The sequence below is a fragment of the Corvus kubaryi genome, unplaced genomic scaffold (genome assembly GCF_017639235.1).
Source record: "Corvus kubaryi isolate FWS band 111438036 unplaced genomic scaffold, C.kubaryi_AGA036_p1.0 137, whole genome shotgun sequence".
NCBI lineage: Eukaryota > Metazoa > Chordata > Aves > Passeriformes > Corvidae > Corvus > Corvus kubaryi.
Genome location: NW_024580671.1, coordinates 33,122,449 through 33,194,537, shown reverse-complemented (window position 1 = coordinate 33,194,537; position 72,089 = coordinate 33,122,449).

The following is a 72,089-nucleotide window of genomic DNA, read 5'->3' as shown; positions in this document are numbered from 1 at the left end:
AACATTACAAGTTGGGATTTGTGAACACTTCATATTTAGACAGTCCTATTCAGACATGCCAAAATGCATACTTACTTGCTGGCAATGTGTTTTACTTTCTGTCAAAATATGAGCTCTTATAGAGGTAAGAAAGCACTTTCCTATGTGTCAGAAGTCTTTTGAAGATTTTTTAGAACTCCTGGGCCTTATTTCCCTTTTGCAAACAATGGAGTAAAACAGGCAGAACTCCATGGCAACGGGTGGAGAAGAGGCAGCTCCATTTGGAGATGTGGAAATGGATGTGATTGCAATAGCAATGCAAAACTGCTGGACTTAACTAATGTCAAAAAGAAAAAGCTGCCAGTAACTTCTCAAACTTGATGACTCTCCATTAACATTTCTTCTCTCTCTACTTATTCACTGCTATCTCTCTCCCTGGAAAGGTTTGAGAGAGCACAGAATGGTCAGATAATTTGAAGGCAAACAGTTCTTGTTCTATGTACTCATAGAATGAAGTACAGACAGACAAATAACAAAATCCATCTCTGCAATCATCTGAGACCTACACCATTATGGTTTCGTTGTATCTAATGATTTATTAATGATATAGGTGATGTGATAAAAAACCCATATCTATAATTTGGGAGTCACTGTGAAGTTACAGAAAGGCCTAGGGGCCAATGTCAGTAACGACTGAGTGTCTCCAAGATCCAGATCTGAAAACCTCCAAAACTTTTGAGCTTCTAGTCAAATGCAGATGATAAAAGCCAAGCTTAATATCTGGAAATCCATGTGCTGCAAGGGATCTGAACAGGTATCAAAATTGCAAAGAGACATGTTTATGAGACTGTGGTGCTTTCACAGGCTCCGTTAACTCACCAACCCACAATGGCACATGCAGCATTTTCTGTCTAAACGCAGTCATTACATTGCTACACTTCTTTGGCTGTGTCTTAGGTTACAGTGTAAGGTGTAACCAAAAGTATGTATTCTATCACCATCTTCATGAGCTGTTAAAACCAGGTGGGGCAGTGTTCTTTGTCTCTTCCATGACACATCCCTGATAACTCCCTCCAGAAGGATATCTTCTATTAATGGGCTATCAAACCTCACTGCTTGACTCATAAAATGACATCATCCCATTGGGAGATGCTCTGCCCAGGGGGAGGAACCAAGCATTCCTACCTGGCTATAATCTGAGGTTTGGAACACTACACTCAGCCCTTACCTATTGCATTCCCAGAGGACAAGAGCTACATAACCACCACTGGACCTTCAGAGGAAGACCACACCCTTCTACAGGATCACTGCTTCAACACAACCTCATCTATCACTTCAGTGGGTCTGCAGGCACCATTTAATGGGACTGCTACCACCACCCTGCCTGACAGGGTAACAGGTTGTACCCTGATTCTGTCAGTATTTCTGTACTACTGCACTTAATTTTTCTATTAAATTTTAATTCTGACTTGTAGTCTCTCACTGGTTTGTTTTCAGACTAGCACAGGCTGTTATTAGAGGTACCTTTTACAGCTTCCACAAAATTTTTTGTAGATGGTTTCTAGTTGAGTATGTTTTAGGAATTGTGAAAGTGCAGCCTATGGTCTTTTTTGCTGATTGTGTATCTTCAACTAATTATAAGAAAGTTGATTTATGATTGAGAATCAAAATATAACTAGAAAAGTATCATCTCATTTCACACTTTGGATTGTGACAGATATTCAAATTCATCAAGCTAAAAATACCTCAGATTCCACTGGGTGTCTCCTTCTTTCAAAGGATTTGCATCCATAAATTGGAATCTTGAATTAATAAAAGAAATAAATTAAAATTGTGATCGAATGGTCGTTGTTTTCTCCTGTTTCCATCTTTTTCTTACTCTATAAAGTGATGTAGTATTTCTTGTTTAATTATTTTAGTCTTCAGAATTGAACTCCTCTTATTCTGGGCTTTAAATGGTCAAATACAAAAAGTTTTGTCCTTAAGGAGCAGTGTACCCAAAGAAATAATTGATGATTTACCTCTTTTTGTACTGCACAATTTTTGAAGAGTAAGAGGCTTTTAAATGGAAAGCTGACTATATATGTGAAGTCTTTAGATTTTATAAGGTAAACCATTTGGCACTGCGATAGGTTCAATGGGTTTATTAAGTCAGTGGGAAAAGTCCAATGTATGAGACGTGAGAAAACACAGGTTTTAAATGCTGTCTTGAAAAATTCATCATCATTAATGCTTGAGAAAAATGGGCATCTGGAAAGATGTCTCCACAAAAATTACGTGGATATTGTTTTGAAGTAGGTTTGAGTGATTTCTTCATCTTGTCTAATTTATGCTATCCACATTGGGAGATGGAGAAAAACAGTGTTCAATCCACCTAGCAGCATATTCTCCTGTAACAGGATTGCTGCAGTTTCTTTCCAAATTAATACTCTTGAGCATTCTCCACTTCCTGACTATCACATTAAAGGAGCTAAAAATATAATTTCATCCAGGTATGGATTAAATTGTTAATCCAGTTATTAACTGACAATTTGGGCTCAACTGTGATGTAAAGCTAATTTGAATATATTTACATGATAGCTAATTAATCAGCTGAATTAGTGCATATAATTTTCAAAAAAATGCATAAACTAGTTCAGAGCACTGAATTTCAGGTAGCACCATGTCTCAGCTATGTGTGCTGAGATCATAATAGGTCAAAGCAAAATAAGTATTAATATGCATATGAAGAATATTCCACCTATTTTTGACTAATTTTTTAATGATATATGTCAGCATGTTAATTGTTAGGTGGCAGGGATTTCATTAGTATTACATCCACATGTAGGTGAGAAGGACAAAAAACTGTACATGAGCCAGCAATGAATGATTGCAGCCCAGACAAACAAAAAATCCTGGGCTGCATCCAAAGCAGCGTCATTAGCAAGGGTGAGGGAGGTGACTCTGCCCCTCTGCTTGGCTCTGGTGAGACCCCACCTGCAGTGCTGTATCCGGATCTGCAGGACCAGAAAAACATGGATCTCTTAGACCAGGTCCAGAGAAGGGTCAGAAAAATGACCAGAGCCCTGGAGACAGGCTGGGAGAGTTGGGAGTGTTCAGCCTGGAGAAGAGAAGGCTCTGGGGAGATCTTGTTGCTTTTCAGTACTTACAGGGTACTTACAAGAAAGGTGAGGACAAACTCTTTAGCAGAGTCTGTTGTTTTAAGACAAGGGGTGATAAACTAAAAGAGCATTGCTTAAGAATAAATGTAAGGAAGAAATTTTTTACAATGAGATGGTGAAACTCTGGAACAGGTTGCCAGAGAGGTGATAGGTGAACAGTCCCTGGAAACATTCCAAGTCAGGTTGGATGGGGCTCTGAGTAACCTGGTCTAGTGAAAAATGGCCTTGTCCAAGGGGTTTGAAACCCTAAAATATGATCTTTTAGGTGCCTTCCAACCTGAGCCACTCCAGGATTCTATAACAAGACTGAAAGGCATTGCTACATACATATACATACAAAATCAATGTGCTGCACTGCTTACTCTGCATACTTGTATACTGCAATGACTATTTACAAAGCTTATTTCAAACTGTAATTGCTCAGTGTCCACCTGTGATGGACCATGACTAAATGCCAGGTGTCATCTCACGTGGTGTTTATACTTGCATGCTGTTCATCTTTAGAAGTTATTTTTCATTCCCAGCACCTGCATTCACAGATGTCTACCCAGTAAATAATTTTTGCTCATCCTTCACAGGATAACTTGAAAAATATGTTATTGTAAGCAAGTTCCAGAATCAGCATAATACTTTTCTGAAAGTGGATTTTGCAGTCAACCCAGGGAATTGAGGAACAGAAAATATACCAGTCTGGATTTCACGAGAGGACAAAGAATGTTTCTGAGGCACATACTATAATTCTGTTTTCTGTTTCTCTGCAGACACCTTTACAGATAAATAAAACCACATGCTACGGCTACATGATACACTCTTGGTTCACTAAATAAATCTAGTTTAGGTTCACTCAACCTGTAAAGTATAGGTTTAGTATAGGAAATACAGGATTTTTTACATAGTGTATGGACACCTAAACCACAAAGAATGCTTTACTCTGAATGCATTTCTGAATTAACTTCTTGGGACAGAAGATTGGTCTGCACACCAGTGGCACTCTGATGATTTTAATTCATCTTATCTTGTTCATTCCATGTCCTCTTTAAAATGGTTTCCAACCACTGAGCTGAAAAATGGATCAAAAGAAATCAGGATAATAAAACAAAAACCTAAATGTTTATCTTGTTTAAATGATTCTTTCCTCCAGGAAAACAACAACAACAACAACAACAACAAAAAAGATAAAAAATAGCAAGTATCCTTTCAAAGAAATACAGTAAAAATGAAAGTAGAGAATTTCCTGTTATTCACAAAATTAGTAGGACTGTGATTGACTTTTTTTCTGTTTCCCAAGCAGCCCACTTGCAGGCAGGATGGAAAACTAAAGTTGAAAGAAGACATTTCACAGACATTTTGCAGACACTCTGAAAATGCCATGAATCCTTCTTGACAATGTTGCATTGCATACTTGAACAACTATTGACAGTTTGATTCAGATCTTTGCTCTGAATCCAGCTGAGTACATTCCATTTACATGCCAAAAAGGTATTGGGTATCAATATCAATAAGGTATAGCTTGTCCTTCTTTAATGTATACATGTAAATTAACTGTTTTGATATTTTAAACCAGGATCAGAAAGTAGGTTGATTTCTTTGCTCAGTGTTTAAGATATTCATGTGTAAAGTAGCATCCTGCCTTTTTCTGAGATAGCATATCATAGAGAAGCTGAAGTTTTTCCTACATAGTGGAAGATAAATGAATAAAACTTCTCTTAAACTAAGGAAAGAGTATTCATCTCCAATATTGTAGCTAAGTGACATACTGCTTTAATACAACAGTACTAGAACACTTATTGAGGAATAGGTGATAACTTACCCTTTGCTCCTCTTGAACAAAAAAAGGCAAAAAATAGTCCAAATGTGGATTGTATTTTTCTTTTTTTTAATTCATGTATGGTTTAACTCTATGGCTGGCAAGTAAATTACTGACAAATAAAGTGATCTCTGTCCTGCTATAAAGGCAAAACCCCAGCATGTTGCTACTCAGAAAGCCGCTCTGTAAAATCTGCATTATGAGGCTCTGTATTTATTGCCTCAGGAACTACAGAGAAAGTTTTCTTAGGTATTTTCCTAAGTGTCAGTCCTGGAAGCCATGAGAGCTGCTCTGATTTTTTCTGATTTATACAATAAAAAAAGTATTAAAGAGCCTGTCAAGCCAAGTCTACTGGGAGCACCTTCCTGTCTTCGATTTCTGCCTCTATTTTAAAGCAGGAAAGTATAAAACTGAGGACAGAATATGTTACTGCAGCTGAAAATTTACACAGATCCTCAGATTGTAAAATAAAACATGACTCATTTTTCCATAGATATTCACTCTTCAATGTTTCACTGAAGACAAAAAGCTCATTTTCATCACTAATATGTTCAGCTCTAAATTATTATGAACAGGTATATTAGGTTTAAAAAGAAACATGAGGACTCATACATCCCTGAAAAAAAATCTATCTGTAAGCCTAGTGACTAGAAGAAGTAGAATATCATCACAAATATTTTTATTACTGTTTTATAGGTCATAAATACATCACATATTTCTGATACATAAATACATCAGATATTTGTGTCATTGGTGTATACTATGATTTCATATTGAACTTTTTCCCTAAAACTCAAGGGTCTTTTAAGGCTCATCAGGAGGTCAAAAGTATAATCTTAATCACCAGTAGTGCTTAACAGAACTTAGAGGCTGAACAAGAACCCAGACACACACAACCTATGATGAGCATCTTATGTAGAGAATAATGTGAAGGCATCAAGGTGCCTGACATGGTCTGGAACAATGAAATAGATTTGAGGAATGTGGTGTCCTTCCTTTCACATCTCACAAAGAACTCAAGCTCAGAACCCGAATATGAGAAGCAGCTAAGAAAACCAGAGAGGAAATTGGTCAAGGGGAGTATTGAAGTGACTCAAGGGATGGGATGAGAATCAAAATTATCAGTAAGGGAGAGATACTATATCTAACTAGATCCAGAAGGATTAGGAGATTGAACAAGATAGCGGGACTGGAGAGGAAGAGCAAGCTGTTGAAACTGAGGTGGAAAAGTACTCCCAACAGGTGTATTTGGGCAAAATTTGCTTTTACAACTATATCTTACATATATTATATATCATATATGAATGATTAGTCAGAAACAGTCAGGCTTGAGGTTTAGTCTGACTGAAAAGATCTGGCTAATCTGAAATTGATTATCACCATTTCTCCTTCGAGGTGATGTCTTGATACTTTCAGATCAACTGAACAGTGATTTCCTCCTGCCTGTGTCAGTAGACCTTGCTCTGGGAAGAATGTTGATTCACAAAAATGGTGCAGCCTAAGAAGTCTCATGTCGTCCTACTCATTTTTTCATATATTTTAGGTCAATTGAATAGAATGTATCATTAACCCACAATACATCTAAACATGCATTGAAGTTGGAAAGCAGATTGAGTTCTTTGAAGGGAATGTAAATGTTTGAATAAAAGCACCTGCTAAAGCACTCTAAGAAAGCTGTGGCTTGCTTTTCTTTCTTTTTCCTCTCCATTGTCCAGTTTCCCAAAGTTATTACATTTGTTATCTACATTATCAACAGTTGTTAAAATAAACACATAGGAATGGAATTTATCATGCTCTCAATTCCCTACAAGAATTAAACAATGCATAATACTTTGCTTTTTTCCAGGGACTTTGTCATTCTGAGATCAACATTAAACCATCTGAATTCATAGATATGCAAGCTAAAATGAATTTGTATGATAAACACATCATCTATCAAAGTTTAAAATTTGTGTTAGGAACCCTTACATGTACATGACCAACAATTCTTTTGTGTGTGTTGGAAGTCAAAAGTGTAAACTTCACCTGTTTTTTTTAAGGGATCTTGTGCTTTGTCAAGGTCAACAGTGGAGAATACTAGACACAGAAGATATTGGTATTTATGATGTCTTCAATCTATTTTAATACAAATATGAACTCGGTAATCATAAACAATCTTATAACTCTTTTCTCATTTATTCTAGTTTTGTTAAAACCTGTTTCCGTGGAATTTAGTAAAACAAATTAGTTATATTGACATAAAGTCATAGAAACATGGCAAACCATCTCACTCTTTCCTGAGATCCGATACACCTAGACATCCACACTGGTCTAATTTCTTAGCAACAAAAAACTTAGTTAATTTCTTTGGAATTTTTTATCATTCTTGACATAGTTTCTCCGTAAAAACAAGAAATGTATCCGATATGAACTTTTAAAGCAGAAAAGTACACTGGAATTGCACAATTTCTTGAAAGTTAAGATTCTCAGTCACCCTATCATTACTTTTTAGCGCTAAAGTGTAGTTTCCCCTTATCATATTTTCTGTTCACTTCTTTCATCTTATCAGGATCAAGCCAACCTTCAGCCATACAGAAATTTTAGTTAGTTAAAGTGGTTTACTTCAGCATATGCCTCTTTCAATATTTAACCTTTTCGAAGCAAATGTATTACCTTGAATCTTAATGAACTATCCTATTATTTTTGGAATATCCTATTATTATTTGAATGTCCTATTTTTTTTCTTCTCCAGAAAGGAGTCGCTTGGAACTGCAAGATGCAATTTTACTGAAACTTGCATAAATTAACCACGGTTGCATTTTGGATTATTATCCACTGCAGAAAAGCTTATATGAACTTTATAAAGGAAACCTTCCTTGTCTTTTTGTGCAGTTCTGGGGTTTATATAAGACCTTAAATTTCTGGACTTAGTGAAACTTTGTAGTACAATCTTAGGTATTGATTGTTTATGCTTATGGACTTTCCAAATTGCTAAGTGAAACACATTAACCTGGGCTAGAGCTAGTAATGAGAATAATTTAGATTAAATGCACCTTATTTCAGACCTCAGGTGAGGGAAGAACATACAGTCAGCTCCTATTGCACAGATGATGAGTGGTAATTCATGAAGATGCAATTACTTTAGACTGTGTGGCTAGACCTGAGGGAATTCTTTCAAGCAGTACCTGGCAGTAGCCTTCTGCCTACCTCTTTAATGTCATAATTAGTTTCAAAGAAACTGAAATGTTGGTGAACAATGTTGAGCATATAGAAAATGTATACAGTAAAAACAATTCCAGAGTGGAAATGGAATAGGACTATTTTTTTCCAAAGAGAATATATTTAGAGATTCACAGAGTAGAACTCATTTTTTCCCTGCTTCCAGACAGTTCTCTGTGAACTCAGATAGACACTTGTAAGATTGACAGATTTTTCCAGTGATTTTAAAGGTTCTCATTTGTGGTAAAACATGAGGGGTTTAGGGCGGCTGATTGTTTAAGAACTCTATTGTACCCTTACAAACTTACTTATCTAATATGCTTTTTCTTAGCAGGATAGCTCCCAATTGTTAAAAGGGCAAAAGAATATCATATTAAGTTATTTTCTCTATGGTTTTTTTTTCCATAAACATATGCAGTTGTCCAATGAAAAAGGGGCAAAAATGAGGAAAACTCTGTTTGGATTTGATGTGAGTAAACAATCAGAACCCTTTATTCTTGAACAAGGAATTAATTTGTTCCTTTGGGCTTTTTTTCACCCTTGAACTCATTCCTCTCTTGGTCCTGAACCTTGGTTCTCCTGTAACATTCCCCCAAGTTCTAAGGCTCAATTCATCTTCCATTTAGACACTTGTGTACAACATATTTGGGGTTTTTTTCTTTCCTTTTTTAAGAAGGGCACTGCAACAAGTGGCTTCTAAACTTCATTCAGTCAGATCCCATTCTGCTCTTACATTCTTTGTGCTTTGGCCAGCATACTTCACACCAGACAGAAACTGTAGAGCCAGATAAAATCAGCAGGTCCTTCTGGGAATGTGGGATGAGTAAGAAGATACTGGTATGTCTGTCAGATTTATGGCTGGGGTTCACGTCAGGGAAATTATTGTATCTCAGCCAGGGTAGTGCATCTAGACTTCTAACACATTGAGGTTGCATAAATATTCCACATGAAGCCAATTCCCAGTGTTTTCCAGGGAGCAAATCCTGCCACCTCATTGCATGGAATGTCAGTAATAATGATTGTTACAGTAAAGTTTCATCTCAAGACTGAAACACATCAGTGCTCAGAATACAACACGTAGTGAAAAATTTAATAAAATCAAAGTTGCATTATTGGATTGAGAAAGTTTTGACGTATCATAAATATATTCCTTGTAATCAAAAATGAGGTCTAACCTATATTCCCTTAATAATAAGGAGTGGTTTGCTCTGGAGAAAGCACTGGCCGAAACTTTTCTGGATGTTTTTCTTGAGTAAACATCCATTGATAAAGCCTTTTCTCACCAAGATATTTTCATATGATAAAAATACTTTTGACAAAATAAATAAGATTAATAATGATGTGGTTTATTTTCCCAGTTATTTCAAAACTAGTGATGTTTATTTTGCATGTTAGTGCATAGCTATATGCTGTAAATTCACAATCAGAACAAAATCTTTTTGATTATAATAAATATTCTGACTGAATGTAAAATACACTGGTTTTCAGTGTAGGTGTTTCAGAGATAGATTGATATATATTTTTCTGTAGAGATTTTTTTCCTACAGAACTCAAAAATTTAATTTTTTTGTGACTACTCTGTAAAATTATATTAGGAATGCAGACAGAGACACATCAAATATATGATTTCCTGACTGTAGGAGTTTAGAGTCTAAGTTATAGGCTTGTGATGCACCCATTTGCTTCTGAACTTATTACTATAGGCTACTTTTCTAGTCCGTGGAGCACAGTGGACAGTTTGTGGAAATAATCTTCCGAATACTAAGATGGCTTCACTGAAACACCCTAAAATTATTTATTTTAGAGAGAGATTGTAGGGAAACTATGGTCAAAAAAAGACATTTACAATTTTTTTGAAGTGCGAACGTCTAAACATAAACTTCTGTAGTCTACAGGGAAATGATTTTACACTGTGTTTCTAATGTACCAGTCTTGGTGTGAAATCTATTAGAGATGTTATGTTTTAAAAGTGAATTAAATCTGAATTTTAAAGGTAAAATAATGTTGCAATTTTATCTCAAATGCATTTGCTTTTGAAAATTTGCTTGAAATACCGCATGGTCTAAATGTATGCACGTATGAGAAAGGAAATATATATATATATAAAGATGAAAATGTGAAAGCATGAAGGAAATATTCAACCTATATTTATGTGTACGTGAAGGAATTATATCTCTATAAATATGAACTAATCTATATATATAGTACATATCTCCTTCATAACCATTGACCTTTGGCAAATCTGTTTATATTGGCCATTTGGTTTAGCCTGTGTGAACTATGCAACAACTGTTTTAAATATAACTAAATTTAATAGGATACTTATTGTAGAATAATTATGTTCCAAATGTTCATTAAAAACATGTATGATTTATAGAGCTCTGATGATTCTTTTGGAAAACTGTATCTGTTAAGTTTCAATGAATACTTGCTTAAAATCAGACATTGGATTTTCATATACATTACTGCCAAGCTCCATATTAAATATTCAGGCAGTGACTGATTCACCTCTTTTATTTTTTACAGACGGAGGGTACTGCTTATTTTCCTGTGACCAGGATGTGTTAAAATGAAATAGCAATTCAAGCAGGACAATAATTCCTACATTAAATGTTGATAATTGACAGCAATGAAATGATTTTTTTTTTCCCACAACTATAATAGAAATTCTAGATAATACATTCAGTATCTCTCATCAGTTCTACCACAGGTTCTATAAATACACAGAAAATAAACTATGACACACCTTTCCTGGTTTCTGTTCAATGCTGCACTACACTAAGCTACTCTCTGGGCAGATATAAAAAATCAAGACAGTTTAAGTCTACAAACATCCAAAACTGGATATAAAGGTACATCTGATATTCATAAGAATTTAAATTCAACTGACTATGTGAAGAGAAAAAATGCAGACTTGTTGTTCTTTACCACTCTTATAGCTTCCTGACTAAAACAGATGTGTCCTTAAAGTGAAACTTCTATTGTCACTTACCAGAAGAAAATACCAGATCAATTCCGTTTTCTTTGGTTTCCTGTAAAATTTCTGACAACTGCTGTTCTCACATAATGGAAAACACTTTCCTAGCATTGATGGTCTTTTCCAATCTTTCTATACGTTTTATTTCTCTAAATGAATGAAGAGATAGAAAAATGATATATGAAAAAAACCCAACCACACATTAACATTGCACATTGTTGAATAAGATATTTGGCTTATTGTATTTGAAATACTGTATTAAGTAGATTCTTTAGAGAGAGAGAATGTTGTTCTGACTGCTTGTGACCTGATTAGTGAAACATGCTTCAGTACAATTTATAAATAGTAATACATGGTATTGACTTTAATTCAATAATCAGGTTGGCAAAGAAATTGTTACTGATACAGTATTCTTTATTGTTCTTTAATTTTGCCATTGAAATTTCTTCATCAGGTAATTCTTTGATTATATTTTTCCCCCTAGCCTGATATTCTTTCAAAATAAATACAAGCCTAATGTAAAAGATAAGCTGATTTCAACTTATAATTGCTTATAAGCAATCATTTATTAATAAAGTATTTCAGATGTAATTCAAAACAAAGTTTAAGGGAAAGAAATAATAAAATCATCTGGTAAGATTATCAAATAAGGTTTAAAGCCCTAATAAACTAGGAAGGCAGTAATGTAAGTAAACTGGGCAAAGTCATTCAAAGTTTTGCAGTTTCTCTAAAGCAAACATGCACAAAACATCTGGAGTTATCACCACAAAGAGGATGGGCAGAATGGAGAGGAGCACTCCAGGCATAACTCCATGAATCATCTCAAGGAGGATATTAGTAGTGAGGAAGGAATGCTGCACATGAGAGATCAGGAAGCACAGCGAAACAATTCATTACAGAGGAATAAAAGCCAATGACAAGTGTTTCTGTAATGGTAAATGGAAGCCAGATAACAAACAGAATAATTCAAAGTCAAGATTGGTAAATTTCAAAATACTTTTGATAAGATCTAGTAATAACCTTTTGGTGTCTGTGTCCAATAAGAATGCTGCTCTATGATATGGGAGTTAAAGTGAGCTGATTGATAGAAGATGGAAAAGTGATATTAAATCATTAAAAAACTCACAAAGCTTAAAAGACGGCTGTGAGTGGCCCCAACAAAGAAGATGAGCACCCACACAGCCACTTAATCTCTTCACCTCCTGTAGTGGATTGACCCTGGCTGGATGCCAGGCACCCACCGAAATCTCTCTAACACTCCCTTCCACAAGTGGACAGGGGAGAGAAAATATAACTAAGAGTCCATGAGTTGAGATAAGGACTGCGAGAGATCACTCTCCAAATACAGTCATGGGCAAAACAAGCTCACGTTGGAGATATTAGTTGAATTTATTACTAACAAAACCAGAGCAGGATAATGAGAAGCAAAACAAATCTTAAAAACACCCTCCTCCCACCCCTCCCTCCTTTCCAAGCTCTACCCCGTCCCCACCAGCAGCACTGGGAGACAGGGAATGGGGGTTCCAGTCAGTTCATCATGAGTGGTTGTTGCTGTTGCTCAGGGAGAGGAGTCCTTTGCCTGTTCCAGCGTGGGGTCCTTCCTACTGGAGACAGTATGTCCCAATACCAAAATTGTGCCTTTTATACACTGTATATATGGAGAGCGTATATAGATACACACCAATGTGCCAACAACAACAAAAAAAAGCTCCATTGTTTTCTATTGCTTCATTTTTTGTTTCCAATAAACTGTTGACACACACTGGAAAGAAAAATTCCAACAGCTCTTCCCCAATATCTTCAGCAATGTCTTGTTTGAAAAAGAAATTTAACTGTTACTTTGCTTCAGATACCTTTATAGTTTTGGCCTACAGAAGTTTTCTTACACCTAAAATGTCCAGGGGTGAATAGGTCAATCCTTCACACTCAATGGGCACATTCAACATCTAAAGAGAAGAAATCTATTAAAAATTCTTGAAGAAATTGGAGTATTCGTGGAGGGGAGTTGTTAGACAAGAGGGAATTCTGTTACATGTTCTCAAGTTCTGCAAACATTAGGGGACAATCTAATGGCTCCTCTTTTACGAGGAGGTTGCTGAGGTAACCTGCTCAAGATAGATTTGATGTTTACTTTTGGTAGATGTCAAGCCATGAGGCCTGTAAAAAGAATTAATGATGTTTCAGCCATTTCAGTATCAACACAGTTGGTGTATCTATTACCTTAGCTTCTTTGATGGAAGCTTGAGGGCTTCTGTTACGAACTTCTTCATATTTCAAACACCGGGTGAGCACACATCAACTGTGGATTTTCCCCATCTGTGTATTTTCATTTGCGAAAGAAAGAGAACTCTGTTTTCTGGTTCACCTACTGAAGAAACAAGATTTAACAAATGGAAAATGCTGCTAAATGGAAACTTGGAGGAATTAGGGGTTTTTTTTGAGAAATGTATAGATTTAATTATAATCTTTCTCAGACGCTCTGATTAGAACTATGAAATTATCAGGTCTCCCTTTTTTGTGTCATATGATAACATTTCTAACATGATCTAACAAGTGCTTTGAAGTGTGTAGGTCTCTGCACAGCACCTGGTTTTAAGAAAAGGCTTTCCTAAAGAATTCAAAACTAGTCAAAATTATTGCATTTTTACTTCAAGATAACCTATGCTAGAAGAAATGCTTGTCTCCTAATATGAATTTAGAAAGATAGTTGTACAAATCAATTATTATATTTAACTATTTATTTCATGAGGGAACTCAAGAAAAAAGCACTTGCTTGCTTGAGAGAAAATCCCTTGAGTCATTCAGATGCCTCCTGCTGAAATTTATTCACCTACATTTAAAGAGAGAATTTGGTATGATAACATGAAAACTGTGAACTGTATGGAAAATTAAAATCGTTTAGAAAGCCCTAGATGTCATCAGATATCAAGTCAAGTAAGCAGGGAGAATCTGAGGTCTTCAATAGGACCTACCAGTAGGACTTGTGTAATGCATACAAAGTAGCTGTGAAGTGTAGTTTGGAAGCCCACATAATAATCCATGCTTTAAAAAAGCTGATTTTTGCTCTGTTAAAATATATTATTTTTTCTTGTTACTGAGAAGAAAAAATGAGTTTAAAATTTATATTGTTATTAAAATCCTCAAGTTTATTAAGCATGCTTGAAATTATCTTTCTAAATCCAATCTCCCTTTAAATGGTATTTTAGGAAGCTTAGTAAATGGAAGAGATATTTAATTTATTTTTGTTTCATTTTGTTTGAATTTCAAGGAAACACTGCATGAAATTAATTTACTCAATGGAAACAAAACTGTAAATTCACAGGATGCAATATAGCAGGTCAATAACATGGGGAAGTTGTTCTGCTCTTGCCATCAATCATCTGGTCAACCTCCATCTGACCAAAACACAACTCTTTATTTACCTGCTTTCTCATTTCCTACTATATAGTGTCTTTAACTACAGCTTTTCTGTTCATTGTGATAAAAAAAGGTATGTAACCTCTTTTAACAGATTAGGTATATGATATTGTCATGTCCTGTTCAGTGTCCTTGAAAACCAAAATCTTCCCTGGCTAATATCTTTATGCTGCTACCGTTTAAATCTTTCTGCTTTTTCATTTTCCCCTCATGTGTCCAACATATACAGCAAGGAGCAATCAATCTTAGGATCTTAGGTACTTAACTGGATGACCTAAGGTTTTTTCGTTCTCTAATCATTGTCTCTGGTCCAGTAAATCTGTTAAAATCATCCTTTACTGTATTAAATAATTAGGCTAAAGTTTTTGAAATAGAAAACTAACTTGTGACATCATGTTCTATAGTCCTCTTGTTCACTTCATGAATGAAGATAAAAATTGAGTTTTAAATGAAGAGTAATAACAGTCATCGATCTTCCTTTTAGAGTTACTTCATGTTGAGTCTATGAAATTTTGTATTTTGAAATGTCTTTAAGGGATTAAACACAAACCAGAGGAAATTAATATTTCAATACAGCAACAGTACAATTCTTTGTACGCTTTTCAGCAACTAGTTCTTTTGACTTCATAAAATAATACCAAAAAAAAAATAGTGAAGGCAAAGAAATGAAGCCACAGACTGCTACTATTGTGGAGTGTATTCTGTCACTTTTGGTTATACAAAGTGACATTTTTCTTAGCTAACTAAATTAAAATTGAACATTTTTTCTATACAGCTATTCCTCCACATGAGTAAAGACTGATGACTTTTCACTGCTCGCATCAGTCACTGGTTCCAATCCTTGAGACTTGGGTGGGATCACACAATGGAGGGAGAGCTTCCCTCTGTGAAAAACATTCATAATCTGGCCCAGTTCCACTTTGACTAAGAAAATGCAGCCACTGTGTATTAATGAGGCCTAAGATGCCATAGGATCAGTGTTCAGGAAGTGTATGCAGGAAGCATGTAAACAGCTTATCCCAAATCATTCTCAGTGAATTGCTTGAAAGGACCTCAATGACTCAAGTCCTTCACTCATTCTGTTCAGCTGCCTATGGCTGACCTTGGGTAACTTCCCTCCTCCTCTGATTATGCTATTACTGCTGTTCACTTGCTGATGTTGCTACAGGTCTCTCTTCTACCATTTTTATTTGGCATAAAGCTGTGCTTTGAGTGTGGAACAAAAAGACATTGTCACTTTCATTTTCGGGCTTTGTTGGTTTGAGCGGAATCTCCCAGCTCTAGCACAGAAATGGACCTTCTTTTTGGCCACTGCCAGATGCATCTGTGAGCACCAGGTGAGTGAATTACAAATGGGGAGAGTCAGAAAGCCAATCTGATACCATAGCAATGGTAGGAGTATGTTAATGAAAATAAAATAAAACTTATTGATCCTAATTTAGTCATCACATACACATGCAAAAAGTATATTTTATTCTCATTTAAATCTTCAAAGTAAAGCTTAAATAATATTTGAATAATCCTTCCTTCCAGTAGTTCTCTGAATACAAAAAACTTTCTGCTGCATGAGACAAAGTACTGTAAACTGAATAATGCCTCTCAGTATCCTGCATCTAAGCCTAGCCAAACAAACTACATTCCTGTTATATATGTTATTGATGGAAAATAGAAGTTGCTTTTCTCTCAGTCTCTTGCAAGAGATGCAGTTTTTTAAAGTGTTCTTAGTTGTTCTTTTATTTGTAGAAGTTTCTCAGCAATTACAAATAATAAATAAAAAAGCAAATAGGCTGATAAGTGATCTACACTTATAGGTTGTACATTTTGAAGACTATTATTTAGGCAAAAACAGCTGTCAGAGCTGAAAATGCTACATTCTGCAATTATATTTCTATATATGCTATAAGAAAGCTGTTTTGTCAAGAACTGATAAAAAAATTCAGTTGTGCAATCTTTCAAAGAAAGTCTTTTCAAAAAAAACCTGCTGAAACAAAATTTCATGTGTTTCAATTTGGCCTCTATGTCTTGTCTTGAATTCAGGAGCAGTAGGCTAAGTTAATTCAGGTATGGACAAGTAAACTGAGTCCCAAGTGGCATGCCTGATTTACAGTGATAAAGGGATTTTGTGGAACTACAAAATAATTTCCAGAACTAGTGCTGGTGGTGCTTATATTGTTTCCTTACCTGGTCAGACTTGGAGTGCCAATTTCATGGTCAGTACTTTTGTGGTCATTTGTGGTCATTGCTAAAAATTTAATTCAAATTTTTCCTTTTTTATTTTCTCTAATTGTTTCATTCCTCATAGAATATTATGATATTTGGATTGGTTCAGATTATTTCTTCACCTAACCCACTCATTTTTTTGCAGAAATATTCAGGATAATTAGAATAAAAATGGACCTATGGAGGGTTGGTTGTACAACTTGTTCAGTGCCATAAAAACAGATAGTAGTATATCCTTCATCTTCATAATTTGTTTGCATTTGCAAGGGAAAAGGTTAAATATTTTTCCCCTGTGAATAGATGAGTAGTCTGCAACCATTTAATAACCCTTCTGGCTAACTGGCTCAGATAACTGAAGTCCATTAAAGCTGTTGCCAAGAGTTCCGTGCACAGTCAAGTTTTGTTGATCAGTGCGGAAGGTATCTTTTCAGCTTTTTACCGGCTAGCGCTTGTATTTCAATGCCTTAGAAAGCCTCGAGCAGCCTTGAGAGGTAGCAAGGGCGATCTAGCACTTTAGTAGCTCTAAAATCGGTACCTGAATCAGCTGCAGAGCAAATACCATCAGCAGAAGCAAAGGGGGAGAAATATAGCTCCCCGCTCGCTCAATTCCCTGCAGTTAGAAGCCTTCAAATGAGACAGACGACCAAAGATGTTTACAGGAAAGTAGCTGAGCTGAGAGAGAGCGTTTGCCTCCCCTCGACCATCTTTTATTCGGAGAAGGGGGAAGGGGATGACTGGGGGTGGACCCGGGGTGAGCGGCCAATCAGACACTGCTGAAGAGTCTGAGTTACATTTGGCTTTGCCCGCGCTTGGAACAAAGGAGCTCAGAGCACATGTCTTTGGGAGGGGGGAGGGGAAGCTCAAAACAGGCAGCAACAGATCAGAGCAAATGAATCATTAATAAACTAAGGAATCCAGCAAAAAACCAAAAGTACAACCAGCTGGTAACTGATTCCTGGCTGATCTACAGTGTCTGCTGGGTCTGTGGGCTTGTTTTGCTGGTATAGTTCACTTGCAGTGTAAGACATTGCAAGAAAGAAGAGTATCCCAGTACCTTGGTATCTCTGACCTGCATAGTATGATTAAGGGCTGCATTATTTACAGCAAGCTATACTGGATACTCACACTACTTTATATAAATCAAACAATGTGGTTAACCTTTCAAAAGCCCAGCTTTATATAACAGCACAGGTAGTATATGCTGCTTACTACTTTAATATATAAAAGTACAATGTCTGCAATCTGGAACATATATCCTCAAAGATCTGAAGTTTCCTGACTTTTAGGGTGTATCACATTATATTTCCTCCATGCGAAGTCCAGCTGCTGCTAAATCAACCCTTTATAGCTTGTCCTGGAGACTTGGCCAGAGAATCTATTTCTGCTTGGAGCTGAAATAAACAAGGTTTCCTTTCTCTGAACAGAATGATCTTTTCTAAGCATTTTTCTGCCAGATTCTGAGTCTTGGTCCCAGTTCAGTGTGATGGAGATCAAGGAAGGAAGCTTTCTTCTCAGTCAATAGAGATTCCTGCTGTTTTGTCAACTCACCAAAGAAAGGTAGAGTTGGTACAAAATCAAAGTCTATAACAATCATGTCTGTGACAAATACTGAATTTCCTGCTACTTGCTGTGTACTCTGGTCTACGGCAGCAGGATAGAGGTTTGTCCTTAAGAGATGCCACTGAACTACTATAATAGAGGCTTGTCCCTTCTATTTTAACTTTTCTGGTTATTTATATCTTGTTCCAAAGGTTATTCAGGATGAGGATATTACATATAACTTTCTCCAAAACTACCAAAATATTAATGCTGTCTTCACTTTTCATCATCAGCATTTTGTAAGTGTTACCTATTTTTTAGATTAAACTTGCCATTGTCCTTCTCTCTCTTATTTGCCTGCTATCAAATCCACCAAGAAATGAGTAAGAAACAGTCTTTAGTTAAGGTCCCTGCCTGAGCTATGGAAGGAACTGAAGAACAAAAGGGATGTCTAGCCTATTTACAGCGTGATTTTGTCACTAATGACCAGCCAAAGTTCTATTATTGTTACTACAAATTTATTATACAGTAAAATAGAGTGGAAAGTGAAAAATGCCCTGGCTTTACTGTGATAGATCTGTGATTCCCCAGATAATACCATTTCATCTTCATGCTCATTATCGCCTAAGCTACTCCATTCTGTTCCAGTCTCTGGAACTAGATTTTATTTTCACTCAAGGTGAAGTCTTAAAAGAAAGTAAGATAATGTGCACAACCATGATCCAGGAACAATAGCCACTGTTTTAAAAAAAAAATTTAGGCTCAGTAAAACACATTTTCTTGAATCTGAATATTTCATTTGAAAAATAATCCTGGATCTGGAATTAAAAAGAATCCTGGATAATAAAAAAGGCTATGGCTATTTAAGGAATATATTTTTCCCATTTACTCGACTCTTGAGTCCAAATAATGTCAGTGATATAGAAACCACTAACAATCAGCATTTTATGATCCCAGTCTGCCCCATTTTCCTTTTACAGTGTGGTACATGTTCTGATAGTTTAAAGTCAAAGTAAACTCTTGTTACTTATGAAAATGAGCAAAGGAAAACCTCAGTTAAATGTCAAGAGGCATTTTAGCAGTTAGGAGGCCATGCTCTTCCCTGCCTTATGGGGTACTTTTTAGCACAGCAGGCCTATAAAGAATCCAGTATGTAAAGGAAAAGAGAATAACGATTCCTGGGGATATTCCTTGGCTAGGGATGTGTAATTGGGCAAATGCTGTCCACTTAACACACTATCATTTGTGGTTGAAAGATATCAAGCAACTGGATGAGCTTTGGAGATTATGGTTTCTATTCCCTGTTCCATATGCACATTTCTGCCTCAGTGCCACACAGCAGATGCTGCTGGATGATACCAAGTCTGAAACGTACCCCATTCTTCTTTAAAGGTTAAGGAAAATACGTGTATTAGACGTTGCACTTAACAAAAAATCCCAGCACTCAGAACTTGTTAGTGCCACGTCCAGTTTCAGTTCAGAGCTCTTGGTGAAGATGGTAGGACCGACCCTAAAGGGGAACAGTAAGTGCCATAAAATGAGATCTGAAATAGTTTCTTTTCTGAGCTGAGAATGCCCAAGCGTAAGGAGCTGGAAAATCCACATTGTTTGAGCTTGACATACCTGATTGAGGGCTTCAGGAGTCTGTCCTTATCCACTCAGGATTATCATCTGTCAGTCCTCTCCAAATGAAGCGAGACTCTCCCTTTAGTAGCATGGCTTACAAGAAATGTGCCATTTTCCCAATGCTATGTGCTAATTATGGCACTGACACCATCTAGAAGATAATACCATGCACAAGCAAAAGGAGTTCAGACACAAAGCACTGGTTCACCTTCAAATTAAACCACACTGAGTTGAGCACCTGCAATAATTCTAGTTCCACAACAGCAAAAAAAAATGTGTGGAATGACAAAAAAGTAATCTAAGATGTCATTTTTATATTCTGCTGGAGTCATCAACATAGAATTCTTTTTCTAAAAGACATTGTGTAGTTTATCAGAAAATCCACCAACTGTCTATGCTTATTTCAAGGATTTTGTTCAACCGGAGCGTGTGAACAGTCAGAGGTATATTTCCATATGAGACCTTTTCAGTAACTTTTTATAAAGTTCAGGTCTTTCTCCAAAGTGCCCATAATGTATTGGTTAAATCATAAAAATCTTATATTATATTTACAGTGTATTTTAGCCAAACTTTGTATTTTGTTGTGGTTCTTTTTCTAAAGCAATTTCATTACAAAAGAAGCTTCTCAATTGAGAAGGGATCAGAAATTGTTTTGTAAGAGTTTCCATTACTTTCTTTTATTTTGGCAATGAGGGCATTTCAAAGTATATCTCAACAGCCAAAAACTGCAGCTGAGTGTTTGTTAGAACAAATTCTTCTCATGCAAGAGGACAGCAAGTGCATATGATATCGATCAAATTCCTGTTTGTTTCAAGGCCCAGAGAAACAAACAAACAAAGAGAACAGTCTTTGATTGTTCACATAGTTATGAAATATTCCATAATAGAATATTTTAAAATTATCTAGATTTAAAATCAATGGCTTTAATGGTCTGATAATGAGTATAGATGTTGTAAATAATGCATGACAGTATATGGCAGGTGTAAGAAATGGACTGCAATGGAGAGACAATTAAATTCTGTACAAGCAAGGAACAGAGTTATTGGTAGAAACCCTTCCATGGGTCAATATTATGTTCTTGATCTATCTGGCATCAGACATGGATTAAAAAGCATGAGTATTGTGCATGACCAGCCCCATCAGGAAAAAATCTCCTGTTGGAAGAGATGTTTCTGTCCCCACCCTAGGGTCATCAGAGCACATCACAGCATTGAGTTGTGTTGAATCATTTTGATACAACATCACCACATAACTGTAAAGGGCCCTAGCAGGTTCAAAGCTCTGTTAACATCATTAGAGTGGCATGCCATTAAATATGTCTTACCAATACAGTCTTAGAACAGAGTTCAGTGTTTAGAGAGCTTGACATATAACAAGAGAAAGTGAGAAAGAAATGCCATGTTGCCTAGGATGCCAAGAGAAGGAAGAAGAATGTAAAGTGAGAGCAGAAAGTAAGGTACAAAGTTAAGTTTATAGTATGGCTGCCTGCCTGCTGCATGCTGTTATATTTATTCTTAAGTACTTTGACAGTATATAAACATTTATATGTACTTTGACTTACTTCAGCAAGGAAAACTGTGAACTAAAGTGTCACAACTGCAGACCCAGCATTGTGCTTCCTGCCATGACACACAATACTGTGGGGAGGGAATTTTTAAGGTCATTGAAATACCAGAAACAACCCTAAGCCATGAAAAAGGGGAACCTCATGTTCTTGCACTGATAATAACAATCCAAAATATTTGTTAACTTCCTTTTCTTATTTATAAGGAACACCTGTGATTTAATAATGCAATAATAGGTCCTAGAGAAGCCAAATATCTTATATAACTATTCAGTATGCTGTCACTGCTTGGATGTGACTCTAAGAAAGGGTTTGATTGAGAAGCAATCAAACAATAACTCCTGCAAATTTTCCCTCAGAGCCAATATGGATTCCAATGTAAATTATCCTGACCACAGATAGTCCTGATTTACCAGTGTAATCACAGTGCTTATTTTTTCACCCTATCCTAGAGATGGAAAGAACTATTTCTTTCCAAGGGAGCTCAGTGGAATTTAACTTCAGGGCAGGAAATCAGCTGAAAGAACTATAATGAAGCAGAGTTATCTGTCCCTAATTTTAAACATTCCCTTTATTTTTACAAAGTGCTAAATGCATGGAAATGGTTAACTTGGAGGCCCATGCATGACTGTTCTATACCTTTTTACTAGGACTCCTCTATGTCACTGATTTCATACACTCACCAATAGACTACTGCAGCTTTACACAGGAGTCAAAAGGAGTAGAAGAGAAAATTCTGAGACTCAAAGACTTGTCTCAAAATTTGAATATTGGGAAGACATCATACTGAGATATTTTTCCCTTTCATAGAGATTCAAGGGAATAAAATAAGAGGGGTTTGGACTGCACATTTAAGGAACAAAAATAGACACAGTAATTTATTTCCCTGGTAGGATGTGATCTCAGCTAGGGTGGCTATCTTTGCAAATTTTCGTTTCTTTTGGGCGTAGCATCTGTTTTTTCCAGCAGAGGTTCTTTGCCTACCCCATTTCCTTTCCCACTGATCTGTCCATCACACAATTTGACCAATCGAGTTCCACTCCAAATACTCAGTTTGGTGATATTTTGGCAAAAAATGGCTCTGGATTTGGTTTCTAAAAAGCCCCATTTTTTAACTTGATTTTTCAGGGAGATTAGGTTAGAAAAATACCCATTGAAAGGGTATTTATATTCCCTGAACTGGAATGAATGCAGCTCAGATTTGTCCTGATAGCTCTAATCAGAATGTAGTCCAAATTCCATTGCTTTCTCTAGCAATTTGGCAGAAAAAAGACTAAATCAGAGACAAAACCTGGGATGCCATCAAACACATAAAAGATTTTCTTTTTCTGAATGTGTTAATTTAGCCACAGATACCTAATCAGTGCAGCATAACTGGCTAAATGCAATATTTGCATAACAGAAATGACACCAGTCACATTTTTTGTGGTGCATTTATGCAAGAAAATGGATAGCCCCTGTATGAGCAATTCCAAGATATTATTCCTGAAAGTGTCATCCATTGAACATCTTTTCTTTGGGCAAAACTACTATTTTTTTTTCTGCTACCCAAGCAAAATGCATTGTGTAAAATTAATCTGAATAAAAAAATCTAGATGTTGCAAATCTGCAGTTGTATAATGTCTTGAGACGAGTGTGTTAGTCTATCAGACCTAATAATTTGTTAAGGCACATTTTGTCTCACGCTTACCTGCAGGAGACAGCCATACCCTTCTTTTGAGAAGCATTTCACAATTGAATTATAAATCCTTATCACAGTGTTTGTTTCTTCCAAACATGAATAAAAATCTCCACAAATTTTCTTGCTCTTTAAAGCCGAAACTTCCTTGAAAGACTTTGCAACACTAACAGACAAAATGTAAATTGTAGTTCAGCACCTTCAATAACTTCTCCTTTCTCCTTTCTTGACCTTTCAAGTGGCATATCAAGCCTTGGTGGTAACTGCCTGGATATTGTTGGCAGCTTTGCAAAGTAGAAGGGAAAGTTTTGTGCTACAATGGTGACTGAAGCAGTGCACTGATTTCCAGTAAGTCTCCTAAAGAGCATGAGGTATTATTAACTTTTTGGTCACTATTACTGGCTTGGAACTGATTCTAACAAATAACCCATATTCAATTAATAAATATCTGAAATATCCAGTCCTCAGTTTCAATAACTTCTCCACATATAATCTAAAATATTGAGAACATATTTATAATTTAATACAGTTATTGTGATTCTGTGCCAACTATTATCTCATGCATACAACTTGAATGTAAAGTTATAGAATAACCCAAGCCAAGAGAAAGGTAGATTTCTTTACCCACAAAATCTCTGCAAATTATAACTTTGTGTCATGCTGTAAATAGCCTATTTTTGGTTTTACACTTAATATAAAATAAGAGTAATAATATTTCTTTTAAAACAGTACAAAAAATGCAGGAAACACTGCCATCATGTGAGTACACACATACAAACAAAACATTTACCATAAGATTGATCAATAACCTTTTACTGCCTCCAATGTTAAAAAAAACCTCTATAAAGCAGCTCAGGGTGCTTTGTTAACATGCACAGTGCACTTGCATTTTGGGTGTGTATTCAAGTAAAATGGGATTTATTTTTTGCTTATGAGAGAAACCTAGACCCATCTCAGGTCCATGGCAATTTTTATTTTGACTTGACTTTACTGGAGCCAAGATTTTATCCAGTACCTTTAAAAGGAAACTGAAGAATGTAGCCTGGCTTTCAGCACTATGGGTTGTCATACAAGGATGATGGCAGCAGCAGTACAGTACCATTTTCTTGAGGACTATTCTAAACAATCCCAGCAATCTAGACATGCACAAAATGTCACAGCTGTTGCATCTGTCCTTACCCAAATATTTTTTTCCCAATGCAGAATGCACGCTGCATTGTGCAAATTGCCCTCCAGTTAGCAGTTGGAAAAGGCCCTGCAACTAATTTATAACACATTTTATTAAGTAAAGATCTCACTAACACTTATTTTAGTTTCTGTGTCAAAATAGGACTTGGTCTAGCTTCAGCAAAACTGCAGATTAGAAAGCTGGAGAAAAGAGCATTCACTTGCTGGAATGTTTTCTTTGTACAGGCAATGTTGTAGAGATTGTAAAAGCCAAATTGATTTGCTCCAGTGTTTAATGCATTTCATTACTTGAAACTTTTTTGTACTTGCCTTTAATTTTAAATAAGGTCCTGCAATGCAGAAATCAACAGCTTCCCTGAAAACACATCCTTAAAGGTTAGAACAGAAGGGTCAAAAGTCATACTCATGTTTCAGAAGACAGTTTAACCTTGAATTGGTGAGGTTTTTTCCTAATTATACAACCAGTGACTGAAATGCTGCTTTTACTATGTATCATGATTTTTCATTTGTCAGCTGGAAGTCACTTTCATGTTCCATACAATTCTGTCACTGGTCCCAAATTTCCAGATTGTCCAAGTATTAGTTCTGAAAAGAAATTACTTTCCTTATTTGAATATGAATAGCAGCTATGCAGTGTTTTCAGTTATTTAGATCACTAACTTTTTCTTAGTGAAGAGCTTTTTCTTCACCTCTTACAAAGTCACTTTTCACAACATTTACAATTCAACACAGGAGGCTGGGTGGCCTGATAAAAGGGATTTGTTGCCACTGAATACTGGAGAAAGGATAATAACCAGTAGTGTGGGAAATTGGAATGTATGATTCAATTCTCTATCTTTTTATTTTTTCCATTTTTTTCAAGGATTATTGTCATGATAAACCTCCTGATTATTGTGTTTTCTTATGAAAAATAAGTGACAGTAGGCATCTCAAACCTTCCTGTCACAGTTTGAATTTGGAGATCCATTTTAATTTCTAGAGTATTGACTTGCCAAGAATAATCTCTACTTGTCCAAATCTGTTTGGTACAAGAAAGTTTTCTTTTCCCTTGTATATAGCTTGTCTATAACATCTTACTTATTTTGTTTCAGTGTTGAGGCTACAAAAAACAATTTCTTGAATTTTTTTTGGAAAAACTATGCTGTTGTACTCTAGGAGAACATGTGATTCAGCTCAAATTCATGCTGAAGGCTGTAATCATTGTAGCATTTTTATTTCTCTTTCTTTTACTTTCTTTAAAGAAAATATCTTAATTTTCAATGAAAAATGTCATTTGAAGATCTCAGCATGCTCTGGAAGCATATCATCTCATTAAGCTTTACAGCAGAAACTGCCATTTCAAATATTTCTTTAGGACTGAAGTCAAAGAGGAGAGAGACAATATGTTCCTGGGTGCCTGTGTTGTGAAGAAGGTTTGAAAGACATTGTTACAGTAGTGCAGTTGGCCATCCACTGCACGAGGTGTACCACTTCCACAAAGAAAATTCTTCTGAATCTCATTTTGAAGGAGCTCAATTAGGCTCTGAGAGAGACTTGTGAGACTGGGTCTGGGACGTGAGGAAATCTGCAGATCCTGCAAAGAGAAGAAATAGAGATTAGGAACAAAATATGGGGACCAGGGAGGAAAATACATTGCCACGGGGAGAACAGACTTATAACATGACCTGCCAAAGATTTAATGCAACACACAGTTTCTCCAAAATCTTTCTTAATTTGCAGAAAGTTGAGGTTCAGGTCATTGATCACACTGCCTTGTGGTTTCTTGTTTGAACTTCAACAGCTGTACCAGATAGTCAGAAGTTTCCCACAGACTACTTTATGTGGAAGCCCAAAGCTCTCTAAGGTGTCTCAAAGAGCAGAGGGTATCAGTGTATGGGCACCTGAGAAAGGCCTTCCAGGTCAGGTTCAGGTCCAGACTCAGACACATGAAGATGTCCTTATTACATGTCAGCTGGATGGGCTATGTCTGCCCAACACGGAGGCCAGAGCACTGCTCTGTTTGCAACTGCTCCAGCACCTCACTGGCTGGAGTCTCCACGCCTGACTGACTGTATTGAAAAAGGTTTGACTCTCTTGCTTGGGCCTGGGCAGGCAGTGACATTTTTTCATTCTCACCACACACACCAGCTGTACAGGAAGGGCCCACAGGAACCCTACAGCAGCCCTGGCCTCTGCAGCACCAACAGGAGACCAGGCACCACGAGCCAGGCTTGGAGCATCTCTGCTGGCAGTAACCATCTGTGTGCTGGCAACTGAGTCATCCCCATGGACATCCCCACTGTCTCTAATAGGAGCAGAGATGTCTAATTTGCATGCAAATATCTATACATTGGCATTTAAATTTAGGCATTTTTCTCTTCGTGGTGAATCCTGATCTTGATGTTTCCTCTTCATTATTTGTCTGCACTGCAATTAAAGCCACCATGGAGACTCTTGTTAGCCGGAGTTAGCGTAGCCTCCCACCTCTTTGTATTCTCCTAAACAACTATGTCCTGCTTGCACTGTGCTACCCAGGACCTGCAACAGCAGCATCATTTCCGTTCCTCTTTAGAAGTAAACAATAAGAGTTCCACTCTTGCTGAAAACTGGATCTGTCAACAGGCTCTAGCCATGTATATTAGTGCCTGTTGGATGTAGGAAGATAGTGCATCACATCAGAGTGGTCATAGCATCACAACAGGAAAAGCTCAGTGCTGCTCCTGTACGGTTGTTCTTTTGCATTGAGTACAGTGCTACACTCCTTTAAAAGCAATCAGTACCTTAAGATGAGCATCAGTGGGCAAATGTAGGCACAGAAATTTTGAAGACCTTTACCTCCCACTTGATTCGTACTACTCTGGACTCCCTTAAGTTAGGTTTAGATATGTAAGCTACAAAACAATCTTCAAAAATCCTCAGATCTTCAGAAGCTGTACAATGTCATTGCTGTTTGTTCTTTTATATAATATTCATGAACATTTTTCATAAAGAGCTTTTTTTACCTTTTGATATAAGGAAAACTGACTTGTGTTTTTTTATAATGGAAGCATAATATTTGTGTGAAGGGGTAAATTGCTATGAAGAACTGACACTGATTATTTTTATTTAAATAGATTAGGTTAAAAGATTTTTAAGTGTTTCTGTTTTGGTCAAGGGACAACTAAAGCAGCCACTGACTCCTTTTTTTCTTTTTTTTTTTTTTTCTTTCCCTAGCTGTCTCTTCTATTCATTACCGTTTGTTCAAAAAAAGGCCCGTCAAGCAGAATAAGCAATACCATGTGGCTTGGCTTGTCCTTTGCTGATGTCAAGCCAAATACTGAACTGTGGCAGTCCAAATAAATAGCTAGAAAACAACAATTTGGCTCTGAAGAACAAAACTCTTTGATATATCATTAATTATTTCAGGGTTGAATTTACACTAATAAAGTGAAAATGCAGGAGTCTAGGTTCAAACAATGGAACAGGGCACTGCATTCTGGTGAACATGCCCTGTGGCACAGTTTTGCCTTGTACCAACTATTATTCCCACAGATAGTGCTGAGAACAGGACTTCCCCCAAAAGACAGCACATATGAGAGTGCTCTGTCTAGCAGAGGAAAAAAATGTAGCACTATGGACATGCACTATGTAAATTTGGTGCCTGAGGGCCAAATGACCCCCTAGACTCTTTAATTTTCAAATACAGATGAAGTTTAAAGGGAAATCAAAGGGGATAGCTGAGGCTGAAAGTAATAAAACTTTTACAAATAAACCTTCACATAATCAGCATTTGGTTTTTCGTGTCAGCTGCAAGTTTAAAAGAATTGTTTGAGGGAAACTCATGGTCAGAATAAAAGCTGCATTTATCAGACAAAACTTTTTTGTTTGTAATTTAGCCAATAATAAGTGTGGTTCTTAGCTTCATTAGGAATTAGGCTTGTTTATCTGAGGATAAAAAATTGTAAGTGTTCCAAAGAACTTCATGAGGGAGAATTATACTGCAGAAATGTTGAACATTATATACTTCCATCATTGTGACAAAAGAATGTTGTGCACAGTGGTAAATTTTACATTCAAAAAGTGATTCTATTGTTTAAAATTTATTTTCCCTATAAAATTGAATATAAATTCATAACTTTTAATTAAAGCAAGTTCTAGATAATTTGAGCACGATTTATTGTGCCATCTTCATACATGTGAAATGCTTCAAGGACTAAAGGAAATAAAAACTGTGTTTAAAACCCAAAACTCTTCAGTGTATTTAAAATATTCATGGGTGGCAGATGCACTTTGGGCTGTAATGATCCTAACAGCTGGTTCCAACAGCTTCTTCCACAATAGAGAAAAATTTTTTCAGTCAGATGAGATTTCTTTCTCTTTCAGCTAAAGACAAAGTTCTTCCAGATTGCTGCCTAAGTTTTAGGTAAGTTGAGTTGATGCCAGTGGAATTTAAAAACAATCAAAAAAGGCACACATTTTTATTCATGACTACTTGTTGAATGTTTATCATGATAGCTGTGGTTAATCTTAATTGAAAGACAACCTTTTCTAACAGGAAAGTCAGTGTTACGCATTTTTTTTAAGTAATCACATATTGAACCAGTACAATTTATACCCTTTTCCTAAAAACATGGTAGAAGGTGAAAAGAGTAAAATTATCAGATGCCATAGTATCCTTTTTAAAAGGCACTCTTAATAAGATAAGTAAATAAATCAAGGAACAAACTGCCTTGGGATATTGTGAAGTTTAAAAGTAGGGCAATTTCAGGAGGTATTAGACAGACTCATGGAGGAGCAAGGGCTCTGGGGACTCTAAAACATGGGACAGATTTCCTACGAGGGAGTGACCAAAGCAACAGCTGTCAGAGGCTCTGTGGCCACAGCACATGTCAGCCTATGCTTTCACTGTTCTTTTATGCTTTCCACAAACACTGATAGTGGCACCATTAAACATAAGATACTGGAAGAGATGGGCCTTTCCTTGAACAGAATAAAGTTGATTTATGCCAGTGAAGATACTCATCATTTGCTCTTTGCCTGACATCTGTTATATGTTAAAATGCATGTACCTATTCATTTTGAGTGGTGAAAAAATATATACAAAATGTGGTACAGCAGACTCATAAGCACCTTCATATTCAGTATGCCTCTGATTTTATAAATATAATCATTTTATAAGTGAAAATTTAAAATTAAATTTAGGCAAAAAACCCCTTGTTTAGGAAAAAAATAACTCGTTAGAAGAAAAATAACTAAATAGGTCAACTATTGTCTAAGATAGGGATAATGTTGAAATATACGTCTACCTGACCACCAGTGGAAACTCTATAACATAAGACAAACAAGAGATTGACAGAAAAGTTGCAAAAAAATAAAATTGAATTCCATTAATAATTTACTTTTTTAATTTATCAAAAGGAGGAAGCCAGCAATAGATTCTATGCAGCCAGTCACAGAAGGAAAGCAACCTGGGATCATGGTGGAGGGAACTACTTAAACCAGAATTTTTCATTGTGAGAGATTGCTCAGAACATCTGCCTAAAATTTAACTGACCACAGAATATGGGGTATATAAACAAAATCAAGAAGAAAATTCCAGAAACAGAACTTAGCAATTACTCAAGATTTCTATGGGCACTCTAAAAAAAAGAGATGGTTGAAATGCTAATAGTAATGAGCAATCACCTGTAAAACTTGCTGTGATATATGATGACAGGAAGTGGCAAAAACTTCCAGAAAGCCTCCAGGCAGTTCTGAAGGATACAGTCCTCCAAGTCTGATACTTGGTCTTAGAAAATTACTAGAAACTGTAATAAAGAAAATAATCTACGTATACCTTTATACATAGTCTGTTTAGAAAGTGTCAGTAGTGCTTTTACAAAAAGATTTAGTGTCCTTAAAACCTAATAGAATACTTTATGAGAGCTAAAAAAACTAAGGGAAGAAAGGTGTGCTGTTGACAGAGTTTTGCTTGGATTTCCAAAGGCTCTTCGCAAAGCCTCTCAGCATTTGCATCTAAGGAAATAAGGAGCAAAGCATAAAAAGAATGTCTTTGCATAATAAATCATTTGGTTAAAGGATAGTAAACTTAGGGCTGAAATACATGTCCAGACCTTGTAAGAGAGGGACAATGGTGCAGTCCTGCAGGGAGCTGTACTGAGATCTGCAGGTTTATCTTACAAATAACTGAACCAGGGGGCATCAGTAAGAAAAGAAAATTTGCAAAGGCTGCTAAATTAATCACATGAACAGAGATGTGCAGTGGCTGTAAAGCTATGCAAGAAGGCTTTATCAGACTGAGCTGTAAAGTAATAAAATGGGAGAGGGAATTCAAAATGGATAAACATAAAACAATGCCCTCAAGGAAACAGAAATCCAACATCACATATAAGAGGATGGGCTCCGAGCTGATCATTGCAACAACAGTTGTAAGAAGTTGGGGTTGTGATAGAGTCATAAAAACAGAAGTTCAAAGCTCAGTCAAAAAAAAAAAAAAAAGTCAAAAGAAGTGATTAAGAATTACTGAGAAGGAAATAGAGAACAAAGCAGAAAACACTGTATACATTTATCTTGAAAACTATATCTGATCTCTTTGTCTTCAAAGTTATATTAATAAAACTGGAAAAGGTGCAGAGAAGGACAACAAGGGTGTTCAGGAGAGTGAAATGGTTTCCTATAAGTATTCTAAGACCCTTTTTGTCTCAAAAACTGATGGCTTGGAAGGTGCAGCAGAAGTCTACACAATAATAAGCGTCAGGAAAAAGGAAAATTAGGGACAGATGGTTCATTTTCTTTCAGGATAACAAGGTAATAAAGGTGAAGTATGGAGAGATCAGGTGTAAAACAAAAAAGGTGATACTTTATGAAGAGAAGAGTGGATGTGTAGAACTCCTCTCTAAAAGATGGTGTGCATGCCAAAAATTTACAGAATTACTTGGAAAGCTCATGAAAAAAAAAAATCACAGAGAATATCTAAACTTCATGTATATTAGAAAACTCACTGAGCTGAAAATAGCTATGGGCTGGAAGTATGGAGAAGTTTCAATGTAATGTTTCCTTGTTCTTGCTGTTATCTTGGTTGGTTTCAGTTTGCATCCACTGCTAGAGGCCAAACACAGGGTCGGGTGAACAGTATTTCTAGGCTGATACCATAATTCTCATGCTTCCTTGTTCACACATATTTGCAAAAAGGAATAGTATGGACCTAATTCATGAAGACAATGAGATACTCACATCAGCAATGGGTATTCATATGGCAGCACTGAAATCAGTTTTTTTGGTAGGATTTCCAGTCCTTTACCTCCCCCAGAATGGTCTGCGTGTGAATGAACAGAAATTTGTGACTTGTGCAATTTCCTGACATATTTCTTTTAATCATGTCTCCATAGAAGCAAATTCCCCAACTGTCGCTGCTGATATGACAAATTTCACAGTAAGTCTGTTTAAAGTCAGTTTTGCATGCACTAATCAATGTAAAACAAAAGGTATCTTTCTTATTTCTTGTATAAAGAAATTCATATGCTTGTTAGTTTAACTGTATTCTAATCCCATTAACCAACATTATCATTTTTGCTGTCTCATAAACAAAGAATTTGGTAGCAAAGAACATAAAAAGACAATTAATTGATTCAAACCTCATAATGTTTCAATGTCTAGACTGGTTTTCTTTTTTTTTTTTTTTTTTTTGTGTTTCATTATAGACAGTCCAGGCACATAAAATACAGGATAGCAAACAATGGATCAGACACCAAAACTCAACTAGTACTGTGAGAAATTCATAAGAAAGGGAAGGCACATAACGACTTGAAAATTCTCTACTGTTTAATAGTATAATTTAAATGCCTTGTGTTTCCATCATTCTGTTTTACAGGGTCATTTGGTTTTTGTCCCTAATAGTGGGGAGAGGTAGTAAAAAAAAAGATTCAAAGGCAGGGAAATACATTTCTTATTTTTTCCATTATATATTTTAATAAAAGCACGACAAACATTAATTCTATTCCAGACATTGTTCCTCACTCATTCAGAATGCTACCACACTTGCTTTTTAAAATGAGATATTTATGTGCATGTATGCATATAGGTTTCTGTTTAAAAAACTATATATAGGGCCACTTTCACTATTTTTAATACCTCTGCAGAAGTAAATTGCAAATGTAGGAAAAGGCTGAATAAATAATTTTTGTTAACAAGGCATTACATTTGTGCTTCTCTTTTTCAGCTTTACATCACTTTTCCAGATGCATAGAACTACAAGCGACAGTCTTACCAATGTATTTTTAATGGCCATAAAATGTGTTTTTCTTGGCTATTTGGAAGTAAATGTGCTAGTAACATAAAGCTATACCTAGAAACAAGGTTAACTGTAAATCTGATCAGAATTAACTATTTATTTATTTATTTTTAAGTGTGGCAATTGTACCTCTTGTGTAAGAATCTGTGGCTGACTCTTTTTTGGAACATTTAGTGCCTTCAATGTTAAATGTCAGGAAACAGCTATGAAAGCTGTGGATGTAGAACTGTGCCTCTGCAGTATGAACAATTATGTCACATGAATGAGGAGAGAAATATTAGAAATCTAGACAGCTGCCTTGTTACTTTCCTTGCCTCATCCATGAGTTACAATCCAGACGGTGGTATCAACTCACTGAACAGCATTTTTAAAAAGCACTGTGTAACTTATCCTACTTCCATGTGTGCAGCAAAAAAGTCTGGAGTCATGTTTCTTTTTTTAATTCCATGATCCTTATGGGTCCTTTCCAACTTAAGATATTCTATGATTCTATGACTCTATAGCAATATTTTTCATTTGCAAAAATAATTTGTGACTGGATAGGTTTCAAAAAGATACAGAAAACACATACGAGTTTGACATAGAACTTGCAGGGAAAGATTCTTCAGTCTGTATCATGCAAGAGATGATACTTCCAACTGTAAAAACAGCACAAATCAAGCAGTCTCACTCTCCTGTCCTTGCTGCAATCACCTTTAGGCTCTAAGCTGCAGCTGAAATGTAGCAGGAATTGAGAATACATCTATGATGGCTACATATAATTATCTAATTTATGCTGTGTCAGGTCCTCTCAGTAAGACTACCTTTAGAAAAATTCAGAATTAGATGTAGGTACCAGCAAGGTACCTACATTTGACCAGCAAGTCAAATGAGATAGCAAAATGCACACTTGTAAGGAACTACATGAATGGAACATTTGCAACAGTGTGAAAATTAAATATAAGTTCTACACATCATAACCTTTTCTCCATACTGCATTCATGTTTATCTGAATGCAACAGGGTGAAGAAAATAATTATTATACTCCATTAAAAATTTCTTTATAAAATGTAGGGAATTTTTTATAACAATTAACTCTTCTATAGCAAATAAGTAGGGAGCCAGCCCAGCTGATTTATAGAGAACAGAGACAGAATATGCACACACAGCATATGCACTCCAGAAAGCAAACCTCCCTCTCTAAAGTAGGGCAAATTGCTCTCTGGACACTCAGCTTTTGACTGAAGAAAGCGTACTTTGAAAATACTGAAATATTCTGCTTTTTTCTTTTGAAATGTCTCACTGCTGCATTTTCCTTATTTTAATGACAATACTGCGCACAAATTGCACCAATTACTATCCATTAATATCCACCTCTGCTGTCACTAGTATGTGCCTCATGCATAGCCTGTGTCAGTTCTCTGATTATTGATTGGCATATGTTACCCTGAAAGACCTCACAAGCAGCTGAAATTAGAGTCTGTAGTTCCCTCCCTGATTTTGAATCCTTTTACTAGCCACAGAGTATATGGCCACATTTCCAACTTGCAGCTGTGTAAAGCTCAAGTACACACCTTCAATTTCTTTTGAAATTGTGTTCTCTGTGAAACAAGTTAGTCTAATTCAGCAAACAGAGAGCTGTGAAACTATAGTATCAGCTATTTCTGAACCAAACTACCTATGGCTTGTGATTTTTTGTGGTTGGAACATGTTTTTCACTCTTGCTCAGCATGCTAGTTTTTCTCCCTCCTTCAGCTCCCTCTCCCTGAGGCTACTGCTTCCCATTCACCTTTTCAACAGTGACTCTTTTTCCTGAGCCACTTATCGTAATTCTTTAGACATAATGTGTGTTTTACAGAAACATGGATAATTGCATCTTTACAAAGAGTTTGTAATTGCGCCTTTCCTTCTTTTGTAGCATTTTTCTGTTTATATCTTGAAACATCTCAATGATTTCCTAAAGGGTTTTTTTTTTTTTCTGGTGTGGAGTGATAATGTTTACTTTTTATTTATACTTGTTATCAATATAGAATATGAAATAAAGGAATGAAGAATGTATGTGATACTTATTTGTATGACCTCAAAGAGCTTCGCTTTCTCTCTTTTCCAGTGCCTTTACCAATCCCAGCCTTATTTCAAGCAGGCTTCCCTGAAGTGCCATAAAGAGAGTGGCTTTTTGGAGCTGGACAGATAAAACACATAAATCATAAATGCTTCTGAGACTTCCCTACAGACATTTACCCAAGGAGCATGCAGTTTTGCCTGGGGAAGTAATTCGAATGGAGAGCTGGCCAGGTCAAGTCGAGAGATCCTTTCCAAGACTCTGATGACATCATCATATTAATATAGGGGACCTTGGAGAGATCCTGGATTGAGTTTAAAGTCTGGAGGTCTTGTAAGGTTTTGGGGGAGAAGACAATGATGAAGTCATCGGACAAGCTCTCATTTCAAAATTTCAGCTGGAAATCTGTTTTTAAGAATCCAGTTTATTTCTCAAGGTCAAATCCTGCTGTGCATGATGTTAGATCACTTCAAACACTACAGCAAAATTCACAAAAACACTACAGAAAAAAATTCACTAGAGAAATTATCCAGCCTTATTCGAAGGACAGGACATACCTATGGTCTCAGCTTTGAGCAAATTAGTTGGTTACCCAAGATTTCAGAAAAAGAGGAAAGGAAAACCTATTCACAGTCCTGACTCTCTCTCCTGACACCATCTGACTCCTTCTGCCCCTTTTCCATCCCAGAGAAAGGGGAGAGATTTGCCTCTGTTGTTGAATGGGTTTCTAAGCATCTTTCTCTGTGCTGTGACCCTGCAGCTGGTGAGGCAGTTCTGATCTGGCAACAGCACATTTATGTCATGCAGCATCCTAACAGAGGAGACTGATCCTAGCCTAGGGAGAAGTGTGGGGTATAGGAACACACTTACATTTCCATATGTCTGCTGACAGCAAGACTTTTTGTTTTGTTCTTGTATAAAATAATCTCATTCATAAGTATGAAAATGAAATGCCAATATGTTTATAATTTTTAACTCTCTTCATGGTATTAGGCAATGTCTAGACACACATAAAAAACCCCAATGCAAATCGCCTCTTTTACAGTGGCTAGTTCTGAAAGTTGAGTAATAGCTTTAGCAAAATGTAAGATCTAATAGCTTTTTTGAGGGCAGAACTATTAAACTTCCACTAGCTGATGGCAAGTAAAGTTGTGCTATTGCATCTTTTAAAGGCATTAATTTCCAAATCAATTTTAGTGATTTTCACTCAGCAAGTTTAAAATTAGATACATAAATATATTGTTACAAATGCCATGTGTTTAGATCTGTAGGAGTTAAAAAAGCAGAGCAGCTGACTGAAGCAATTTCAAAAGATTTTCTAAATTGAGAGAGGGTGAAGAGATGGGATGATATAAAGGCATTTGAAATTTAATATTAGAGGAGAAAAATATCTAAATCTATCTCTCTATATATATATGTATATATATATGTATAGGTATAAATACATATAGATGATATAGGTATAGATATAGATGATATAGATATAGATGTAGATATATATGGATATATAGAGATAGCTGTAGATAGCTCACATATTAATAATGCACACATACCAGTGTTGGAAAAGCAAAACCTGAACTGCAAATCAGTCTCTTATAAATAACTATTTCCTATTGGTATTACAAGCTTGAGAAATTTGGGATTCAAAGATGATGTTGAATAAGGAAGCAAATCCAGTATATACTCAACACATATTGGTTTAGAGGTTACTAATGTTTAACTAGTGATGAGCCCACTGAAAAAAATCTCAATTTCCTGGTAACCCTTTGAGGAAAGGGAAAGTCTTTAATGGAACAAGAGAATTAATGAAATTATTCAGGCTTGTTTTCATAGAAGGGTGCTTCCATCTGCAACTGCAACACTTGTATCCATACTACAGTGACTCAAGATCTCATGGTTTTGCACTAAACCCAAAGTAATGTAACAGGATGATTAAAAAAAAAAAAAAGACAAAGGAGGAATTTTTGTGCAAAATTTAGTATCTGATGAAGGATCTGATGTATGTACATGAGTGAATGGTATGTCAGAGAATGAACAAATGCTTCATCCAAAATTTAAAATGTTTGCTCTTTTTTTCCCAGAGCATCAAGATTTTTGAAAGAGTCTGGGATCAGGAGCTCCTTAAGGCCATCTGCCTTCCTGTAGCAGAGTCCAGAGGCTGCTTTAGCCCTACCCAGCCCTGTTCTCTGAGGAATTGTGCATCAGCTGGGAGATGAAAAACAGGCCCATGTACACTCTCATCTGTCCCAATATAAAGAATGAGGAATTGGCTGGCTGCCTAGAATATCTTCATAGAACAAAGAACATGGAGAAGTTTTGCTTGTAGATCTGACCATGGTAAATAAATAGTCTGAGAGGAGCAGAAGACTATATGACACTAAGATTTAGACAATACAGACTGCACAGGTTCATTGGAATATCACAAGACAGCCATAATTATTTACTTTCAAAAACACATTAAATAATAAATAACAAAATAATGAATAAAAGAATGGTGAAGCATGCATAGCCTTATTCAGTGATGAAGTCATCACTATACCTTATTCAGTACCACTTTTGCTTTGAATTTGCTGATATTTGCAAAGATTCAGGATAAAACTGGTGAAACGTAAAATCATCTAAAAGTGGTTTTGAAAGGCATTTGATTCACATACCATTGACAACTGGAAAGTTTCATAGAGAAAGAAAATCTTATAGATTAGGGATAGCACTGGTCGTCATCATTTCTTCAAACTAAAGATGATTCTAAAACATTTTACTTATGTTCATTACTTTTTTCTCCAGAAATGGTCCCTATGAGCAATTATATTTCTTCAGCCTTTCCTGAGCACAGTATTATATGTAGCCCTGTATAATGCAGCACTGTTTACCTAACCTCTCCCTGTCTGCTGCTGTTGCATTTTTATTGGATAGCTTCCAAAAATCTTTGTTAAAAACTGTGCACAACAAGATCAAGAGAACACTTGAGTTTTGTTGGACTACTGGTTGGGAGGCATGCATGAATTGCATTCCCTGTATAAAAACATGTTAAATGTGAAACTTAGTAAAACAGAATCCATGATGATAGAATACAGTCACTCAGCTGAAATCTCAAAGGCTGCAAAATCACAGGAGCAGTGAAGCTGCCAATGTCCCAAAACCAAAAAAAAGTACAAAACTTGCACAGAGTGGTGCCAATTTGGAATTCTTGGTTCATATTTTTCTGAAGAACATTAAGACCACAGAGAGAAATTGTGCATGGAAAAACATATCAAAGAAACAGAAGTCACTGTTTTAGGAAAATATGAAAATTTATAATTGATTTCTTAGATGTATGGTATGGATCCTGATGGATCATTCAATCAAACACTAGAGAAAAAGATATTAAAATAAAGGTGGGTCTAGAATTATTGAATGTTGTGATAAATTTCATCAAGCTCAAACTATTAAAAATAATAGATGATGGGTTATTATTCACTTAAGTGTTCAGCCACTCTAAAAATCTCCAAATTTACCATTCCATGGACAGTCACCACAGTTCTTAGGCATCCTTGACAAAGTAAAAAGTATCCATCAGAAAAGGAGAGAGAGGATTTTTTGGATCTAATTCAGCTGTCTAAAAGTTAAGCATCTATTCTAGTCTTGTTTAGGATCAGAGATCCCTCAGCACACTGAAACAGGCTTCCTAGAAAGGCTGACAGGAATCTAAGATAATCCATATAAATAATTATCTGGAGCTACTCATGAGGATGATATGGTTAATTAAACCAGGGCAGTCAAATATGTTCAGAATAAAGTAATGAATGAAACCCAGCTGAATATTTGACCTCTCTGTCTCTACTGAGGCACTGAATACAGGGTGTCTTCATCTTTCATCAGAGTGCAATAAATAGGGTACTTCAGAGGCCAGCGCTGCAAGTTTGCCATTATCTATTGTAATCTACCAACTCACAGAATCAGTTTGTGCTTTCTCATAGAATCACAATTCAAATATAAATACAGGATTGATTCCTCACCAGGGGTATATTTTCCTAATATGATGAGGCAAGAAAACAAGCCCACCATCTCCTTGAGAGTTTAGAAAAGAAAGAAACAAGCTGTAGAGCTTTGTACATTTCACTTTGAAACAACAATGGAAGAAAGTTGGAAACCTGTCCAAAAGACCAATATAGTAGTCTAGACAGGAAATATTTAGGGCATGAACCACTATTTTGGCCCTCGATAAAGTAAAAGATCAGAATTGTTGCTTTACTAAGCTTATTTAATGTGAATGATTTGGCAACTGTACCAGCAAGAGTAGCAACATTTAGACTAGTGTGAAATCACAGATTCTTAAAGATGAAACATGAATTAGGTGTGAAGAAATGAGTTTGAGAAACTGTCTTTGACATTGCTGAAGCCAGGATTTCCCCTGTGAGTGGAAGCAATACCACATTCTAACAGAAGCATTATACATCTGCTTACACTCATTTTACGCAGGTGTGAACTGATTAGAGTTGGATTCATAAGCATTTTCTAGGGAAAAATGTTCACTCAGCATTGCAGAATTGCTTTGTAAATTTGGATTCATCTTGTTAAGAAACAAATTGTTGTTTCAATACTCTAAAATAAATCCCTTTGAAACAGTTTTCTAGCTGAGTTTCTTAGAAGTTTGAGATGCTTTTAAAAGCTAGAAGCTGAAACAAAACATTTGTTCTTCACAAAACAGAATGTCTTAACATATTTTAAATTAATCTTTCATTCTTTTTGCTTTGTTAGAAATCTCAAACCCCCTGGGTCTTTTCCAGAAGAAAAAGTTTATACAGTTTGAAATTGACTATGAATCTCCTAAACAGTTTTCTTTTCTTTTTCCAAGATTTATATCAGATATAAAGGTTCAGAAATATCTGGCTTTTAATAGAGATCTAAAATTTCCTTATCTTTTTTTCTTTATTTTTATTTTATGAACTAAATTAAATTGCAACTAGAAATATTTAGATGATTTTTTCTATATGTGGAACTGGAACAGAATGTACAGAAAGTACCAAAAAAAACTTTTGAAATTGTTTTAACTTAATACTGTGAGCACTATTATACATTACTTATTTAGCATTTAATGTCTCCTACTTACACAGGACCGAAATACATTTTCTGAGGAAAGGTCACAGTGAAAGCAGTTTTTAATAGAGGTTTTGTAGTTAAAGATTAATTGGATATTGGCCAGAAACTTCTAAGAAAACATCCCCGTGCGTGTGCATACATCTGTGCAAATAACAGCCTTGCCACAGCTACTGAAAGTCTTTGCTTGACTAAAGGCCCAGAAAGTGGGTCTGGTTTTCAAGGTGGCAGATGTATAACTGTGGCTCAGCTGAGCTGTCCCTCAGCTAAGCCCTCCCCAGCACAGAATGTCCCTCGGTGACTGCTGAGACAGCCACCCCAGTCACATCAGATAGGACAGGAGGACTCTCAGCATGTCCCACCCTTAAGCCCAATACTTGCTACTAATAGTGGAGTATTTCTCTTAAAACCACGCCAAATAATAGCAGTTCCATATTCATTGATACTTGATCTCTGCAGTAGGAGCAGCAGCAATTCGATCTCGGTGTGGTGTGAGAGTATGATCGAGTTTCAGTTGTGGTGTGTGAGCTGTGCCAGAGCCCACCATATGGTGCTGGGGCTGCTTTTGTGTAGCTGCTGGAGAACAGATGATACTTGATCTGATCTTGAGTCTGCCAGGACAAAATTACCCTATCAAAATATTTTGAACAAATTTGAAGAAGCAGTATGAACTTGCACCAGTTCTGCACTTGGTGGTGTGTGGCTTCAGCTCTTTCAGTTGATTACTGGAAGTTGCAAAACCGTCTTAATACTCTTTGAGGGGCTATTTAATTCTTTAGAAAAGCAGACTCTGATGCTGAGTTTCATGTGTTAAAATGCAGAATATGATGTTTTCATTGTAGAACTGGAAAGAGAGAGAATACTCATGATCTAGCTAAGCTACAATTTCATACAAGAAAAAAATCGAATGAGGACTTCCCACTAGATACAGATCCAAAGTGAGAAGTTCAGATTTGAAACCTAGACCTCACTTCTTAAACGACAAGGCTTTCAGAACTGTATCAGATCTCCTAGAGATTAGGGAGAAATTTAGATTTGTTCTTGGGTCCATCTCCTTGTAGAGAGTTTTGGGAAAAGAACCAAATTAGTATTTTCTTCTTTGCCTGTTGTTTCTTCTTTTTGCTTTTATGCTTCAGTAAGGACCACAGAATGAGAATGTGGAAGCATGGAAGTATACCTGCAACTCATGGATACAATCTCCTCACCTGGGATTTCCAGACCTAAGAGAAATTCTGATTTCTTTTCTCTCACACTTCAAACCTTTAAACATTTGTGTAATTTTAAAACATTTCAATCAGTGCTCAGTGGAGAATGGGAAATCATGTTGGATTTCAGATCTGGCATTCCTGAGAAACTCAGGGACAGATCACACCCAGGTAGAACAGGAATTTAGGGTAGGTGAAATATTTTCAGAATACATCTCTTTTAACAACAGCCCAAGTCATTAAAGGGATTTGTTCTTTTCTAAACATACATACTGATTTCCTTCACCCCCTTCTTTTGGTATTTGACTGTTTTATAAGAAAGTCCTTCTTAAGAGATTGAAATGTCCATATAATCAGTTCCTGGAGGGATATAGCTGCCAAGCCCAGCTTCTCATAGCTGCTGCTCATTTGTTTCCACTTTTTCCTCTTCTCCGTCTTGTTTATTTAAATGCTTTAATGATCTTGATTTTAGGATCTACATATTTCCATGTGTGGTAGCAAGACAGAATTACTTCTCAGGTCATCCACTAAAGAGTCTGGACCATTGAGTATGGTGGTTAATGTCTCTGAAATCTAATCCCACTTTTGTTCTGTCAAGTCTTGCATGGCTGACAGCAACTCAGCAGTGACGAAAGGTCAACGTGGAAGTCAAAGACTTAAAAATTCTAAGTCTCATTTGTCTTGAAGCCATGGAAGTCTTAATACTTAAAAATGAGAAGGCTTATTCAAAAAACCTGCTTTACAAAAGGTCCATATTCATTCCCCTATACAAATACAATTCTGGATTAAAACTGAAATAAATTAAAAGGGCTCATGAGATAAGTTAAAACTGACAGCCAAAATTTTTGTTACTGTGGGCAGACACACTGCCTTCTAGTATAATATTCAATGGAATTAGATTAGTACTCAGTTGTCTACCCATGGTTTGAGGTAAAGTCCTTGGCTCTCGGTAATGTACACATTGTACAGCACTACTGGTGGCCTCTGTGCTTATTTTGCCCTAGAGAAATAAACTTGCTGTATCTTGCCTGTTCTGAACTGCATTGACGGGAAATTACAGCACCCTTAGTTGTTGGATTCATTTTTTCAGTGAGTGTGTTTGAGGTGGAGTGGAGGCTCTTCTCCTTCCCATCTTTTTTGCCCATTTGTTTGAGAAAAAATTGTTAGGTCAGAAAAATCTGAAAAATAATATCCTGGGACAGCTATGTGCAAAAACCAGATGTAAGAGACCCATAAATATCCACACAATTCACCTCCCTATAAAACTTAGGACAATATTAGCTGTTTCAGGAACAAACCTGAAACTGGACAATGTCCTACTTTGCACCCGCAGGTATTCAGGGAATTTTGGTAGGGTTTGGACTTTGTTCTTTAATCCTGATGATTTGTATGAGTTCTGTGGAGATCCACAGAGCTGAGGAGATACAAAAAGGGATGCACATGTTCCTTCTGCTGGTCACCCTGGAAGCTGGGTTCACACCCGAGGACAGACACTGCACAGTGGTTGTTCCTGTAAGGTCTTTCATAACAGGTTTATTTTCTCTGCAGTATATGGAAGTTGCCTTTAATTCCCAAGATCTCTTACAAAAGGTTTTGTATGTGCACTCAGGCTTTTGGCAGAACAATACACTTCTAACTAACTGGAAATAAACAAATAGATAAAATAAATGGTCTTGTATTTTCCTGTTACCCACAGAATAATTATTGCACAGAATACCCAGACAAAATATATCCTTTCCCATTTTTTTTTCACTTCTATTTCTTTGACACTATATTTTGAACCATGATGAAGACAAATAATAGAATTTTACAAAGTGAAACAGCTGCACTAGAATCAGGATAACGCCACGGTGCATTTCAGTCATTTGTTCAGAAAAAATATTAATGTTTTTTCCCTCCTCTAGTGGGTGTTTAATTTGGAAATTATTTAATTTAATTATTATAAATGATCCTGTTAAATAAAGAAAATCACCGTGGTCCAAACAAATCATGACAGTATTACAGCTTCTTAATTAGAACAAATCACTGGTCTCAATTAAAAATGAATGTGGGTATCAAGAATCAAACAAGCTTTTATTCCTCACTCATCTTTACATTTAGGAACACATCTGGTCTAGTTTAAATGCACTTTCAGTGGTAAAAAGGGTAGAATCTTGTCACTAAGGTCTTCGAGTTCCCAGCCTGTCTTTTGCTATGAAGCTCTGAGCAAGCTGTGATCCCGTAATGAACTTCACGGGAGAAGGGTCCTACAGAGATGCTGCTAAGGAGTAAGCAAGGGGCAGATCTGCACAGGGTGGGCACCAGGATATTGCCAAAACAAGAACACGCTGTGTCCACTACACCACTGTGCAATGAGGAGACCCTGAGCTCCTGACCCCTGTGCAGGGTCAAGAGTTGGGCTCAGTTATCTCGATGCATCCCTTCCAACTCAGCATGTTCTATGATTCTGCCATTGATTCTATGATTCTCTTCCATAGCTTGCTAGATTGGGCCTCAGATGCTACAAGCCCATGTACAAAACAATTTGCTTTCAACCAGTTTAGTGCAGAAGAGTCTTATGGATTTCTAGGAGCAGACCTGAAGAAGATAGGATTTTAAATTTTTTTTAATAGAGGACTGAGGCATAAGACTAGAAGGAAAATTAAAGCCTCAGAAAGACTCTTTTAACAGATAAGAGTTTAAGGTGGTGAAGAGATGAAACATAATTGTATTAATAAGGATTTGGAGGTGTCTGACATGTGTGGACAATGAAGTGTTTTCCTGAAAGAGCAAGTCAAATCTGCAGTGAAGAAAACATGGGAAAACAACAGGACATGGTGTGAAGTGTGTTTTCTAAGGAGAATAAGACAATTACACTATAACAAAATACGTTTATGCCTCCTGTAAAAAAGAAAGAATGTGAAAAACTTAAGTAAAAGAGGCAGAGGTGTTCTACCTGAAAATGAATAGCAGCACACAGTGAGGGTACATTTTCAGGAGGAAGAAAATGTAGAAACAACAAGAATAAACCAAAGTCAGGTGGTGAAAGCTGACTAAATGTAAAATAAAGACAAAAGGAATCCAAACCAAACCTGCCACTTTTTTGGATGGGAAACTATCCGACAAAAAGCTTGTGTGTAGGAACAGCAAGGCTTGAAACTTTGAGGATAGAGAGATAAATCGATAAATATGTTCTTACATAGTTAGAGAGACAAGTAGGCAGATGGAAGGCCTCTGTTCTTTTATTTTCAATCACTACCAATACTGCTTCAATGCAGAGCTTATGGAGTCACTTTTTGCATGGGAAACTATAAGCATGTCAAATGGAACAGATTAATTTAGATAAAAAGACATGCAAGATGTTTATTTAACTAAAATAGATGAAATGTGTCATTTAATTCCTTCTGCTAGTACTGAAACATATGGACTTTCCTGAATAAAACTTCACAAAAACCTTCCCTTGGGGTAATCTAGGTCAGCTATAAGTCCTGACATAAATACACAAATGTTTACCGCAAATCATTTCCCGCAAATATTTCAAACTAAATGATTCCTCCACTAGAAACACTCATTCATCTATTCCTAGTTTGATCCTAAACTTCAGTAGTGAAGACTTTATGGATGAAAGCAAGACTTTATTAGTTAAGTAAGAAAGAGGTACTATATCAATATCATATTCTGAGTTACTAGAAAAAAATATTCTGTATAATACAAACAACAGGCAGGAAATATGCAGGACCACACACATGAATGAATTAACAGAATAATCCTTGATACTCTACACGATATAATGTTGTTCCAGGCGACATGGCTTGATCAGTTGACCTTAATAGATGGCTCTGATCATCCAAAATAGCCAGGACGGACTACCTAGAGACTTTAGTGCAACCAAGGAGGGAGGGTGAAAACAAAGCTACGTAAAGAATGCTGGTCCTGAAATATACATTACTCATTTGGGGTTTGTATGTGCTCTTGCAGCCAAACTTAAATGGAGAGTCAAAGCTATAAGCTCTATCCACTTGAGCATGAAGATTGCATTGCGACTTTCAGTGTTTCATTACTTTTTACAAAGAGGTGACAATTGGGAAGTCATCAGATACTGAGAAAACAACCATCCAAATATAAAGTGAGAACTTACAAAAATTAAGGCAGGGTCTTACATTTCCCTGTATATGAAATTCCCATGGAAAATAGGCTTTAAAAACTGTATTGTAACTAGCAAAAGTGCTACATATCTACTGCATCTGTAATTGTTATATTGATGATAAAAGTTTATTTTCCCCTGAGGATGAGGTTTTTAGGAAGCTTTAACAAGTACAGGACATTCTGTGGACATCATTTGATTTAGCAAGGATTATGCATATATTTATAACTCTATTTACATTCATTGCAGAGCTCTACGGTGTCTATAAATTCCAAATGCTCAGTGACAAAGCAAAAAACTGTATGCATTACCTTCTTTATCCAGACAATTTCTATCTGTACTTTTTAGGCAGTTGAGGGTAATAGATATCAGATTTTATGACAACAAATTTTTTTTCTTGTAGGCTGACATACACTGCAGGTTATAATTTGATCCAGAACTGGAAATTATAAACTCTGTGTAGTGGTTTGGTCCAAAATACTCATTACTGTTTATCTGCTGTGAGATAAGAATTAGGAGAAATGCAAAACAGGCATCAAACTTGAAAGAATATAAAGAAGTTTATTAACAGACCTAAAAGAAGAGAAAAAAAAATTATACCACCTTCAGAACTCTCCTCCTCCCCCCACCTTCCTCCCTTCTCCCACTGACAATGTGAAAAGACAACCCTTAAGATGTTCAGTCTGTTTACCACTTCCATAATAACCTTGTTCAGTCCATTTAGAAAGAGAAGTCTCTTCTTGCTCATGCTATGAAAACATTATCACAACGAGACAGCCACCCACTTCCAAATATTGTTCAGTCCATTTAGGAAGAGGAGTCTCTCTGCCTGCGTGTGAGTCCTTTCCCCCGACTTGCAGCTTTTCCCGCAACTGCCTTCGAGGGTCCACTCTTGAAGTTCTTTGGGGTACAATTTTAAGGTCGAGCCGTTCAGAAACAAAAACAGAGGCCCTTCTCCTTCCCTGGGAGCAAAGGGTCTTCATCATCTTCATCGTTAGGACTATCTCTGGGAGCATCTCTAGGAACTGAGGTTTTCTCCTTTCCCATTTGGAGCAAAAGTCCTCATCTGGTTCATCTCTACGGACTGAGGTTTTCTCCTTTCCCGTTTGGAGCAAAAGTCCTCATCTGGTTCATCTCTCCCTGTCCAAACTTCTCATGAAATTACAGCTGCATCAGCATCTGCCTATCTCAGCGCAGGTGCTTTTGCTTACGAGTTGAACACTCCACCCCCCATATCTTCATGAAATTACAACAGGATACTCTGATATATCATAGCTTCACAACAGACTTTCAGCTTTAAGCATCTCCTCTCTCTCTTCCCTCAGGTTTTCAGCTCTTCACAGCAATAAAAAGGGTTAATCTCACCTCGGCCTTGCAGCTTTGCAGCTGGAATGTTGAATTTTTCTTATCGCAGTGGAGAGGGGGGAGAGCCGAGCCGCTCCGGCTGCCCACGGCAAGGCAGTGGGGGGGTTCCATGGCTGGAACAGGTCCATGGCTCCAGGATGGCCGTGGCCCGGCCCGGCCTGGCCCAAGCAGGGCCTGGCCGGGCCCGCTGGCCCCCACACGGGGCCTGCAGCCACCTGTCCCAGCGCCGGAAACGAGAGAGAGCTTGGAGGGGGAGTTTGCCTATTCTTAAATGTGGATCACAGAGGTGATCACAACTTTAAGTGGCTTAGAGAATTGTCCATATTCAAACTGGCCAGCTGATAGGTTCTTTCAGTTCCCAGAGGAAACTGTAAGCACCCCTTAGCAAGGACGTCCCTTCCGGGACTATGCCTGCTAACCTATGACACTCTGTTAAAATCTTTAATTAATTCTTTTCTTACTGGACTGCCTGGATCTTATTTTAGACAATTTCCTTTCTGATATATTCTAGCAAAAAAAAAAAAATTAATCTTTCCAATTACAGACTCAGTCTCTGCCATGAATAGGTTCATTTACCTTAAACACTCAGTGGGCTCATGGTTGAGGAAGGAACTAATTACGTTCTGTGCTTTGCTTCTCATGATAAAGATTGGGAAGGCCACACTCTGACCTCTTACTAAACCCTTAGTTAAAAATGGATGAGCTTTGGGCCAGGGCTTTCAGGTCCAAGGTCCTTGTAACATGAAAGGCACCTGAGTAGGCAGCTGTATTTGGTCCATGTAATGTGTGCAGCCAAACCCTCTCCATCTCCCCAAAGTCAGGATCTGGAAACCTTTTGTAGCAGCTGATCTTAATCTGAAACACTCTCATATTCGGTGGCATTATATGGGAATGTAATACTCAGAGACACTAAGCCCTACATTCACCTTTACAGCCCCTGCACACTGCAGCACAGAGATTACCCTGGCAAACACCTGAAAAACAGGCAGAAAACTGTAGGACTGGCCTGCCTGAAGGCAGTACATCACACCCGTTGAAGGTGTTAGACCAGGCTGCACTAAAATGAGAGATGGAAGAAAAGTCCATGCACTGGCCTGGAAACTTCAGGAGTTCTTTGCCCTTTGTCCACCCTCCATGCTGTTCTTTTTCCTGGTAAGTAATGATACCTGCTTTAACAAATGCCACAGACAACTGCCAAAACATCAAGCAGATCAATAGATTGTAACTGTATCGTGCACAGACGTGCTCTCAACTGTTTGCAATACATTGCTTGAATTGCATCACAGATAATAAACAGCTGTTAAACATTCATAAACAACATATGAAAATAATATAAAGCATGAGGGGTTTTTAATAATAAACATAATATAAAACTGAACAAGATCAAAATGCAACTGTAGAGATATGTTGCTTTTCCCATTCAGGGTAAGGATACAGAAGTATTTCTGAAGCTTTCAGAATGCCAACCACCCTAAAATGAACCACCACCAGCAGCAAACTAAACACCACTGGTTTAGAGGTTGCTTTGATCCCATCAGTCTCTCTTATTTTGCTGTCCTAATATTATCCCTCATCCTGAGCTTCGTTTGAAGTAATTGGTTGAGGCTTACTGATTTCTTGATATAAATACTTTAACTTAGACACTGTTTATCCCAGCATATCAGTTGTCAGACCCACTTAGATAATACTCACACATTGTCATAAACTGTGTGTTGAGTCCAGGCTTTGCTTTGGAGCTGTGCTTTGGAGTCAGTGTTGCCATGTACATGGTGAACCACAAAGCTGAGCTGCGTTACTCTTGCCTTGTTTTCAGTGTGTGGTTACACAGTGCAGGACATATTGGGGTGGGTCTGTGTGAGGAAGACTGGCAATGCGGAAAGAATGAAAAAACCCATCTTTACCCATGGTTTAGGATGCATTCCAAAACTGTTACTAGGCATAACATTCTGATCCAAAGGGGTATGGCTACTATCAAGAAAAAAGCATTTAAGAAGTTAGAATCCTTAAATCCAGTGCGTTTCGCTCCCTGCCCCCAGTCATTTGGGTCAAGTTATGGGGACTTTCGGCCTTAGGCTAAGGGGTGAGGTTCTCAGAGTAGTGGTACAGCACAGAGTCCCTGCTGCTTTTGTAGCCCTGGAGCTCAGACTGCCTGTGAGGGAGCAGTCAAGTCTCATACACTGAGCCTTTCCTCAGACCTCCTGGAGGTACGGCACTCCTTCATGGCATGGTTAATCAGTTTTCTGTCACTCATAAACCCAAGTGTTAAATAAGTTCTTGGTCTAACAAGCTCCCAGTCATATGGATAGACTCACAGTGTCATTGAGGTTGAAAAAGACCTATAAGATCGCCAAGTCCAACATTTAACCCAGCACTGACAAGTCCACCACTAGACCATGTCTCTAAGCACCACATCTACAGGGTTTTTGAACACTTCAGGAAGGGTAAATCCACCACTTCCCTGAGCAGCCTGTTGCAATGCCTGACCACCTTTTAAGAAATTTTTCCTAATATCCAATCTAAACCACCTTGGAGAAACTTGGGGCCTTTTCCTCTTTTTTCATTATGACATACGTGAGGTCAGGAAGTAAAATAGGGATGCAGCTTCCTCCAGCAAAGGCTGTGCCAAAGTCAGGCTCTGCATTCTGTTCCTGTCTGTGTATGGCTCCCAGCTGTATCCATTAGAGTAAAACCACAAGTGTTGCCCAATTTATGGCCTTTTGACTGGGAAAGTAGATAACTGTGAAAGATATGTATTGCGCCTGAGCTGCTCCCAAAAGTCAGAATTGCATCTGTCCTCTGATGGCTGCACAGAATAGGGGGCCACATCTTAGGATTGATGCCAGCGTGTCCCAGGATCACATGCTCCCAAGCATCACAGGTAGCACTGCAGGGGAAGCTGTGGAGTTTGAAACAGCAGCCCCTGAAGGCATGCCCAGAGGCTGACAGCAAGTATTTGGAAGCACAGCTCTTAGGGAGAACCCACAGTTTTGGGGCTGAAGTGTGGAGGGAGAAAAGTTTCCTTGGTGCAAAATCTCATTCTGGTTGTGGCAAGCTGTGAATTCTCTAGGGAAGTTACAACTGTTTTGAGGAAACAGGCAGAAAAAATAATGACACTGATAATAAAAAGTTATGGAGTAAGAAAAGAACAGATTATCAGTAGTGAAGAAATCCTTATGAAAGGTCATTTATTAGAGAGAGAGGAAAGAACTGAGATCAGAATCATGATCTTAACAAGATACAGTCCAGGGTGGTACTTTTTAATGGAAAACTTCTGTCAGATCACAAGGGGAAACAGCCTGAAAACTCAGCTTTCCAAAGGCCCTCATGTGATTTTGATTTGAGAGTATGAAAAGTGCTGAACCCAAATGGCAGGACATCTGCTCTCTAAAGTTTAAGAGAGTGTTTTCAATCTCCAGTCATTTCTTAGTTGCAATGAATTTCTTCATAGTTCATAACATGTCTGCTAATTACTTTGCCTCTATTCTCATATATTCATGTTAATGTGAAGTCTTAGAAAATAGTTTCTTTCACTACTAGTGTTAATTATTTACTAGATAATTATGGCTTTTCCACCATCTCATATCCACGTTAGCAGTGTTGTGAAGCAACGTCTACTGTTAACTTACACACAACATACTTCACATTTCTGTGACAAAATTTGTTAGTTCCTTAAATAACATATAGCATAAAAATATCTGCTGACTGGTGACTGAGCAGTTAAATTCTCATTCTGTATTGCAGATCCAAAAGTGATGAAATTAAGTAGGCTTTCACATTAATTTCAGCATTCAGCTTGTGCCTGAGCCCAGGCATATGCACCTACATTTGTTATATGCTGATGTTTTTGATGTTGTAGATGAAATATGCATGCACAAAAATTTGCAACAAAATTGTAAAGCATGCTGCCTGTATGTCCTAGCAGTATCTAGAAGTTACTAGATGCGTCTTTTATCAGAAACTTTCTGATGGGCTCAACAGTTTCAGTTTCATAGCATGGTTGTAGTTGTGACTTTAATGAAAGAAACACAGCATTAATCTTCACCTATAGTATCTTCTGATGAGCTTAACACTGAGTAATTGCAGCAGTCCTGTTCATTACAGCCTTGGGCAGGTCTGAGACATCTACCAACAAGCGGTTTTGCTCTGCAGACCCCTGGCACTGGTACAGACCCTCTCTTCTGACCCTGTCCTATCTCTCCCTGCCTCTACACCCCCTGCTTTAGTTACTGTGGGACCAGATACCTACAGAAATGACAATTAACAAAGTCTGCATTTAACAAGAGAAGCAGCCAGTGTCTGTCTGTGAAGCCAGCAGATGGACGTTATTTGATTATTTGCACTGGTGATATGCCACTGGGTGAGTGAAGAAAGTGAGAAGATAGGAACCAGCAAAAGAATCCAACTCAGTGTATCTGTGGCTGTGTTTGTTCAACAGTTAGTGACTGCCTACTACAAGGGACCATAAATTTTCTGAGACAATCTTATTAGGGCCAAGCCTGAATAAAGTCCATGAAAAAACAAAACAAAACACAAAACCCTCACACTGCATCTCAACCCTCCCCCTACTCCCCCAAACAGGGGAAGGGGAAAGGGAGTGAAAAAGAACTGAGTGCTGCAACTGATTCTTAACAATACCTTTCCATAAGAGTAAAAGCAGCTTTTACAGCAGACATTGTGATCTCCTTGGAAAAATTGCAGGAGTATGTCTGCCTTGTAGTCAGATACACACAACACCTTGATAGGAAGGAATACACCCAGGACTTTGTGCCTCAGGGAAGTACTATAAAATAAATGAAAAATGGCACTTTTGACACAGAGTGCTTGCAAACACCCATCAGGAATTGCATGGTAGCAATGATGAGATGGTGTAGCTCAGAAAAATTTTTTGCACAGTTTCAGTTCATGGTTTTTATATGTTGCCAGCTTACTTATTCTTAAGTATAATATTATATTTTTGCTGCCTAAAAAATTCAAACAGAAATTTAAAGAAAACACAAGGCTGTATTTATCAGATTTCTTGCACCAACCACAATCAAAGTGTTTGGCCTATTTTATTCTAAACAATCAACATATAAGAAAGCATCTGTTTACCAGCTGGCTTGGTAGCTGCCCAAACTAATCTGAATGACCTCAGCTGGAAGAGGCTGACCTCCATCAAGTTGAAGAATCGATTTCTCTCATGCATACATATTCTGCAGTGGTTTTGAACTACAGCCTAGAAACCTGTCTTCTGCCTTCTGCACCATATTAGTTCTATACATTATTTAGGAGTGTTGCTACTTTTCTTACCTTCTAAACCTACACTTTTAGGCATAAAATAAATGGACAATTTTCTTATTAGGAAAGTCATGTTCCTATAAAATGTTCTTCTGTGTAAAAAATAGCATCTAACTTCATCCTTTAGTTACTATTGCCACAGTATAGAGATCTTTTAATTATAGTAATAAACATGATGTTAGGCAAGGCAGAGAGAAGCTTTCACAGCATCTGCCTTGGGATTTATAACAGTTGTGTTTTGTTCATTGAGTAGGAGGAGAGGTTCACATTCCAGGTGTGTGTTATTTCCTCTTTGACAGAGAAAAGAATGGAAATTAAAACAGGACAATGTTCACCTTTGTGCTAACACATAAATCCTTACTTACTTATGCAGTGATAATAAATGGGAAAGCAGTGACTAGTAAATTTAGAGTTTTAAAAATGTCTAACATCAGCTGCTATTCAGGCACCTTTTGCATAGTGGCTGCTTCTAGATTCTGATCTAATTACTCACAGTCATGAAAAGTTTTATTCTTAAAGACAAGTTAGCACAGGGTCCTTTATCTTGACAACACTGTCCAAATACATTATTAGGTTCTGGGGGATGATCCAGTTATGAGTAACCTCATAACTCCCCTCTCTCTCACCACTGCACATGTGATCGAATGTTTTGCACTGGTAAATGACCTCAAAAGTTACAGAGTCACAATTTCCATCCATACATATGAAGCGTACATGAAGTTAGAAAATTTCAGGTTTGCCTTCCAGTTCATTAAACACTTGTCTCAGAGGAAAAGAGTTGCAAAACTGATTGCCAAAAAAAAAAAAAAAAAAAAAAAGCTTCAACAGAATATTTTCAACCCCTTTTAGACAGGAAATTCTTATTATACAAAGTGTAAAAGAGAGAAGAGGTCCAGAGTACACTCGTTTCAGTAACCACCATCATGTGCTTACATTGCTGCAATAAGTAAGACTGTCATATTCAAAGCACTTGGGTTTGCTTTGAGGTGTTGTTTTTGGTTTGGTCTGGTTTGTATTTTTATTTTATTTTCATTTTGAGTTTTGCAGTTTTGGTGTTTTTTTCATGGAAAAGTTGAAAGAAAAAGGGGAGTGAAAGAACAAAGGAAGGAAGATGAGAGAGTGAAGAGAAAAGCAAGGGGAGAGAGGGAAGAAGACAGAAAAATAAGGAGAGAAAGAAAGAGAAGGCAAAACGTCTTTCAAGGAATATGTCTTGTTTCAAGCAATGCCTACTTTTATTAACTGGAAACACACTACAAAGTTAAAAGGATCCTGCAATAGGAGATTCAAAAAAGATAACTAACTCAAAATGCTGAAAATGAAAACCAGAAGAAAGTTCAGTATTAAAACCTTTGTTGGCTTTAGCTGGACATGAAGTGATCTCTTACGTTTGTTCTTTCAGCTAATCCTGACTCCCCAAAGATTCAGGAGGCTTTGCTGGATAGAGGTTCAGCCACTCAGTGACTTAATGCTGAATCCTGCAGTATGGAGTCATGGTTAGAAAATCTCCACTGGTGGAAATTGATTCTAAACAAGGGCAGCTCCTTTTTTATTTATTGTTTGAATCTAATCATATGGTTTCCTGCCTTGCACATCTGGTCTTAGATAGATCTGGAAATGTTAGCTTTTTACATTGTTAACTCCACCCTGTAGTGTTGTAAGGACTTGATCCAAATCCCAGTCAGCGCCTTTTCTACTGACTAAAGTGGAACTGGATCAGTCCTCCACTGAATTGCTGCCTCCAGTGATTTGGAGGTTAAGAAGAAAAGATTTGAGGAAAAAATCTGTGCTTTCTTGTGCTGGTAAGAAACCAGGCATTCTTAATTGAAGAACTAGCATTATTTTTGTGTCACAGAAATCTTCATTTGTCCTTTGGTGTTTGTTAACTTGTCTCTGTCTACTGAAGCTCTCAGTTTCTGCTAAAACATGATTAACCTAGGATATAAACAACAGACTTGATGTTTTTATTATATGTCATTCTATGTTTGACTTGTTTGTCTCATACACAGATTTATCTTATCTATGTATTCTCCTTTAAAAGACTCCCAAACCCCATCATAGTTAAGTAAAAAAAGTAAAGTCAATTTAGGGAAGGCAAAAAAAAATAAGAATCATGTTTCCTGATGCTCCCAGTTGTATCACATGACTATTAATTCAGGGTACATTTAGATGGAAAACCTAAGTCAGTTATGTTGACTCAGAAGAAGACTGAGAATTGGTGGGAGTGCCACAGTTTCTACATGTGCCCCTATCGTGACATCACTTTTTACAAGTAAGGAGTAGTCTGCTTTTAGGAGCAAGCAGATCAGTATGAGCAGCATCCCACTGGATAAGACCTCAGGTTTGGTTGGTTTCTGGGTAGTTTCTGTTCCTAGGGCAAGTATTCAAGGTTGAGGAAATGAACGAGGAGAGAAAGCACTACATCCCTCTGGAATTTTTCGCATGAAAGAATAGATGCATGCAATGTGCCTAAATGAATGAATATCAGCACACAGTTAAAGCCAACAAGCATGAGGTTAACACTGTTCCCAAGTCACTTGAATGGAAAGGAAAAAAAAAAAGGAAAAAAGAAAAGAAAAAAACAAAGTCTAATTTTGTTGCACAATAATTTGATGCTGTTTTGAAGTAAAATTCTATGTGTTTATATTACAGACACAGTACAGGTCCCATTTGTAAACCATTCAGCATGGTAGTGTCTGGTACTTTGGAACAAAAATTATTTTCATGTTTACCTGGGCTGGGGTTCAAAAAGACACAAAATTTGGCTTTGAGGCTCTTTCTATCAGATCCAAAACTCTGTGACCACATGCCACAAAGAACTGATCCAGTATAAACCCATTCTGCTGGTTCAGATTTGTTCAAAACGTTTTGAAGGATTAACCAGGGAGCTGTGTGCTGGACCAGAGACCATCTGTTCTTGTACAGCCAGAAAAAATCTGCCATAAAAGTACAAAATGCCAGTTAATGTAGTTCTAGCTGGTTTGGCTTGCACATGTTCCGAGTTACATTTGTGTGTGGAGTGCACTGGAATTGCCCCACAGTGCAACCAGGGACTGTGGGACTGCAATAGTGAACAGGCTGTTCACTATCATGGCACAGCTATCTTTGAATAGTTTTGCTTCCCCACCACCACCAAGAAGTATTTCCTTTTTTCACTTGCCCAGTAAACATTCCATGCTGACGAAGTGTATCAGAAGTGGGACAGTCTGTTCACAAAGGCCTTTGACCAAAGAGATACAGTGAGGCAAGTAACAGTGGCTTCTGAGATATGTGACTTTATAAATCTGCTTATTTTCAGCTTTAAGTCTGTCTATGACCTGACCTTGATAACTGAACTATACATATTTTGAATAATTAATGTACTTTTTTATCCCGGTCCATATTCTAAAAAAAATTTAGTTCACATCATTTGCCACATATTCATTCACCCTCCTGTTATCTCTGGCTGGAACTAAGGGTTACGAATTTCTTCTACATAAAGAAGATCAGATATATGGGATATTTTCCAAAACTCACTTAAATCATTGAACATCTTCCTACTGACGTCAGTGAGCCTATAGACTTTGGCAACTACTGAACAGAGCAGTGGACCCAACACTTTCCACACACAGACCTCAAACAGAAGGACTGTGAGCAAGTGCAAGCTCAACGAGCTGTGTCTGTGAGGGTGAAATTAGTTTAGCTGCATGACATTTGTTTGCTTGTTTTCCTGATTTTTTTCCTTTTTTTTTAAAAAAAAATTCCGCTTTAATCTCTTTCTTGGGTGCCAAGAAAGAACACTCAGCTGTTTTTATAACAGCACTCAAGACTTCACAGAAACTACTGACTCACTTTCATACCAGTAAAATGTTTTTAAATATTGCACCAGGGGCTAAGCAGGAAAAATGTGTTGTAGTTCTGGTGATTCAACCAAGGATTTCATAGCTACACATCATTAACACTATAAAATGATCTGTTTCATTTAGTTTTTCATTTCTATTTCTCTCATATCTCCTGTGTTCGATCTCCAGAGAATTTTCTTTCTATTCCTTGTACTACTAAAGCTGGAAAAGAATAATTTTACAATCATTATTTATTCACCTGAATGCAAGTTTTAGCTCTTAGAAAAGGGGAAAAGCTGAAGTGAGCTTTTTTTTTGCTCATGCTTATCTCTGTCTATTCTATGGCAAATTTTTCACAGGTATTTCAAAAGCAAAGAATAAAAATTCCTGTGTTAAAAAGAAGATGAATGCTATGAAGGAAAACTAAGAAATTTTGAAGGAACACACTGGCATTTTAAGAAATGTATAAAATACGTTGAAAATTACATGTTTTTTTAGTATGCCAACATTTTATTTCTGCTCTCAGGTCTTGATATCTTACTGGATTTATTTTATTTTTACTATTCTTACATATATTTATAAAATGAAATGTTCTTGTGTTACAGGGAAAGCAACCCCGAAAATATTATGGCAGATCTCAAACAAGGAGTGATATACACAAGACACTGTTCCTAAAAAACAAGAGTTGCCATGTATTACCTCAGGAAGACCTTTGCTCTCATATGATGCTACTACTTTGGGACAAGCTGATTCTGTTCTGGGATGCACAGCGTGGTGCTCTGCACCTTCTGCCCCAGGGATTCAATTTTCTTGGGTGCCCATGGAACACACTACATGTGTACACAGCAGAACTTACAAGTTATATTTGTAGGCAAACTGAGGTTCTTCAATAGGTTTTATCTAGGAAAAAAAACAAAACCCACTTGTGATGCACAGAGCCCTCTTTGTATTGTGTAAACAATTGCCCTTATTCTCGATCAAGATAATTAGTTTTCCATGTTATTTTTCATGTTTAGGTCACACAGATTCCTATTTCCTTTACTGTTTTCATATTCTGTTATAGTTTTCCCTCCACCATTTCAGCTGTGTTATTCTGCAAGGAAATTCATGCAAACTGAATGATTCCAAGTGATTCCTGTAGGTTCACAGATCTACTGGTGATCTCAAAGCCTGTACTCTGTTGAATGTCTAAGACAATTTGTATAACACCACTGCCTTTGCAAAGAAAATGGTTTTACTATTGTAAGGTTACCTACTATTGTCTCCTCTCTGAATATTTGTCCAGTTAAGCAATGATCTTAAGGCAACAATCCCCTCTATGTGTGGAAGGTGCACTAAACAGGAGTTACAGGACAGCCCTGCAACAAATTAATCCAGTATGGACAAATCTCATCAAGAGTAGTTTCCAAAAGCCTGACACATAACCAGTTTTACAGTTTGGGAACAGAGAACTTTCTTCTAAGAGACTATTGGAGATCTTGCTTACCTAGATGGAATTTGCCTGTCTCTCTTGCTCATTTTAGGTAAATAGAAATCCACTTAATAATCTTTGTTTATTGTTTAATGCTGGTTTTGAAGGCTGAATCAATGCAAGCCCCTTTCTTTCCCACCTCAACATGCTTTTTCCAATTTTCATATCACACCTTTCCAGTTGATCCAACCAATGCCACTGTTTGTATGGCTGTGCTGCAAATTGGATTAGTTGAATTATCCAGGTTAAAAATAACATCAGACTGAATTGTATTAAACTTTTTTTGCTGCTGAAGCCAGACTATTTTGAATATAGGTCTTTTGTGAGCAGTGGCTTGACCTTTGTGCTTTTCATGTGAAGTCCAGCATGTGTCTGAAGGACTTTTATCAGACATTCTGAAAATGTCTGAAGGACATTTTCAATACTCCAGACTTTAATTTCCTCAGATTCTTGGGAAGAAAAACAACAACGTTGTGGAAGAATAATTTGGTTCACATTGCTCTCAAAGACAACATCAGAGTCAGAAGAATCATGATAAATAAACATCTGCCCATGGCCCTTCTTGAAAGGGTTGTTCATTGTCTGCAAACCCTCTATAAATCATAATCAAAAAAAGGCCCATTAGTGAGTAGGTTGCAAACCAAATATGCAGGGTAGGATGTGTTTCAATAGATGCCAGAGTGAACATGCTCTTTAGGGGACAAATAGTGCTGAAGCTTCAATCACAGCGCGTGGTACGCTGGGGCTGGTAACACAGGATGAGAAGGGAGACCACAGGCCTGCTCCCAGCACCTAGGACATCAGAAGCGTCATAATCACAGAGATGGTATGCTTTTGAATTGGCTTTTGAAAAGATTAAAGCTGAAAAATCAGTGCTAGAATTCTTTATGCCCTTCTCCACTGGCTGACAAATGGAGAGCAACGGGTCCTGATCATTGTGTTCCTCGAGTCTGCAATCTGCTGCCTGGATTCTGCCATATGACTGATTTTGTGCATGTTACATGCAGCACCTGCTGCTCTGTGCAGTGCTTTGGGGAAAGCCAGGAAAACTGAATACACATTTTTTCCTCATGACTTCATATTAACTAAAAGCCTGTGACATATAAAACTTGATGCTGTTACAAGCTCTGCTTCTGAGTAATAACCTCTCCCTCTCTCAAGGGGGGAAAAAGTTTGAGCTTGAAACCAGGGCTCCAACTACCTCCTAATCTGATACTTTGTCACTGACCCATGCAAAAAATGATACTTGTTTGCAATATATCAGAATAGTCACATTAATGCGCGGGGGTTTTTGTCGTAACAGCAATTAGAAGTTGCTCAACAATTAGGTTAGGATCTAGAAATAGTGGCTGGAAATACTCCTTGTAAGAGCAAACATTTTGACAATCCCTAAGTGTCTTGCAGATAATAATTATGTTAAATTCTTATTTTGTTTATACTGACAAAAATTGATAGTAACAGGAAATGGATAATGTAATAAACCATGCCTTTGTTATATAGACAAGAAAGAATATTATAGTTTTATTATCTGGCCTTTCAAAAACAAGACTAGTAGTGTTTGCAATCAGAAATGTGTCTCATCAGCATTTTTGCAGTCAGATTAGAAAAGCTGTGATGCCCAAGTTGTAAGACCACAAATCAGCATGAATAAACATTCTAGTGCTAAAAACCCGCTACAGTAGTAAAGTTTTTTTCCTAAAGGATAAAACATACTCTTGGATTCACAAAGCTTGTGTAGACTTTTATTTTTCTTCCTTTTTCTTATATGTACAGAAAAACTAGTTTTCAGTAACAGTGGTTAAACTAACAATCAACAACCCTAAGCTGCTACGATCTCCTGGATAAAGAGACAAAAGATTTTATTCCACTTCTGTCCATTGCTGGCCCAAGAGTAAGGCTGATCCTGCTGATCTCTGCAGCTCTGTACACAGAGTTTTATATACATGCTCCCAAATCTTGGAGTTATGGTGTTACAAATGAGTGTTATGAGTATGATGGGGGAGAAAGGCAGATTTAACCATCAAGGCTCTACAAGTTCAGTGTGAGAACTGGATATAAGATCACACCATAAATCCACTAAGTTGGGAACTAGAAAAAAAATGTATTTGCCTTTTTGACAAAGATGAAGAGTGACTAACTTATAGCTATGAGAAATGATGAAAGCCCTGTTGTCTCTAAACAAAACTCAACATAGTAAACAACCTTCTGAAACAAATTCTTAATACCAAGAAGACAGGTTGGATAATCCATTGTGTTTTTCTATAAACTTGTATGACTGTGGAAGAGCTGTTGCATAATAAGGGACCGAAGGTTCATGTAGTGTACAGTGGATGCTTACAAAGATATAAGAAGAGCATTCAGGTAACATTGCTCCATTGCATTGCCATAGACTGTACCTTCATGTTTAGTTAAAAAGAATACCAAAGAACCACAGAATAAGCTGTTTTGGAAGGGACCCACAAGATCATCAAGCCCAACTTCAAGCCCTGCACAGCACCATCCCCAAGAATCCCACCCTGTGCCTGAGAGCATTGTCCAAATGCATCTGGAATTTTGTCAGGCTGATGCTGTGACCACTTCCCCAGGGAGACTGTTCCAGAGTTGTCTGGGTGAAGAACCTTTTTCTAATATCCAACCTACACCTTGCCTGCTAACATTTAATTATTGAATAAATAGAAAAGTAGCTCTTATGGATTGAACCTCCATTAGCTTTCATAAATTAAGCCACTGACCTAGCTATGGGCTGAGTCCATCTATTCCATGAGACATTTTCCTGTCAGTGAGGCCAGAGCACAGCTGGATTGGGGCATGATGTCTAGATAACAGGAGCAGCCCATACTCACCCCTCCTTTGGGGCCAGGAGCTGGAGGTCTTCCACTGCCAGAGTCTCTGTGAAGCTGTTTCTGCTGGGTATTTGCAGGTAGGCTACTTCTGCTGCAACAGGTAACCTGCACTCAGCATCATCAAAATGAGCCTGTACCCCTTCAATGTGCCCTGCTAACACAATCTCCTCTTGCAGCAGAAAGAGTAACAAGTCTTGATTTGGAATTAACAGCATGGTCCAGAACATCAATTGCAATACTTGACACCAAGAGATTACAACCATCTGCATAAAAAAAGGTAAGAAAGGGCACAACAAATGTTTAGGCATCACTATGTAGTTCCTCAGGATAACAAATTTGGTGACCTGAATATCCTGCCTATCAGCTTCTCCCTCTCCTTCAATTCTGCCCAGCATTTCTAATTGTGCTCCACTATGTCTCTCTGTGCACCACAATCATCATTAAAAAGTCAGCATTTCTCAGCAATGCCACCCAAGAGTATCTGATACATCATCTTCTTGTCTCTCATAATTGCTGAATCACTGCACTAAAGTTTTTTTATGGCAGCTACTATAATTTCAGTTCTACCCTTGATGTGTTTTAAAAGGCCTAGCAAAGACAGATATTTTATGTGTTTAGCCTATTTCTAATTTACCAAGCTAATATTAAATTTAATTTATATGAGAGATAAATGAATTATTGCATCCAAGAGACTAATAAAATCTCCTCATTCGTTTTCTAAATTACAGCATTTGCTCCAAAATAAGTTTTAATGGAAACAGATGACACTAGATAAAAATGTGTTTCTATTCATGCAGATATCTAGCACCTTCCTTTGGAGTGCTGCTCCTCACTGAACTGGCCATGATGCAGGTTCTATGTGCCTTCCACAAAAATGCTTGTCTCCTACAGGATTCAGCATACAGTTTCATGCTCAGGCAGTTTCACGTTTGAAAAGAGAGTTCTTCTAACACAAGGTTAATGATTTGGAGTGAATTATCACACCCAAAACTACATTCAAAGATGATGTCTACTGGAAGATACTGTCATCTGTTTCCTTTAAAACTTATTTGGAGCAAATGCTGAAAAGGAATTAAAGTACAAGCACAGTTTTTTAAAAAAATCGGTATTTTAATGATAAATTTGGACTTCAAAATACTTAGGGAAACAAAGTCTGATTAGAAAACTTTTTCTTTCTAGACCCTCCTGTCCTCATCTGGTTATACAGTTCACAGAATCAATAAACAACCTTTTTTCAAAAAGTTTTTAGTATATAGACTGTGGGTTTGGTTGGTAAGAATCAGTTACTTTAAAAAAAGAGAAGCTGAAATCTGCAAGACATCCTTTGTCCACCTCTGTGTAATAAGAAAGACTTAGCCCTTAATGTGGCATAAACACCAGGAGAAGAAAAAAACCCCATGAAAGTTCTATGAAATTTACGTAGAAAGCCCTACACGTGCATGAAAAGGCCTCACAAATTGATGCAGATGCCTCAGGACTGAATGATTAACTGCAGAATCACATTCAAAAATAAATTACAGGCCACAGATACAGGCTCAAAAAGGCCTGCTCCGCAGGGAAATAATTTTCTCTGTTCATTGTCACTTTATATTACCCATCCATCATTTGGTCACCAGTTTCAGCTATTCACTTGTTGCCAAGTCTATTTTCAAGTTTCCACATTCCTTCTGTGTCATTGCATCTTCCCTTTCTCCTGGAACGCTCTGGCGCTGCGTCTGCTGACTCTCCAGGCCCCAAGGTCAGATGTAAAGTGTGTTTGGGGTCCTGAGGGAGTGTGTTGGTTTCTTGGGGCTTTTTCAAGCCATATATTTTGTTGTTTGTGCTTGCACAGCTGCTCCATCACTTCACCCAAGAAAAGCTGGTGTATCAAACAAGAGTCTGAAGTGTATGTGCATCCCCTATGGCCTTTGGGTGGGATGACACTAACTATTGTCACCTTCTTAGGATGCTAATTAATCTTTGTATATTGGCTTATAGTAGGATACAAGTGTTGATTCTCTCTCGCTTTCTTTTTTTTTTTTTTTTCCATGAAAAGGGAATATTTTCTGTCTTACAGTTTCTGAGAATTTCTGGCCAAAATCCTGTTCCAGCTTACTGTCATGTATCTGGAATTTTTCTACCATATTGAAACAAAATGTAACTTTCTGCTCTTTTCTCTTCAGGAAGCTCCTTTGAAAACCCTGTGCAATACTATTGCATTTGTTGGGGCACCATTAAATGGTTGGGACAGTATTTTCTAGGAGACTAATTTCTGTTGTGTTATCTGCAGTAGAAGCACAATGTAAAGTTACTTTTTAAAGGAAACATCAAGAACTGCACTTACGTCTACGACCTGACCATACCTATTTTACAGAGTTTTTCAAGGTATTTTTTCTTGTGAAACTGGAGAATAAACAGCACCCTTTCTTTTCACTGAGTGCTTCCTTGACTGTTTCTGTGTTCTTCATTCTGCTTTCTCACAGTTTGGTATCCTAAGAAAACAGCCCTGTCCAAAAATGCTCCTTCTTTTTTCCATTCAGGGAAGAAATGAATCCCAAACTTTTCCTTGTTTGCCAAGATATTCTTACACAGATCTTGCAACACATTTTTTCCTCTCTTCTGCAGCAGTTGGGTGGAGAAGTTTTTCTAATTTTTTTTAATCACATTGCAATTTATTTCTGAGCCCACTTCCTGCTGCCTTTTTAAAAGATATGCATTTTACAATTGTGTTGTGACATTTTGTTATTAGTAGCTTTTGAGGGAAAAGAAACAAGATTCAAGTACGTCCCTCAATGAAACTTCAGCAATGATGATGTTCTCATTAGTGTTTTCACTGAGAGCAGTCACATAAATTTTAACTGTAAGATACAGTCCTGGCTCAGTGTTTCTCAGCAGCATTGACAAAAATGTACAACTGTCCCACAGGATTTTATTTTGACCCCTTTGATATTACCATCAATATTGCAGCTTGATGAAATGACCAAGAGAAGATGTTGGCTGCAGCAAGAAACTGCTGAGATGGTGCTGTCTGTGTGCCTGGCTAAGCTCAGTGCTTGCCTTTGCCTCTTCCCTTCTTGCCAGAGCTGAAGGGCCACAACCAAACCTCCTGTGATCACATAGCCATGGATACCATCCCAGCTCAGCTGTAGTGCTCAGGAGAAAGGAAAACAGCTTGCTTTGACTTGACCCACAATTTTTCCTTATAACTGGAATAATCCCAGACAGCCTCTTCTCCCAGAAACCAGGGAAGCATAAACCCTTGCTTTTCCCACCTTTACTTGTCTAAGGAACTGACTGCTTTCTGCCTGCCTGAAGGCTGCCCAAGAAATACATAACTGTTAGAATATGGATCCATAAAAACCAGCAAACTTAGCTGGATCTGATCTTGTGGGGTTTTTTTATTTTTTTAATTTCCTTAAAATAAAGAAAAGGGACATTACTTCCTGTTAATTGTGCTATTGACTTTTTTTCCCTGTGCCTATAAGCAAGTTGTCTTAATTCCCCTGTTACCAGCCCTCATACTTACCCTTTTGCTCTACAACTTGTCTCAATTTACACCACGGCTGTCTCTCGTCTCTGGGCTAAATACTAAACTAACTGATTTTAGTAAAATAACTCACTCTGTTTTCACAAATAAATAACTCAAACCTACCAAACAAGAAATCTGATGGCTTGGGCTCATTCTGTCAGTTGTCCTTGCTATCATTGGCTGGTTCTTTACTTTTCTGTTTTGTTTGTCTTTCTTGATGGGCTACTTGTTTCCAGACTTTTTTTTTTTTGCCTTCTTCACTCATCACTTTTTCCCCACTACCTGTTGCTACTTCTATGTTCAGACCATTGCAACCATTTATTTCAATTTCTAACCATAATTAAACCTGTCAATTCAAATCAATCTGGATGCTTTTAAACAAGTGCACCCTACAGTGACAGATAATATTAATTAAGTCCTTAAGCGATGCTAGAAATACTATCCAAGGAAATTGAGCTGTTATGGCTTCTACCTCCTTAAATATCAAAGGTGCATTTCTTTTTTTTGTTTTGTTTTTGGTTGTTTGTTGTTGTTTTTTTTTTTTTTTTTGCTAGGGAGAGGTTATTAAATATAAAATACTCATTTATTTGTCATGCTTGACTACTTGAGTCATTGTGCAAAGGCACTTCAGCTGTTTGATATCTTCCATCCATCATTTGGACAGTGAGAAATAACCCCTCAATCCCTAAAGTGGTTGCTCCACGCAACTGGAATTCACAATGCAGGGAATGTTCATTGTATCAACTGGCCCTGATCTGGTTTACAATATGTCAACACTTTCTGCTGTGTTTATCAAGTGCATGTCAGAAGCAATTGAAGTTCAACAAAAGGGAAGAGGAATATGCAAGTTTTTACAGCTGATTTATTAAATCATATGATCCAGGAAGAAGAAAAAAAAATATAAAAAAGTTTAAAATCAGTCCAAACAGCTGAGTTTTACTTGAGCTGACTTGACCCTAACTGACCTTAGAGGAGAGAATCTGTATCCCCTTCTCCCTAACAGTACTAAATGCAACCACGCTCCTCAAGCACACTAATTGAGGTAAATGTGAGATTTAAAGTAGAGCTTTAGTAATCCTCTGTAGCTTGAATAAAAGTAATTTTTGTTCTGACAGTCAAATTAAGAAAGTTCTGATTCAAGCAGTGAGTTCTCAAGGTCCATTCTTTCAAATGTGAAGAAACACAAATGTCAGGACAGGCTGAATTTGAAATTTGTGGCCTAAATTAATTCAGATGTGAGCTTACAGCACTTATTTTAATGCCCAAATATAAGGTCAGTCATAAGAGAAGACATGATGAGCGTAAGCTTGAAAGGAACAGAGGAGTGATGCATAATTAATTTCAGAATTTACTTTCTGTCTTTCATTTTTGCCATCATTTTCTTTTTAAATTTCTTTGTGTGTATAACCTGAATGCCTCAATTGTCCTCTTGTGATCTCTATTTCTCTGTATAGATGAAGGAACCACATAAAGTGATTTAAATGTGTCCTTTTCTTTATTTTTGCCATGCTGGTCTGAATTTGGATTGACATTTCACCATCACTCTTTATTGTGTTTTTTACAAACTGTGAAAACAAATTTTTCTCTGTATTTCTGGTATAAATCCTGGAAATTATATATGTAAACATGATTTTGCAAGACAATTTGTATTAGAACTGGTTTTGAGGCAACCTGGAGAAAAATAAAAGAGCAGAGGAAAGTATATTTTTGAAACATGGAGCACTGAAACAACACAGAGAAGGAAGAGTGAGGCAGTGAAAGCAGGGTCAGTGAAAGCAGATAGCATGCAGTCTGCAGGCAAAATCATGATTTGTTAACCTATAACTCAGAAGGAAGACAAAGAAAGGAACTATGGTTTATGACTAGCAGTCAAGAGGTAACCGACTATGTGCTTATGCAAGAAATTCTGTATTTATTCTCTGTAGGTAGAAGAGTTTTTTATCCTTTATTTTCCCCTCCAGCAGGAAAATTGGATAAGCACAAGCAGATCAATGCTGATGAGCCTATTACTTCTTCTGTATATACATAAAGCTGCTGTTCTGATCTTCACAGTTGTATTTATTGTTTAGTAGAACAGGATCCATATGCAGAGAAATAACACTTTCTCATATGTACATCACTGGCAAACCCCAACCCCCTATAGCTGTTTCCAATGTAAATAAGTAAAATATTATATTAGAGATGCATTTGGTTTTAGTTTCTTTAAAGAGCACCTGAAGATTAAGCTTCAAATCACGTTGTTTGTTTTCTATGTGTTATTTTACTACAAACAATATTTTCAAATACTTCTGCTGTGAAAAAAACACCCTGGAGATGAGAGGTTCTGTAGGACCTGCCACAGCAGAAAGCATGATGAAATTAATCTCACCTGCAGGCTAAGGAGTGGAAAGTTAAAACACAGCATTTTTTGAAAGGTAGGTTAAGATATCAAAATTTGATTGTAAGAGTATACGAATGTATCATATGAATTAGTTCCACTACCTGGGAAAATGTCCAAAGGCTTCTTATCAGGAAAGCAAATACTTTCCTGAACCAGCCCACACTTCAGGGAAAACGTTACTCAAACAGACATTATCTGCCTAAACACCATGCCTAGAGCTCTTTGAATCCTCTCTGTAAAAAGGTATTTTCCTGTGGCATTTACCCATCTCTGAAAAGTCAATATTGCAACCAGATCATATACCACAAAAGGTAAAAGTAATGGCTTTTACCTAATTCTACACCAGCCAAAAACCAGTGCAACCTATTTTCTGATTAAATCAGAGCAGCTTAGCCAGTTAGGGAGCAAGAATCAATGATCACCTTAACCACACATCCCTCAAATGAGGCATTAAAAAAGCACCAAAAAGAAGCTTCATTAAAAATAGCTTTTTATCTGCAAAAAGAAATATATAATAGAATCAGTAAAGTAATTAAATTTCACTAGAGACAGAGCGAAAATGTTAATTCCTGGGATGTTCAAAAAATTCCGTTCCTCTTTCTCTGGTTTATAATTTGATATTTGAATGCTTATATTTAATATAGCAATGACAATAACCATTCTATGTTTGAGATCATCCAAGACATTTTTCTTGTGTCTCAACTTTTTGAAACCACCCACTACATCAGGATGACATCTTTGGTTCCATTTCTTAGAAAAGCTTTCTAATTTTTCCTGACTCTGAAAACCAGGGAAATAAAAAAAAAAATTAAAACTTTTAAAACAACAGAAGCATTTCAGAAGGGTATTTTAGGCTTTGTTGTTGTTGTTTTTGTTGTTGTTGTTTCTTTCAGCATGTATTTATTGACTAGTGGGCAAATCTTACGATTTTAGAAGAGGAACATGTTTTTTCATCAGCATGGACTTGGGTCAATCTGTCTGAACCTCACTGCATGGTTTTGGTCTAGGGTTTGTCTATGGAGAGAAGGCACAACAGAGAGAGACAGAGAGAGGCAGAGTAGAACACCTACTCCTCATTAACCCCCTACTTAGACACTTCCTGGTTCTGTGGTAAAGCTGTCATGTTTTGGAGTAGTTTACTACACTCAGATGACCATTACATGGAAACCTATAAACATATCTCTTTTCCAGGACTATGAGATGGAGATTTCTTGAATCCCTTGCCCTCACTCGCAGTCCAGTTTTCTGGGCACAATATAAGCTAACAGAATTAATTTAGATTATGATCATTTGTTTGAATGAAAGGTTTTCTTTCTGGCCAGTAAACAACCAAAAGAATTAACAATCACAATTGTCATTGCTTTAACTCTTCATTACAGTCATATTTTATATGAAATCTGTTTCTAATTCATGCTTAGGGACCTGGGAAATATACTGAATACTGCTAAAGAAAATTATTTTTAAATAAGCATTCTCATTCTTTCAAGCAAATTCAGTGATCATAGAAAAATAAACAAACCAATGCAGCAGGCAACCAAAATACTGCTGTTAAAGCTGTTTTGCTTTTTTTTTTAAACAATTTTGGGCTTTGTTGTCTTCAGAATTCTTTTTCCAATATTACTGACTACATTTTCAGTACTGTAAAAGAATAATATTAAATATTTTGATTTTAAGTGACTATATTAATATTGTGCAGGTTTTGTCACAGAAGGAAGCACATAACCATGGGCCAGGAGCATTACAGCAGAATCATTAAGGTTCCAAAACATGTGAATCGTTCTAAATACTCTCCCAGCATTGTCCCTAAATATTAATGGGTGCCTGTTTGGGGAGTCAGAGGCAGCCAGGTATGATGCTCTCCTCATCTGAGGAAATACCCCACTGCTGAAATTTGGCTTGAGCAGCTTCTGGGCCCTGCTTGGACGGACTTGAATCAGACCAAAGATCAAACTGCTGTCATCACAGGGCTGCCTCACATCCTTCCACTTACAGAGCAAATTTAATCAGCTTATTCAGGTCACAAGCAGAAATTTAGACTTGTTCTTGAAGACAGTGTCAACCTGTTGCAAAATCAAGGAAGAGGGGGTTTGACCTTAGTTTGTTTAGGTGCTCCCTGCTGAGTAGTATCAGGCTGTGCTCACTGTCCCATGCTCATTTCAAGTACATATTTTGTGTTCTACAGGGTGTATTACATTATAGCTATTACAGATGTTCAATATTTTCTTACTGGTTACTATAATGGAAGAAAATATTTTCATTGAAAATACATCTTTGCCTTTTAAAAATGTTCTAAGCAAGCAAACAATGTGGTAGTTTAAGGATAAAAATACTTTTCATTTGTAGCTAAATCTTCTCTCCCTCCCTCTCTCCCTCCCTCCCTTCCTTCCTTCCTCCCTTCCTTCCTTCCTTCCTTCCTTCCTTCCTTCCCTTTAATAAGAATTTATTTTTGTTTTGTTGTTAAAACCCAACTCTTACAATCTGTAATTTTTCATTTCCCTAATCAATTAACCTTTGAAGTCCCTATAGAGAGACTATTACAGGTCCTTTCCCTACTGAACTGCCTACTTGCTTCTGCCTCCTGTGCACATGTGATGCCATAAATTAGTCACAGATGGCCTGCTAGGATATAATCACTGCCATTTGTCATGAAGTTGATAGCTGTATCACTTTCTCTTGCACGGCAGAATCTACTTCTTGACAGGTCAAAATTTCTACCTCTGTAAGTTCAATCAGGAAGAGAAAGAGAAAAGTTCAAAGGTCAAGCCCTGCCAGGACTCTAGCCCTTGAAAAGGACTAACAAATCTCATATTAGATGCCCAGAATCCCTCTGTGCTGACTGTGGAGACCTTGATGCCAAAACAGTGAACCCTGTGAGATTCCCAACCTAACTTTGTTCTCTAATTACCCAGAGCAAGTAAACACAAAAGATGAGTATTTTTTAAATCCCAGAGTCATTATGAGGAGTGTGCTCCTGCACTCTCCCTTCTAGCAGGTTTGATTTTTATTTTCTTCTCCCTGAAATACTGGCCTGGGACCATATCAAGAGAAAAGGATTTCCTTGCCTTTGTAATAATCTATTAGTTATGGTGTTTCCCCAAGAAGTCGATAAGATAGGTAGTGTGTTCTTTTTCCTTCTCTTACTAACACACAGGAACATCTCTCAGCTCTTCCAGGAGGACTTATTTGATTTTCCAGGAAAGGTCCACAAGCAGCCACCCACCCCCTGCAATGCAGATGGGTGCTGCCATATGGGAAACAGCTCAAGCCAGAGTGGTGAAAAGGCAGCCTGATTGCACAGCTGGTGGTGGGGGTGTGACCTCGGGAGATCCAGCCCTTGGCACCGTTTTCCCTGTCTGATCCCTCTGCCATTTGGATCAGGCAATTACTGGCCTGTGGAGCAGGAGAGGAAGGAACTGAAACCTGAGAGTATATCTTAAAAAGTCTTAGTGTGAAACAAGCTTTGTCCGTCTATCCTGAGACACTGCAAGTCCTGTAGAGACTTTCAAATAGGCTTCCTGGCTATGGCTGTTCTTTGTTCCTGGACCTACTTTCAGGTGTTTCTTTTCCACAGTAAACCTATTCTTTTATATCAGCCTAATTGTAATATCAAATTTGATACTAGACAAATTCTTCAGTCTTGCCATTTGCTTTTACATAAGCTTCCTTAATAAAAGAAACATTTTGTAAATAGCAATTAACTAAGGGTGTTTTGCCCACTTCAATAATTTTCATTGAAGAAGAGAAGTAGCAAACAATCAGTTTTCAAATTAAGCTTTAACTGCAGTAAGACAAAGCTTGGAACCTGAAACCAAAGACAAGTCTTTCAGGAGTGTGACAGTTAACTTTTGGATGCTCACCTTGGGAGTGAGCATCCCACACCTGGGGAGTAATGTCTGAAAATCATAAAGCTTTAAAATCTGAGCCTCTATGCCCTGGCTTTCAGACTTTAACTGCTAGACTGTGCTTCTGCTATCACCTTTGCCTCTCAATCTTGAATCTCAAACATTTTAGAAAAAAAAGGGGAAGATTCATCTTATGAGTCCAGTCAAATTAACTGCATCCAAACAAACAAGTACTTGATCTAAAACCAGCACTTGACTTAAAACCAGCAAAAACTTTCCATTAAAAGATTTGAGGATTTGATTATATCACAATATATATTACAAAGTTTATACTTAATGTAAAACAACAGACAGCAGCTGGCTCTTGTTTATAGGGCAGCTTGTTCTATGGGTGGTACTGTGTGTTGTGTAGGTGAAGAATAGTCACTTCATTATTCTCCTGCAGTAACCTCTACTGAAATATTTCTGGGATTTTTAAGATAAATTTTCATTTGTTTTAAATGTTTTACTTTGCTACAGTTATACTTTGTACAAACAAACCATTTCCCTACACTAAAGGAAGGAAGGCAGATTCCTACACACTGTATCAGTGTCCAAACCACCCTCAAGAAACAAAATCATTATGTTACATATTTCTGTGTTCTACTGACTATCTAAATGCTCAATACAAAGAAGAGAAAAACTCTGTCAGCCACAGTGCTGTATATACTGTAACATGGTAAATAGATATCTTCCTCTGAAAACAGAAGCTATCTATCCATGGAAATATTTTCAGACAAATTTAGGAACAATGTGATTATTTTGAAGTCTGACTTACAGAATAAAGAGGATTTTCTTCTTTTCCTAGCTCTTTCCCTTTCCTTCTTCTGTCCATCTTTTACTACATGAAACTTTTTGAAAATGTTAGTTTGTGAATAGGACCAATAAAATTTCTATCATATTTTACAGTAATTAACTTCAGGGTAACAAAATTCATACAACTTAAGAATAATCTTATTGCAATTGACATGGAATTATTAAGGTTAGAAAAGACCTCTAAAATCATCAAGTCAATCAGTTAACCCAGCACTACCAAGTCATCACTAAATCATATCCCTAAGTTCCCCATCTTCACATTTTTAAATATCTCCAGGGTAGATGACTCACCCACTTTCCCGGGCAGCCTGTTCCTGTACTTGACAAACCTTTGGGTGAAATTCTTTTCCCTAATATCCAATCTAAACCTCCCCCGGTGCAATTTGAGGCCATTTCCTCTTTTTGCCTATGCTTGTTACTTGAAAGAAGAGACAGACCTCCACCTTACTATAATTTCCTTTCAGATACTTGCAGAGAGTTATAGTTTGTTGGTAATAAATGAAAATTCTGTTGCAGCACATTGACACAGCACCAGCCCAGTGTTGTCCTCCTCTTTGATTCTACCTTCATTTTGCATGTAGAAAAATTCTTGCCTATTACTTATTGTAGCTTTTTTCCTTAGGAGTTTATTGGCTTGTACTGAGAGCCACAACTTCAAACAAAATAGAGATGATTTATTTTGGTGAGGTTCCAAGTAGGTGAATTTAATTGTCATATTTTCAGTCAACATAAACTAAAGCAGAACAGAGAGAAATCTGAGCATATTTAGTCACAGAGTGCTGTCATGCTGTTGAGGAAAGTCATAAACAGTTGACTCCAAGCTGGGAACATCATGCCAAACATTTGTATCTGGAACAGGACTGTACGTTCCACCAGTGTGCTGCAACAGGGGAAGCGTTACACAGGGAGTTCAGTACAAGTAGAAAAATGTTTCGAAAATGAAAGTGGTCAGAATACGGGGGGGTGGAATGGGCCTGGAGAGTATTGTGCATCCAGAAAAGAAGAAAATATTGTGTTTCTTAATATGGGACAAAACCAAGTAAAATTATTTGCTATATAATCCATTCAGAAGAGAAGAAAGTCAAAGAATTCCCGAGGGACATTTTTTTTTCCCAACCAGACTCAAAATAAGTAAATTTGAGTGACAGACAACTGAATCCACTAAAATTAGCATATGTCTTCCTTGCTGGCAACAAGATCAAACTGAGGACTGTATGAACACTGCATGCCCATCATGTTACTAGAAGTTTTGCTAAGCATAGGAAGGAAGTGATACTGCTTTGATGTTACTCTTGGCTTCCAGTCCCAGGATTTGGATGAAAAAAGACTGCAATAATATTTTAACCTGTTTATAGGGCTTCAAACCCATCTCTCTCAGCACAGTGCCCTAATCACTCTGTGCTTTAGGGAAGGAAGCACACTCCACATGCCTACTGCTGAAGTTGCTCCAGGATTCACTGGTGGAGAGAGGAGTTAGGAGAGACAGATGGAAAACAGATTGTATTCCTGTGGTAAGGCATTAACCTTGGAGAAACACAGACCCTCTGCTAATGTTTGTGCTATCAGGGTGTGGGTGGAATGCATGTCTCCTTCCAGGCTGCAGTCCCAACATCTGGGATCCCAGCCCAGGTCAGCTCAGTACCATAACTAGGAGAGCTTTGTACTGAGTTAAACTACCAAGTT